Raw genomic sequence first — 71752 nt, forward strand, 5'->3', positions numbered from 1 at the left:
GGCCAAAGAAGCCCGCAAAAGAAAAAAAGGGCAATGTTACTATCCTTTTACCACACTTGTGCTTTAAAGTAGCACCATGTTCTTCATATAGAGAGTCTCTTGAGTTATAACTTCCATATACTAGTGGGAATTTTCATTATAGAACTTGGCTTGTATATTCCGATGATGGGCTTCCTCAAATGCCTGAGGTCTTCATGAGCAAGCAAGTTGGATGCACACCCACTCAGTTTTCAGTTTGAGCTTTCATATACTTATAGCTCTAGTGCATCCGTTGCATGGCAATCCCTACTCCTCACATTGACATCAATTGATGGGCATCTCCATAGCCCATTGATTAGCCGCGTCGATGTGAGACTTTCTCCTTTTTTGCCTTCTCCACATAACCCCCATCATCATATTCTATTCCACCCATAGTGCTATATCCATGGCTTGCGCTCATGTATTGCGTGAGGGTTGAAAAAGCTGAAGCGCGTTAAAAAGTATGAACCAATTGCTCGGCTTATCATCGGGGTTGTGCATGATTTGAATGCTTTGTGTGGTGAAGATGGAGCATAGCCAGACTATATGATTTTGTTGGGATGAGCTTTCTTTGGCTATGTTATTTCGATAAGGCATGATTGCTTTATTAGTAGGCTTGAAGTATTATTGTTTTTATGTCAAATGATAGACTATTGCTTTGAATCACTCGTATCTTAATATTCATGCCATGATTAGATACATGATCAAGATTATGCTAGGTAGCATTCCACATCAAAAAATTATCTTTTTTATCAATTACCTACTCGAGGACGAGCAGGAATTAAGCTTGGGGATGCTGATACGTCTCCGTCGTATCTATAATTTTTGATTGTTCCATGCCAATATTATACAACTTTCATATACTTTTTGGCAACTTTTTATACTATTTTTGGGACTAACATATTGATCCAGTGCCCAGTGTCAGTTCCTGTTTGTTGCATGTTTTATGTTTCGCAGAATATCCATATCAAACAGAATCCAAACGGGGTAAAAACGGACGGAGAATATTTTTGGAATATTTGGAGAATTCCGGAAGAAAAATCAACGCGAGACGGTGCCCGAGGTGGCCACGAGGCAGGGGGGCGCGCCCCTGACCCTCGTGGGCCACCCGTAAGGCGGTTGATGCCCTTCCTCGGCCGCAAGAAAGCTAATTTTGGTAAAAAAATCACGGCGAAGGTTTCAGTCCAGTCGGAGTTATGGATCTCCATATATATACGAAACGGTGAAAGGGCAGCAGGAAGAACGCAGAAACAGAGAGAGACAGAGAGACAGATCCAATCTCGGAGGGGATCTCGCCCCTCCCACGCCATGGAGACCATGGACCAGAGGGGAAACCCTTCTCCCATCTAGGGAGAAGGTCAAGGAAGAAGAAGGAGGGGGCTCTCTCCCCCTTGCTTCCGGTGGCGCCGGAACACCGCCGGGGGCCATCATCATCACCGCGATCTTCACCAACACCTCCGCCATCTTCACCAACATCTCCATCACCTTCCCCCCTCTATCTACAGCGGTCCACTCTCCCGTAACCCGTTGTACCCTCTACTTGAACATGTTGCTTTATGCTTCATATTATTATCCAATGATGTGTTGCCATCCTATGATGTCTGAGTAGATTTTCTTTGTCCTATCGGTGGTTGATGAATTGCTATGATTGATTTAATTTTCTTGTGGTTATGTTGCTGTCCTTTGGTGCCCATCATATGAGCGCGCGCGTGGATCACACCATAGGGTTAGTTGTATGTTGATAGGACTATGTATTGGAGGGCAAGGGTGACAGAAGCTTCAGCCTAGCATAGAAATTGATGCATACGGGATTGAAGGGGGACCAATATATCTTAATGCTATGGTTGGATTTTACCTTAATGAACGTTATTAGTTGCGGATGCTTGCTAATAGTTCCAATCATAAGTGCATAGAATTCCAAGTAAGGGATAACATGCTAGCAGTGGCCTCCCCCACATAAAACTTGCTATCGGTCTAGTAAAGTAGTCGATTGCTTAGGGACAATTTCACAACTCCTACCACCACTTTTCCACAATCGCTATATTTACTTTATTGTGTCTTTACTTAAAGAACCCCTAGTTTTTATTCTTGTGCTCTTTATATTCTTGCAAACTTATCCAACAACACCTTCAAAGTACTTCTAGTTTCATACTTGTTCTAGGTAAAGCGAATGTCAAGCGTGTGTAGAGTTGTATCGGTGGTCGATAGAACTTTAGGGAATATTTGTTCTACCTTTAGCTCCTCGTTGGGTTCGACACTCTTACTTATCGAAAGAGGCTACAATTGATCCCCTATACTTGTGGGTTATCAGACATCACTTAGCTTGAATCTCTTGAGCATGTCTTGAGTGTATTTGGCTTGGTTGATGAAGGTTCCTTCTTTTCCTTGCTTGACTTCGAACCCGAGAAAGAACGTCAACTCACCCATCAAGGACATCTTAAACTTTGAGGTAATGAGAGCGGCAAATTCTTCATTGAAAGCTTTGTTAGGGGAACCAAAGATATTGTCATCAACATAAAGTTGGCACACAAACAACTCCCCTTTAACCTTCTTAGTAAAAAGAGTGGGGTCGATTTTCCCAATTTCAAACCCACGATCTTGCAACAACTCGGTAAGGTGGTCATACCATGCACGTGGGGCTTGTTTAAGGCCATAGAGTGCCTTATCGAGTTGGTACACATGATTGGGGAAATAGGGGTCCTCTAACCCAGGGGGTGTTTGACATACACCAACTCATTAATAGGACCATTAAGAAAAGCACTCTTCACATCCATTTGTTGAAACTTAAAGTTATGATGAGATGCATAAGCAATCAACAAACGAATGGATTCAAGGCGAGCAACGGGAGCAAAGGTTTCACCGTAGTCGATACCCTCGACTTGGGAGTAGCCTTGTGCTACCAATCTTGCCTTGTTGCGAACGATAATCCCATGAGCATCTTGCTTATTCTTGAATATCCACTTGGTTCCAATGACATTATGATTCCCCGTTGGCCTTGGCACCAATCTCCACACCTTGTTGTACTCAAAGTTGTTGAGTTCTTCATGCATGGCATTGAGCCAATCCGGATCTTCGAGCGCCTCATAGACCTTTTTGGGTTCAACACAAGAGACAAACGCGTGATGTTCACAATAGTTTGCCAATTGTCTACGAGTGCTTACCCCCTTTCAAATGCTTCCAAGCACATTCATCATGAGATGACCCTTGGTAGAGAGCTTGGAAGCAATCTTGGCAGCACGACGCTCCAATTCCTCCTCGGGAGTGAGTTGAGGAGCAGAAACTTGATCATCTTGAGCGTCGTCATGAGCTTGTTCTTGATCTTGAAGAATCTCTTGATCTTAAACTTGCTCGGAGGAGAGAACTTGACCTTGGGCATCACTTGGAGGTTCAACGCCATCTTAAGGTTGATCTTGCCCTTGGTCTTGTTCAAAAGGATGAGGGCCTTCACTTTGTTCTTCGGAAGCGTGTGGGTCTTGAGTTGGTGATGGTTCCACTTGAGTGGAACATTGTCCTTCTCCTTCGGCCACAAGGGGTTCCTCAATGGGTAGGATAAAACCAACACCCATTCTTCTTATGGCTTGGGGAGGAATTTCATCACCTACATCACAAGTACCACTTTGCTCCACTTGGGAGTCGTTATTCTCATCAAACTCCACGTCACCGTGGACTTATTGAGGACACGGTAAGCATGAGAGTTTGTAGCATAACCAACAAATATGCCCTCATAAGCTCTAGCCTCGAATTTAGACAAACGAACACCTTTCTTGAGAATGAAACACTTACACCCGAACATCCGGAAATACTTGAGGTTGGGCTTGTTACCGGTGAGTATCTCATATCGAGTCTTGTTCAAGCCTTTGCAGAGATAGAGCCGATTGGATGCATGACACGCGGTGTTGATGGCTTCGGCCCAAAAGTTGTATGGAGACTTAAACTCCGCCATCATGGTCCTTGCCGCATCCATCAATGTCCGGTTCTTCCTCTCCGCTACACCATTTTGTTGAGGCGTGTAAGGTGCGAAATATTGATGCTTGATCCCCTCATCACTAAGGAACTCATCCAAGGTGTAGTTCTTGAACTCGGTGCCGTTGTCACTTCTTATTGTCAAGATTTTTGCATTATGTTGGCGTTGAGCTTCATTTGCAAAATCAATGACGGTTTGTTGGGTCTCACTCTTCCTCTTGAAGAAGTACACCCAAGTGTATCTTGAATAATCATCCACAATCACAAGGCAATACTTTCTACCCCCAATACTATCAAAGGATGGAGGCCCAAAGATATCCAAGTGAAGGAGCTCCAACGGCCTCTTCGAGTAAATGATAGTCGTGGGAGGGTGAGCCTTCTCATGTAGCTTTCCTTCGATAAAAGCACTGCAAGCACGATCTTTAGCAAAACTAACATTTTTTAGTCCACGGACATGGTCCCTCTTGAGAAGACTTTGCAAAGATCTCATATTGACATAGGCTAAACGGCGATGCCAAAGCCATCCCGCGTCAACTTTAGCCATTAGGCATGTCGCGGTCTTAGTGGGTCGCTCCGAAAAGTTAATCACATAGAGACCGTTCTCGGCATGCCCAACAAAGGCTACTTTAAGAGTCTTGCTCCACAAGAGGGTCACGGTATCAACATCAAAGAAAGTGGCAAAGCCCATGAGTGCAAGTTGACGAACGGAAAGTAAGTTGTATGCAAGGGACTCAACAAGCATGACCTTCTCGATCGTGAGATCATGAGAAATGACAACCTTGCCGAGTCCCAATACCTTAGAAGACGAGGCATCACCCCACTCGACATTGGTGGGCATAGATGTAATCTTGTGCACGTCCACCACCAAGTCCTTGCTTCCGGTCATATGATTTGTGGCTCCACTATCGAGCAACCATGATCCCCCACCAGAAGCAAACACCTACAAGAGATCAATGCTTGGTTTTAGGTATCCATTTTGTAATGGGTCCTTTGATGTTAGTAACAAGGGTCTTAGGAACCCAAATAGACCATTCAATATACTCATAAGGAGAACCAACAAATTTAGCATAAACATGTCCATCACTAGCACGACATAACACATAAGAAGGGTTAAAGTCGTCGGCTTTGTTAGACGGGGTGGCATTGCCCTTCTTGACACCGCCACCCTTCACATTGTTCTTCTTCTCCTTAGAAGCACCCTCTCCCTCCTTCACAAAAGTTTGCTTGAGAGGAGGAGGTCAGTTGACCTTGTCATTCTTCTTCTTGTTCTTCGACCTGGGTGCAAACCCAATCCCTTCCTTGGCCACAACTTCCTTTTGATCACTCAAAAGGTCGTTGAGGTTCTTTTCACCTTGTATGCACTACACAAGGTCTTTCTCAAGTTGCTCCTTCAACTTTCCATTATCCTCAACAAGATGCACATGCTCACAACAAGGGTTAATAGCATTTGCATTATCAATTAAAACCATATGAGGAAAAGTGGCTTTCTCCTTGGTTAGCTTCACTTGGAGTTGATCATGAGACTCTTTAAGATTAGCATGAGTACCCTTCAAGGCCTTGTGAGCCTTGTCAAGTATATCAAACTCCTCCTTGAGTTGAGCAAGATCAACCTCAAGTTTGGCCTTCTCGGAATTTAGCACACGAGATACAACAAGAGCATGCTCAAGATCTTTCTTCAATTTAGCGTGGTCATCGTTGTGTGACTCCTCAAGAGCCAAACGGTGACCGCGCTATTCCTCAAGCGCATTAGAGAGATCCGATATCTCATCGGCATAGTCACGACTATGCCCCTCCATCTTAGAGATGGTTTCTTCGTGAGCCTCGATCATGTCATTGGCTTCACCAAGTTGTTCCAAGAGAGCAACAAAGGGCTTCTTGGATTTACCCTTAAGCTTACTCATGAATGACTCAAATTCATTCACCTCCTCATTAGACCCCTCATTTTCATCAATGCAATCCGTCAAAGAAGGATTAGTAATGATGGTGGTTTTGATGTTGGGGGTTACCTTGTTGGTGGCTTTAGCCATGAGGCACTTGGCGGTGATGTTCTCATTGGGTGAGTCGAAGAGTGACACCCGAGGAGTTGTCGCAATGGCAACAGAGGCCATGGCAACCGACTCACCATTTTCATCATCATCATCATCCTCATTGTACTCTTCTTGTGCCACCAACCCCTTGGGAGGCGTCTTCTTGATGAAGTTGCTCTTGTTGGGGAAGGACTTGGCCTTGTCTTTTCGGATGAGCTTGCCACCATTGTCTTCCCTCTTCTCATATGGGCACTCCGCAACAAAGTGGCTCACATTGCCACAATTATAGCAAGTTCTCACACGTTGCTTGCCCTTCGTGCCACTTGAGCTACTCTTGTTGAAGTTGGGCCTTGTGTTCTTCTTGCTCCAAAATTGCCGTGAAGCGAGAGCCATGTGCTCATGATAATCATACTTTGTATCTTCAGGGTTGCTCTCCTCTTCTTCCTCTTCATCCTTTTCTTCCACACTTGCCTTGGCCTTCAAAGCAAGGTTGGGCTTCTTTGCTCTTTGAGAACGCAACACCGCATTGTCGGCGGTCTTGTCCAAGATCCTCATCGCCACAAACTCATCCAACACTTCACTTGAGGACAAGGTGTGGAAGTCCGGCCTTTGACTGATGACGGAGGACATGGCCTTGTGGTAAGGCATCATAGCCTTGAGAAACTTGCGCTTGATCCAATTGGCATCCGTATCCTTGCTCCGATGATCTCGGAGTGAGACTGCGAGAGTGGTTAATATCCGGTAAAGCACACGAGGTTCTTCATCTTCATTCATTGCAAACTCATCGGCTTCATCTTGTACAACTTCATAGTTGGAGCGTTGAATGATTGCGCTTCCCTTGTAAATGGAAACCACATGGTGCCATGCTTCCTTGGCCACGGTGAAAGGACAGAGATGCGCAATGTCTTCGGATGGAATAGCATCTTGGATGATGAAGAGAGCATTCTCGTTGAATTGGTTATCCACGGCTTCTCTAGGGGTGAAGTTGCTTCGATCATGCGGATAGAAACCTTCTTCAATGATTCTCCAAAGATTAGTATTAAGATGGTTTAAATGACGCTTAAAGCGATATACCCAAGCATCAAAATCCTCATTTTTCACAATCTTAGGGGGAGAACCGGCATGATTCAAATGAGTGGAAGGAATCAGTCCACCATAAGTAAGTGGAGGTTCCACATGGGCAAAGGTGCCATTTCCACTTCTACCACTAGATAAAGGAACTTTGTCATTAGTAGCTTCCCCATTGTCGGAGTTAGCATCCGTCACCTTGTTAGTGGGATCTACCACTTCCAACAGTGCGGTGGATAATTTAAGACCATCAAGAAAGTTCTTAAGCATGCCTTTGACCTCGGCCATCATGGAGGTTTTCAATGTGTCCAAAGCCACATTGAACTCCTCGCGTGAGATCGAGGTTCCCCCATCGGCCTTAGACGAGGACGGAATCACATCGGGGTGCTCCTCCTCACCGTCTACGGAGTCAACCATACTCTTCGGACGGCAAAGTCCTTAATAAAGAGACGAGGTTCTGATACCAATTGAAAGGATCGATATAGTTGACTAGAGGGGGGGTGAATAGGCAACTAACAATTTTTAGCTTTTTTTACCAAATTAAACTTTGCATCAAAGTAGGTTGTCTAGATATGCAACTAGGTGAGCAACCTATATGATGCAACAACAACAAGCACACAAGCAAGAAAGGGATACAACACAAAATAAGCTTGCACAAGTAAAGGTAAGAGATAACCAAGAGTGGAGCCGGTGAAGACGAGGATGTGTTACCGAAGTTTCTTCTTTTTGAGGGGAAGTACGTCTCCGTTGGAGCGGTGTGGAGGCACAATGCTCCCCAAGAAGCCACTAGGGACACCGTATTCTCCTCACGCCCTCACACACTGCGAGATGCCGTGATTTCACTATTGGTGTCCTTGGAGGTGGCGACCGGACCTTTACAAACAAGGTTGGAGCAATCTCCACAACTTAATTGGAGGCTCCCAACGACACCACGAAGCTTCACCACAATGGAATATGGCTCCGCGGTGACCTTAACCGTCTAGGGTGCTCAAACACCCAAGAGTAACAAAATCCGCAAGGGATTAGTGGGGGGAATCAAATTTCTCTTGGTGGAAGTGTAGATCGGAGCCTTCTCCATCAATCCCTAGAGAATCAACAAGTTTGATTGGCTAGGGAGAGAGATTGGGCGAAAATGGAGCTTAGAGCAACAATGGAGCTTGGGGATGGAAGAGGTGGTCAACTCGGAAAAGAAGGCTAATTTTTTTTAATAATACATTTTTAAAAAAAATTACAGAAATAATACGCAAAAAAAAAGAATTTTCAAAAATAATACACCATCGGCCTACTGCAGGCCGACAGAGCCCAGTCGGCCCACAGCAGGCCGACTGGTGGCCCATCAGTTTGCTGCTGGCCGATTGGGCTGTCGGCCACCAGATTCAAGCCCAGTCGGCCTGCAGTTGGCCGACAGGGTCCAGTCGGCCTGCAGTACACCGATAGGCCTGTAGTGGGCCGACTATGCTCAGTTGGCCTGCTGTGGGCCGACTGGTGCATGCCTATTTTTAATAATACATGCGAATATTTTTTTAAAGTATATATTTTAACACGTTATGAATACATGGTAACATTTCTTCAAATACATTTTTAATGGAAATACCATTTTTTTAAACCACAAAACATTTTTTAAAATGCTTTCTGAAATTTTCACAAACTTTTTTTAGAAACACGCGAATATTTTCTTAAAATGTCATGATCCATCTAAACATTTGTTAACCCACGTGATATGTGAGTATATTGATTGTAATATCATCTTATATTATGGGATGAAGGGAGTACCATTTTGTAGAATGTCATGGATATTTTTTGGAAACACGAGAATATTTCCAGCAAAGGTGACGTACATTCATTTAGTGGCACGAACCATTTCTTATCATATTTTCCAAAAAAATTGCATGCATTTTTTGAAAGGCGGGAACCTTTTTCCATTGTGATGAACATTTGTTTTGAAAGTTATCGACATTTCCAAACTGCGCTTTTCCCGCCATCCATTTCCCGCCACCCATTTCCCGCCACCCATTTCCCGCCACCCATTTCCCACCATCCATTTCCCGCCACCCATTTCCCGCCAACCAATTTCCCGCCACCCGTTTCCCGCCACCCGTTTCCCTCCTCCCATTTCCCGCCAACCTTTCCCGCCATACCGCAGTCGTTCTTTCCCGCCATTTTCTCGTCTCTATCTATAAAACCCCCTTCGGACGGAGCTGGATAAGCATTGCAGTGTAGTGTAGTTGAGATGTCCCATTATCCTTTCGATCGTAGTTTTCACCCTGGGATGAGCAGGACTCTTCTGAGGCTAGCTACCGATTTCAGGATGGATAATAGGATAGTTCCATGGGACGAACTCACCGGTAGTGACACCATAATGAATGAGTTGGCTCACCAATTACGTAGTTCTGGGTGGCCTGAAAGGACCTATGAGGAGGTACGTAAAGAACTTCTTAGGTTGCATGACAGGTGGAAGAAGGTAGTGGTGCCGAAGAGTGAAACGTTCAGAAGGATTGCAGCAAATAATCCATGTTTATGGACTGAGGAGAGCGAGGACGAAGATGATATCTTCATGCCGCCGCTTTCGGGTTCTGCATCGTCGAAGGGCAAGAGTTCTTCATCATCGAAGGGCAAGGTTTCTGCATCGTCGAAGGGCAAGAGTTCTTCATCATCGAAGGGCAAGGTTTCTGCATCATCGAAGGGCAAGAGTTCTTCATCGTCGAAGGGCAAGAGTTCTGCATCGATCGAGGATGACGATGATGACTTCATGTAGTTTTTATGCTGTATGTTGTGAGTTCAGTTACGTGCCATTTAATTTGGATGTAGTTCTATCTAGTTGTTTGTAATGTCTCGTTGTATGAATATTATGTTCTATCTAAATATGATCTTGTAGAGTAGGCATATGTCTCGTACATAAGTACATAGTCATTTGTCTCATACATAGAATAGACATAAGTCTCACACAGAAATAGATGGTAATGTCTCTACTGATACATAGGAGCGGCAATGACGACGTCTGGCCTGCTGGGGAGGCGGATCTCGAATGACAAATGCATCACATATAACTCGGTTTCCTGTAGCAATGCAACTGAACAACCCTTTTCCATTCCCATTCGCTCAGCATTTCTTGAATCTTGCCATCATCAGTTATGTCAATCAATTTTCTTTCCCCAGGGCCATCTGAATGCTTCCTGCTGACGTAGTACACAAAATCGTCTTCCTTCAACCCTTGCTTCAACATGAATTTAGTCTTCAACCAATCAAAAGTGAGGTCCACTTCACTAACTTGCACAACACTTGGAGACAAGCCTTGGACATGAACAATAGGGCTAAGCACCCACTGAGTACTCTCAGCCATCTGCAACACACAAATCGCATTGAGTACCTACCCTACCCCTTAATATCCCCACTAACAAATATTAGACATGTCTATATATTACGAAGCTATATATTACAGAATATTAACGGAGCAACTAATACAATTCACCCTCCTACAATTATATTACGAATATTTGCCATAGCAACTACAAATATTGACAGATTAATTAGTTGACATCTAAATATATTAACAAAAACTACCGGAGCACCTACGAAAAATAAAATGTGGGCTTAAATATACCCTTGAAGCGTGCGTGCGAAGGATGAAGGACGAACGGCGGCCACCAAACTGCCGGTGCTCCGGCTCCAACGAAGAACGACGAACAACAGCTTCACCTCCACCACAGTGCTCCAATTTCACCACCAGCACACTGCAATGCTTATGCAGCTCCGTCTGAAGGGGGTTTTATAGGTAGAGAGGAGAAAATGGCGGGAAAGAACGACTGCGATATGGCGGGAAAGGGTTGGCGGGAAATGGGAGGAGGGAAACGGGTGGCGGGAAACGGGTGGCGGGAAACGGGTGGCGCGAACATATGGCGGGAAAAAGTTGGCGCGAACATATGACGATGATGACTTCATGTAGTTTTTATGCTGTATGTTGTGAGTTCAGTTACGTACCATTCAATTTAGATGTAGTTCTATCTATTTGCTTGCAATGTCTCGTTGTATGAATATTATGTTCTATCTACATATGATCTTGTAGTTCCGATAACAGAGTACTAAAATAGAGTAGGCATATGTCTCGTACATAAGTACATAGTCATTTGTCTCATACATAGAATAGACATAAGTCTTACACAGAAATAGATGGTAATGTCTCTACTGATACAGATACATAGAAGCGTCAGTGACGACGTCTGGCCTGGCGGGGAGGCAGATCTGGAATCGGGGACCATCCCAACCTGTTGGGTGCCCTAACGTGACGAGGAGGAATCTCAGACTCTCCCTGGTCATGCTGTGTATCCTGTGTGGGGCCTGGTGGAGGAGTCGAAAACATGTTCATCCACTGGGTGTGCTGCGACATCTGAGCCTGTATGTTGTCCTCGGGATGTTGATCACTCCCCCACGTATCATGTGATGCCGACATAGACGCCTGATATCCATAGGCCCCTACGCGATGGAACGGTTCATCATGAAGAATGAGGTCGCGTCAATTAATATTGAAAACAATAAATATGAAGACACATACCTGCTGGGTGTGACGTCTGCTCTGGCTGAAACACGAAACTGGACGAGGGACCGTGCTGCTGTGGCTGTGGAGAAAACACGAAGCTCGACGAGGGACCGTGTTGCTGTGGCTGTGGAGAAAACACGAAGCTCGACGTGGGACCATAGTGCTGCGGGTGCCACGTAGAACTGCCAGGTTGGTCAGGACGAGGTGGCCTGGTTGTCGGCTGCTGTGCTAGGCGTGGACGTGGTTGATGTCGTTGCATGGAGTGACGCGGCTGCTCCTGCTCGTGCTGAACAACATCGGTTCTCCGGGTGCACGTGATAGCCTCGTACACAGTCCGTATCTTATTCTGAATTCTTTCCAAGAAGGGCTGTACCACTGGACGATGTTGAAGAAGAGGTCCAGACGATAGTGATCGTCCAAAGGTGGTCACGTCGTCGTACAGTTCGCGTGTCAAGGTAGCCTGCAAATTTCCATGACGATTAATAATGTCTGTCTCTTGCACGTCAAAGTATGTGACAACATTACGTAAAGAAAAAATATCTTACCGCGTACTGCCTAGAGCCCGAAGTATCATAGCTCGGGCACATATCTGACGGAGTAGGATCCGGTAACTCCTCTGGGTGGGAGTACTCAACAATGCGTAACCGTGTTCCGGTCATGTAGCGCCGCAAATAGAGATTGAATTCATCGAGATCGAAATTGTGATTCTTGTGCCATAGATTTGTGTTTGCTGTCTCCCATTCTATAACATACGGCTCTAGTCTAACTAGCCAGTCAGCAGTTGTCCTGTTCATGCCCTTCCTTGTCGTCCTAAAATTGTGGTGTGTGTTCAACAATTACCTAAAGCTTCGAATGGAGTACTATGAAAGAAAATGCAACATTGAAAAACTGGTTAATACCTGTGGATGTGTGCTGGCACCGGGTTCTCTATAGGGGGAGGTAGCTCCAACTGCAGAAGACCAAATTGCCTCATAACCCTCTGTTGTGCCATCTCCTCGATGAAGACATCGAAGATGATCTTCGATTTTGTCATCCAGTAATCTCGGTCCCTTGTGCATAGCACAGACATACCAGCAGGGTATCTCGCTTGTATGGCTGCTTCCGTGTAGGGCTGCCAGATGACCCCGGTGTACGCATCGAACTGCTCGTTCAATGCTGTGTACGCCTTCCTGGTCTGATCACTAGCAAAGCGTCTCTGCAGAGAATAAAAGTTAGTAGCTGCTAGCATCGATCGATCTCTTGTGCAGAAAAAGTTGCATTAAACTACAACACGGTGCATACCTTGCGACGAGTCCAACACAGACCGAAAGTAGGCATGTCGATGCCGTCAACATCAAACATGGCGTCTATAGGCTCATGAACACGTACATCTGGTCGCCCTATAGAGAACCTCTCCCACGACCACAGCTGTAGGAATAGAGGGCATCCAAGAAGGGCTGGCTTTCTCGATGTAAGCTGGCAACCGTTGCACATACCTCGGTATGTAGCCGCTAACACCGCCGAACCCCAACTCCTCTGTCTGATCTGATCCGCCGTCTGAGCGCTCGCTATCTCGAGTGCCATAGGGATGTAGAGGGCGCTAATATTGGTGACATGGTTCTCCGTGAACATCACCTTGCCGAAAAGCCATAGTAAGTAGGCCTCGAGGCTCCGAGTGATCTGTTCCGCAGTCAACGGCGCCCGGAAGTTCTGGATCTGCATTAAGCGAAGAGAAAGTTTTAGTAAGCCGCAATTATTTTCTGTAAAACTTTATGCGCGATAACTTGAAGAGAATAGGTAGGGGAAATTACCTGGAAATTTAGCAACCACTCATACTTAGGTCCGTGATGCTCCCATACCGGATCGGGAGCATCCGGAAAAACACCGTGAAAACGTTCTGTAAGAGCTCGCTCCCAACCAGCCGGTGCGTCCAACGGTCCTACGGCATGACCTGCCAACGGTAGTCCGAGCAAAAGTGACACATCCTCCAGAGTAGGAGCCATCTCTCCCCATCTGAAGTGAAACGTGTGGGTCTCTGGCCTCCAACGGTCCACTAAGCAGCTCAGCAAAGACCCATCGATGGCGACGCGTTTCTCACCCGGGATAGACTCAACCAGACGCGCGAAAGGTAAAAGGCCGGCCCATTTCAACCTTCATCAGAGAACTTTTCAGTTACTGTCTCCCATTTCAACCATTAATATGCATGTCAGTGTGCAAATTAGTAAAGCACGTACCGCTGAAGCCATCCTGAGTGTATCTTCCAGTTTTCCTTAGGAGTGCGAGTGACGAGAGGCTCTGCGCTCATACCATATCGCACCACGATGACCCTTATCAATGTCCCCATTCAGCAACCACAATCCCGACATTCCTGCACTTACAAAATTCAGAACAAAGTGCCACACTTAATAAAAATTCATAACATAGTGCCACACTTAATAAAAATTCAGAACATAGTGCCACACTTAATAAAAATTCAGAACATAGTGTCACACTTAATAAAAATTCAGAACAAAGTGCCACACTTAATAAAAATTCAGAACATAGTGCCACACTTAATAAAAATTCAGAACATAGTGTCACACTTAATAAAAATTCAGAACATAGTGCCACACTTAATACAAATTTCAGAACATAGTGCCACAGCACACTTAATATAAATTCAGAACAAACTAGTGCTAGCTTAGCTTCTTCCTCTCGCCCTTACTCCTCTACTACCTCTACCTCCTCTTCTTCCCCGGTTGCCTCGTCCACGCCCAGTGACGAAAGTGGGACAATTAGTGTCCCTATGGCCAAATTCATTGCATAGAATGCATTGCCTAGTCGGACCTCCTGCTTCAGATTCATCCATATCATTTCGGATGCGCTGACACTGCCGTCTGCCTCTACTTGTACGCATATGCTCTGGGTTTGGAATGTAACGCCTATCGGCGGGGTTGACGCTGTTGAAATTACCCATTGATCGAAAACCCATCAGCTCACCTGTCCAGGTATTGAGGACAGCCTCTTTCAGAAAATATGGAGACACAAACGATATTGCGTCCATTCCAAGCTGCCCGCAAGCAGCAAGTACATGTGAGCAAGGTAGGTGAAGCAATTTCGGTTTATTGCATGTGCACTCACACGTTGGCCAGGCTTCATTGCCAATTTTCACCTCATGCGTCCTCAACTCATTTGCACATCCGAATTTGTTGTTGGCTAAGCGAACCTCAAACCTTCTTTCTTGATTACCGATGGCGACTACAGTGTGTGACGTAGCTTTTTGCATCTTGTTGTCCATGTACTTCGTGACTCTTTCACAGTACCGTGTATTTGGGTTGTTCAAGATATGCTGCTCTGCTATTTGACGTCTGTCTCTGAAATACTTGACGGTGCCATAGAAAATACCCTCAACGATGGCTGTAAGTGGCAATGCCCGGTTTCCTCTGAGGACAAAGTTGTATGTTTCCGCGAGGTTCGTTGTCATGAAACCGTACCTTGCTCCATGTGTGTCATGTAGCAAAGACCACCTCTCCAGAGGCTCATGCTCTATCCACTGCTCGAAGGTTTTAATCGACCTCCCGAGCCTTCTCCTAGTACCAGGTGGGTCAAAGCCTGGCAGGTCACATAGCCCAACAGCCTCCTCCTCCACGGCCGCTGTTCCTGTTGCCAACTGTGCAGCTACTGCTTCAACATGTGCCCTCACCGCTGCATCTCTTGCAGCTTTCCTGTCCCTCACGTGTCTCTGCGTGCACACATTAAGTCTGTCGCGTATCAAATTGTACTTCCATAACTGGTTCTGCTTGCAGAGTTTTTTGAACAGATTCATCAGGTTCTTATTTCTAAACTGCGAGAAGAAATTAGCCCCGAGATGGCGCATGCACCAACGGCTCTGCAAGTCCTGCCATGGAACTTGTTCCTCAGGGCCTGGGTTTGTCAGTGTCCTTATCGCACTGAGTATACCTGCATGCCTGTCATGAAGGATGCACACATTCGGCTTCTCCTTGACAACTGATATTTTCAACTGCCTGAAGAACCATGTCCAACTTTCAATGTTCTCACTCTCCACAAAAGCAAATGCCAGTGGGACGACTTGATTTTGGTCGTCTTGACCTATGGCTGTCAGTATCTAACCCTTGTACTTGCCTATGAGAAAAGTACCATCAACACATATCACCGGTCGGCAATGCCTGAAAGCTTCGATGCATACACCGAAAGAGAAGAAGAGACGATGCAAAACCCTCACAGTTGGGAACTCTGGCATGAACATGTCTTGGATATCGATATAGGTGCCTGGATTCCGCTGCTGCAGGGTGTGGAGGAGGTGGACAACAGAGTCATATGCATCAAAATAAGAACCAAATCTCCTCTCAAGCGCTGCATGCTTAGCCCTCCAAGCCTTGCCATAAGAAATTCTGTACTTCAACCTGACGAACACTTTTGTCTGCACTGCCTTCACTTCCATAGCTTTGCCTTGCACTATCTCATCGTAAAACAGTCGAGCAATAAGCGTGGATGAAAGGTTGGCATGATCTTGAGGGATGCAGGGAATAAGACAAGTGTGATTAACTAAGTCACTTATCACCCAACTTGTGCCATACTTAGGGAGAAAGTCGTGCACCCTTGCGGGACAATCTGCATTCTTGCATACCATTGTGAGGAATTTCTGACTGGACACCTCAGCTTTGAAAACCCTTTGCGTGGACATTGCCCAATTAATTATTGCATCCTTCAGGGCTTGCTTGTTCGGATACATAGCACCCGTCGCAATATTGTTCTGGTGATATTGCCAGGCTGAATCATGTCCATCATTCACGGTCATTGCAGATGATAAGTCATGATTCCACCATGCAGGATTCGGGACCTCCTCTGCATTTTCTTCTTCATCTGACTCTCAGAATCATCGGCATGACCCCTTTCAACATCGGTGTCTTCTTCTTCCATCTGGTTCTGCATGTGCCCATCTACCTCGTCAGCGTCCACCTCGCCATTGTAATCACCATCGGCATTTCCTCCTTCTACCTGACTACTCTGCCCTGGTTCATAACCATAAGCATTTCCTCCTTCTACCTGACTGCTCTGTCCTTGGTCGTAACCATAAGCATTTCCTCCTTCTACATGACTGCTCTGTCCTTCGTAGCCACCCTCCCCTTCATGTGCAGTGACCTCCTTCACGACGGGAAGCACTAAAGCAACAGGATTGCATCCCCTTCGTTCACAACCTTGTAACCACCGCACCCAATCGGAGTCTCCCTCTATTGGCCTCAAATAAAAGTAAATTTTTGAACTTGACCGTGTCCACAATGCATGAACACCGACGGTGTGTGTTTCAGTATCAAGACCTAAACTTGCCGCAATCCATTCTTTCAACTGACTAACAGACCATGTTTGTGGTGCGCTGATTGCAACCTCTATGTGAGTAAATTCACTCAGATCTGCTCCCAACTCATTTGTTTGGACAGTACCAGGACCATAGTAAAATCTCAACTTCACTACATCGGACATCTCGACTCACCTATTTTTTTCAACATAGAAATACAAGTATTAGACATGTCTATATATATATATTACCAGGACCATAGTAAATAATATAATAAATAGGCCCATGTTTACTAATAATAAATAGGCCTCAAATAATAATAATAATATAACCGACAAATGTGATAATTCAGTTTATTTGAATTATATGGCCATGTTGATGTATTTTTTATTTTAATCTATGTTAAAATAATTTAGAAAAAGGCATGCGTCTTATTTCTACGATCATGTAAAATTCTTCCTTGCAAAGAAGTTTTTTTGTTAAACTACAGCCTGGCCGTTTAAAAAAAACAGTGTGGCATTGCTTGTTATGGGTTAAACTTTAAAAAATACGCATAATAAAGGTTAGCGGGTAATCCGCTTCATATTCGCATCGGGTACGGACTGAAACGTTTTTTAACATGTAGTTCTACTTTTCCTATTTTTTGCTTGCTTATTAAATTTTCATCAAACTGACATGCTATGCACATGCCGACCCCAACTCTTCAAAAAAAAACTTGTCTCTTCTTTCCAACTTTTTATTCATGTTTCCAATTTCTTATCCCGCACCTGTGTACGTGTCAAGTATTAAGCAACAACTTATTATCCCACTAACAACTAATACAATTCACACACCTACAACGATATTACGAATATTTGCCGTAGCAACTACAAATATTTACGTATACTACCGGGGCAAATAACAATAATCGCACACAAATTTATTTTCACATCGAACGAAGCGTGCGTGCGAACGAATAATATTTACGTATACTACCGGGGCAAATAACAATATTTCCGTATACTACCGGGCCAAAAAACAATAATCGCACACAAATATTTACGTATACTACCGCGGCAAATAACAATATTTACGTATACTCCCGGAGCACCTACGAAAAATAAAATGAGGGCTGAAATATACCCTTGAAGCGTGCGTGCGAACGAAGAACGAAGAACGAAGAACCACGAACGAAGAACGACGAACGACGAACGACGAACGTCGAACGACGAACGACGAACGACCTCCACCACCACCACTTCCACCACCTCCACCACCTCCACCACCACCACCACCTCACCACCCCAACTGCCCCAACGACGAACACTGCCCCAACTTCACCACCACCACCTCCACCAAAATGCTCACCACGACCACCACGAGCTACCCGTCAGTAGATCGACACCTCTTTTGGCTGCCCTAAATGAGTTGAACCCATTCACGGTGCCAAAATCGCGAAAATGTAGCTCATTTAGGTGTACAAATGTGTGCCATTTTTCTGTAGAGAGAGGAGGAGGAAGAACACAGCAGAATGAGCCACGGGAGAAGAATAATGGAGGAAGGAGAGGATATGGGCGGGCAGGGGAGAAGAAATAATGCAGGAAAGAGAGAAGGAGAGGATAAGGGCGGGCTGGCCAGCGCGCGTCAGGTCGGCCGCACCCTGTCGGCCACCAGGTGGCCGATCGGCGGGCGGCAGGCCGACAGGGGCGTGGTGCCGACAGGCCGCTGCCTCCCCCTCGCGACGTGGCACGACCAACCACAGGCCGCCGCGTGGCTGCCCGGCCTGCAGTCGGCCTCCTGATAGCCGATCGGCCTGCTGTGGGCCGACTGGGCTCAGTCGGCCTGCAGTGGGCCGACGGTGTATTATTCTTGTAAATTCTTTTTTCTGCGTATTATTTCTGTAATTTAAAAAAAATTGTATTATTTAAAAAAAATTAGCGAAACGAAGACTCCCCTTTTATAAAAGTGAAAGAACAAATCCAACCGTTATCCACCAACTCAGCCTGCGACACGCGGTACTACCGCACCATATAAGCGGTACTACCGCACTGGCACGCGGTAATACCGCTCGCACGGCAGGGGCTAAAACCAGTCCTGATGCGCTATGGCAGGGAGCGGTACTACCGCGCCCCCTTGCGGTACAACCGCAAGGTAGGAATCGTCTAGGCTGGGAAGGCACGAACATATAAAAATACATCTGTGACTACTTCCGCTGAGTTTTGATCTATGCAAAAATTCGACATGGTACTACCACAAGCCTGGAGCGGTACTACCGCGTAGGGCACGGATGTAAAAAATTACATCCGCCCCTACTTCCGCTCATGCTGTTGTGCCTGGCCAGAGCCCAAGGTACTACCGCGCTCATTGAGCGGTACTACCGCCTAGGGCGTGGATGTAAAAAATTACATCCGCCCCTACTACCGCTCGAGCAGCTGCGCCTGGCCTGAGGCCACGGTACTACCGTTCCCAAGGAGCGGTACTACCGTGAGCACCTGCGGAACTACCGCGCCTGAGGCCCGTACTACCGCAAGGGTCTGCGGTACTACCGCTCCGAAGAGCAGTACTACCGCATGCCCTAGTTCAGCAACACTAGGAGTCCTTCATTTTGCAGAGACACGGAGAGACGGAGGATGCTCCAAAGAGCCAAAGGAAAGGTGGTGCAAAAAGGAACAGCCGTGTACGTGTTGATTGCACCCAAACCTTCCCAACACGGATCCCTCTTAATAGTACGGCTTTCCTACAACTCAAATCCACCGAAAAGAAACATAGAGAAACGCCGTCTTCAATAGTCTTCGAGGGGTACTAAATCGTCTTGTGCCTAGACATGATATATCTGAAATGCTCAATGCACACGATTAATCCGCAAAAACATTGTCATCAATCACCAAAACTACTAAGGGATAGCCTTTACGACACCTTATTTTACTCTTTCATCAAGTGAATTAAAGAGTGGACCTCGAAATAAATAAAGCAAATTAAATACTAGTACAAATTGATGGGCCCAAGAGCACCCGGTTGCCAACATTTGGCCCGCCCGAAGCAGACAACACCACCGACCAAACCCTACATCTCCTCTTCTCACCATCGCCGCCACTCAGTCACAGACACCTCGCTCCTCACTCGTCGCTCGCCTCTCCGCCCGAAACCCTAGCCGGGCTCCTCCTTCTCGTGCTCTGCTCTCCTCCCGCCGCCGCCGGCCATGGACGCGGAGCAGCTCCTGCCGTACATCTACACCTGCCTCCCCGAGCCGCCAGTCTCCCACACCGCCCGCCTCGCCGCCCGCCGTACCGCCCCCTACCACGGCGTCGACCGCATCAGTGGCCTCTCCGACGCGCTCCTCCACGACATCGTCTCCCGCCTCCCCTTCAAGGAAGCCGCGTGCACCGCCGTGCTCGCCACGCGCTGGCGCCGGGTCTGGCTCTCCGCGCCGCTGGTCCTCGTCGATACCCACCTCCTGGACCACTGGTCCCCGACCCGCGCCGACGCGCCGGCCGTCTCCGCCACTGTGTCGCGCGCCCTCGCCGCTCACCCCGGGCCCTTCCGCTGCGTCCACCTCCTCTGCACCCCCATGGACGCGTGCCACGCCAAGCTCAAGCGCTGGCTCCGTCTCATGGCCGCCAAGGGCGTCCAGGAGCTCGTCCTCGTCAACCGCCCCTGCCCGCGCGAGGTGAATCTCCCCGGCACGCTCTTCCGCATCGCCACCCTCACCCGCCTCTACGTCGGCGTCTGGAAGTTCCCTGATGCGGCCTGCCTCGGCGACGCCTCCTCCCCCAACCTCCGGGAGCTCGGCATCTTCAGCGTCGTCATGGAGGACGGGAACGTCGAAGCCGTCGTCGCGAGGAGCCCCGTTCTGGAGACCCTCAACATTCAAGGGAGCATGAAGGGACAGAGCCTCCGCCTCGTCAGCCAGAGCCTCCGGTGCGTGCAGATCTGCGTTTCCGTGATGGAGAGCGTCGTCATGGTGGACACCCCGCACCTCAAGCGGCATCCTGTACAAGGTTCGGCGATCTCTAAACCCTGCCAGTGGCTTGCGCACCGGGATCAACATTGGCAATGCCCCCAACCTGAAATCGTTCGGGTACCTGGAGCCAGGAAAGTGCGCCCTTGAGGCCGGCGGCACCATCATCATGGTAGATCACCTACCTAACCTTTCCATTTGTTCAATTGGCAAAGATGTTCAATTCAATGTCTGATCTTTCTTTGTTGAATAATTGGGCGCATTCCATTCCAGCCTGGGATGAAGCCAAGCGCAAGCACTATGTTCACAAGCGTGACTACGCTGAGCCTGAATGTGCGTTTAGGAGTCCATGATGAAGCCAAGATGGTGGCCACTTTCCTGAAGTGCTTTCCTAATGTGTCGTGTCTGCATATCAGGGTACTCATCTTCATCAGCACTTACTATAGGCTGCTAGCAGTATACACAATAAAAGAAAATAGTGCCATTGCAAAACAGCGCCGTCCTTAAAATACGCTATTAACATGCTATATCGCGCTATCACTTGCTATTAGCGTGCTAGAACGAGACATCATGCATTGATTTATTTAGCGAGACATTGCTTAGAACGCTATACCAATGCTATTAGCAGCGCTACTATTTTTTCAGTTATTATCCATCATCTTTTTAGTGTTGCTGCTGCAATGCATAATCCATCAGTAGTTGAACTGTTCACTGACTTAACCAATTTGCAGTGTGAAAGATGTGATGAACCCACTGGCAAGCTCGAACTTAATAAGTTCTGGGATGAGGTTGGCCCAATCGTGAGCATTATGTTGCGCGTCGAGATTATGACTATCCGTGAATTGAGAGGGGAGGAAGGCGAGATGGCTTTTCTCAAGTACTTCCTGCAGAACGCAAGGGTGCTGAGGCATGCGGTGTTCATCTTCCCCAATCCTGATTTATCTTCAATTTCAAGGGCGAAAGGGCGCTCCATAGCGGGGAATCTGACTAATCTGACATGGGGCAGTACTAAAGTCTGCGGATTCATGGCGTATGGGAGTTCAGATCCTGAAGGAGGCAGGCCATGGTGCTTCAAAACCGGAGCAGATTTTTCTCGTGACCCTTTTTTGCTGGTGAAGTTAAGAGCAGCAACATGTTTCATCATCCAAGCTTAATGTTCCTAGGAGTGGTCAGTGTGCTTTTGCAACATCCTACAAGCGATCGCTTTGGTTTGTGTTTATGAAGACCGGGCGGTGTTCTTGGTTCTAGCATGATTAGCTTGAAGTGTTGAGGTCAGTGGCGCTACTGTTTATGGACTATAACTCCTATGCATGTCAGCATGTGTTTTGTTTAAGTAGATGAATGCTGCTTTAGCTTCTGCTGGGCTTATCTTGGTAGTGATGCTTGCCTGATAAAACTACGTAGATTGTAAAACTGGATGTTGTTTGGCTTCGATGAAATGGGGCATGGTGAAAAGCCCTGACGTTCCCATGCATGAGCCTGGTTGAAACTAATCTCTTTGGCTTAAGTAGTGGGGATGGTTTGATAGAACTTAACTAATCCATGCACGGCGGATCGAATCTTGTTGTCTACTGGTTAGGTTAGGCCCTGTACAATGCAATGCTTACTCGTGGTGCTTACTCAGCTTCGTTCATGCATCATCATGACCGCTAGTACGAGCCTCTCCGTGTAGATGATCGTTCGAATACCATTGGCTATGTTTTCACAGTTTCCTCTTGTAGCTATACGAGTTTCTTGAATGTAGTAAATCTGTAAGTAATTACTCGTTCCAAAAAGTAGTGCTATCCAATTTCGAGCGGCGGAAACCCTAGCCAAAATTGCTGCCACATCAAATTGATGATCCAATTTCCCTCTTGTTTACGAATGCGAATCGTTGTATACATCAAGTTGTCTTCATATTGGTGAACATGGCTAACGATTATCGACGAAATTGCTGCCACATCGTCGGCATCAAGCCTTCCTTGATTTGTACCCCACGGCGCAGCTCACAAAAGCCATCAGATTGAGGCAGCCCAGTCCGGCCATCATCCAGAAGAAGCGATCCAAGTGCCCCTCGTTCAGGTCGTCGGGGATCCACCCCGGCGAGCCGCCGGTCGCCGTCGCCCACTGCACGGCCGTCAGCAGGAACTAGCTCAGGTACTCCCCGGCTGCTATCGAGAGGAGCCCGAGCGCCGTGCATACTGTCTTCATCGCGGGCGGCGCCTGGCCGTAGAAGAAGCTGAACTGCCCGACGGTTGTGAGCACCTGGCCCACGCCCTCCAGCGCGTACTGCGGTGCCTGCCACAGCACGCTCGTCGCCTTTGGCGCCAGCGGCGATGCCTTTGCCGCGCGGAGGCGTGCCGTCTCGAGAAACGCCGCGGCGGCCATGCTGAGCACGGGCATGGCGAGGCCGGCGCCGATCCTCTGCAGCCCCGAGATGCCGTTCTCCCTCCCGGTGAGCCGCCTGGCCGCCGGCACGAACACCCGGTCATAGAGCGGGATCAGGACGACGATGGTGAGCACGTTGAAGGTGGACATGGACGCGGGCGGGATGCGCACCGAGCCGACGGCGGTGTCCATCGCCATGCCCTGCTCCACGAAAGTTGACGGGACCTGTGCCGCCACGGCGTAGAAGAACACGATGGTGACCAAGAGCGGCAGCATCCTCACGAGGATTTTGAGCTCCTCCACCTGCGTCACGGCGCAGAGTCTCCACGGACTGCGCAACGCCGGCGCGTCTGTCTCCTCCATCTCCTTGTTCGACGGCCCGACAATGGCTGCCTTGTCAAAGAATCTGACCAAGTAAGCAGCAGATACTCTCATGTCAAGAATCTGATAACTGAAAGTAGTGGCTGCTCTCGGGTGTACTACACCCGAGTTTGTCCAAAATTTAAAAAACCATTATCTAACTACATCCAGAAAATCTTAAATTTCGAGACAGCAAACTCTATCAATGTTTGAGGTTCTTGTAAAATTTCATCCAAAAGTAACATCCCGAGGGCTCTCACAGAAAAAAAAAATCGCTGCTCAAAGTTTTGTGCACCGTTTGAGCAGTGATTTTGTTTTTTTTTTTTTTTTGTAGGAGCTCCTCAGATGTTATTTTTTGATGAAACTTTGCAACAACCTCAAACATTTCATTGAGATCCATGTCGCAAAATTTCAGATTGTTTGGATATTGTTTGATAATGCCTTTTCAGTTTTTGAACAACTTGGTGTAGTACACCCGAGAGTAGAAAATACACTCTCGACACGAGCAAATCTCAGAGTAGTCATTGAACTCACCGAAGATCGGTGGTGTGCTCTATCCTCTCAAATCCCCTCATCACAGGATTGTCATCTGGCAGCTCATAGAGGAGAGAGCTATCGGACGGCAACTCGACGTTGAAATTGTTGACAGCGGCGACGACGACCTGGCACACTCCGGTGAGTGGGCTGCCATGGGTTGGCTGAAACCTGTACTTGCGCGATGTCGCAACCAGGCAGGAGAGTCCCACGGCCAGGATCGTCGGGCCCAGTGCCCAGCCGTAGTGGTCTTGCACCCACACGATGCCGGTGCTTGCTATCGTCGACCCGCAGTACATGGTGAACACGTACCAGTTGAAGAAGGCGGCTTTCGCCCTGCGCTCCAACGGGTCGCCGTCGTCGAACTGGTCGGCACCAAAGGACATCAGGCATGGCCGGAGACCGCGTACTCCGACCGCGATAATGTAAAGGCCGAGAAACATGATGGACTCCTGAACCGCCACCACATTCGATATGCCGTTCTTGACGAGCAGCAGCAGGTACGCCGAGAGAGCTGTCAGGATCATCCCCTGCAAGCAAAAGGAAAAGAAAAACATATCGACCAAACTTCAAACAACAAAAATCCATGAGGTTGAACTCGCTGGCATTCTTCTTTGGTATGCTAATGCAAAATGGGTCAGAGAAAACGTTCCTGTGGTTACCCGTCCTAAAATCGACGAAGCGCAATACCAATCTTTTCTAACGGAAATAGATTCTCCAATCAATATATACTAATAAAAGAATATAAATCAAAGTAGCCCGTAATCAGAATATCTCAATTGGCGTCTCAAGATGCAGAGTGGTGATTTATTCTAGTGTATGGTTGTTGGTGGGATTAACGTACCACGACGAAGGTGGAGAAGGAGATGACCATGGTGCGGTACCTTCCCCAGTAGGAGTTGGCCAAGATGGCGCCGACCAGTGGAATCACGGAGCTGGTGGCCTGCCAGGTGGAGACACTTCTTGCAGACGCAACATTGCCCTTGCCCAGGACGACGGTGAGGTACGTGATGAGGTTGCACGTGATCCCATTGATCGATAGGTTGTAGCAGAATTCAATAGCTGCACATCCCCATCGAAGAAGGTGAAAATGAATAGAAAAATATCATAATCAGGCAATTTTTTTATTAATCCAATTTAGAAATAAATCATGAATATTGCATTGACAAATATTAATCTCATACTCATTTCTAATCATGCAAGCTCGTACTACGCATACAACAAATATATCTACATAAACAGTAAGCACGGCGACTTGTCAGTTGGCTATGAGGTCTTCTCCTAGCTGCTAGTACTTCCTCCGTCCCGAATTACTTGTCGCAGAGATGGGTGTAGGAAAACGCAACAGACTTAATGTAGAGCAATGGTACAGTGGAGCATGCATCATCCGTTCAAAGACTGCAGGTTTGTTGCATCATATGCCTGCCCAAAGAGAGTTCAGGGACATGATCGATCCATCCATGATTGCCTTGTTATTTCAATCGAGCAGGCCAGGCCAGTCATCAACGGATATATTATATCCAACGAAGCCCTTTTTTAGATGCAGAAGCAGGTTTAATATGGAGAGCCTAGGTGATCCACAACCACAAGGCAGCTAGGGGAAAATATACACAAGATTTCAGCCATGGATAGACAAGTCTCAGGAATGATACGCCGTAGGAGTCCTTCCGCTTCCTTAAGAAAAATCTCAATAGAAAGCATGAAAGATTACCGAGAAGTGTGCGGCACGCGCGCCATCCACCCGTGCGGCGCTTCAGCGCCGGGTTCCCGTCGAAGTCGAGAGACCCGTCGGCGGCGTACGCTTCCGCCGCTCCCTGCGACAGAAATCCCCATCCGTCGGTCAAGCCAAAAGGGAGAAAATAATTTGAATCGTAGAGAAGACAAGCATGGCCATGGAGGCAGAGCGCGAGAGGGGGACGAGACCTCGGCGGGAGGGCGGTCGAGCAGGGCAACCGTTTGCTCTGCTGCTCGCTGCCGGCGCCGGGGGCCATGGCCGGTACGTAGTACGTACGGTGGCTGAAGATTGCTCTGCTCTGCTGCCTGGCCTGCCTAGCTCCTAGTACCAGCACTATCGTTTTCCGAGAGAAACAGAGGACCTGAAAGCTGGAGAGGGCAACCGAGAGAAACAGTACCTAGCTAAGTAGTACGGCCTCGCTCTCCTACCTCCCGGTAGCTGCACTGGTGGGTAAAGGGAAAGGACGAGCTACAGACGAAGTGAAAGCACAAGCTACGGAGACAGAGGTGTCTCCTTATAAGTACCAGGTACATCCATCCACGTCGTGTGGTGTTGCTGCTGAGCTAGTGCCCATCCTTGTCTGCTGATGGATGCATGTATTACCATCTCATCTAATCTCCAAACCGCACGATGCTTCCTTCAATGTTTGTGTTTTCCACCATACGTCGTCGCCCCCCCCCCCCCCCCCCCCACCCCACACACACACCCACACCCACACACACACACCCACACACACAGTAGGCAGTCCCCTCCCTCCCGGGCCGCTCACGCGGGCGGCTCCAGAGGAAGGCGGCGGGCATGGTCCGCGAGCCCTCACGGGCCTTCCTCGCGCGGGGGAGTGGCGTCACGCGGGTGGCACATGAGGGCCTCTCTGGTGCGGCGGTGCAGGGCGAGGCGCGCAACGGTGCGGTGGTGTGCGGTCGGGTTCCCGCGGAGGAGGTGTCGCGGTGTGTCATCCGGGAGGCACCAGCATGGGCGGCGGCGGTGCATAGGTGTGGCTCGGCCATGGGAGGCAGCGGGGCTCGCCCAGGTGAGCGGTGGCGGCCTTTTGGGCGGCGGCCGGGCCCTGCTGTGGTGGCTGGGGCGTGTGCTACAATTACAAGACGTGGCTTTGTTGTTCTCTTTACAACATGTTTGGCAATATTTGAGAAGGGGAATGGGAGTTTAGAGTAGGGAGTTGGGTCGAGATTAGACATGGGATAAGTCATTTTATTCCCAATCCTTTGTTTGGTGCGTGATAGGAATTATGTGTGAGAATTTGAGGAGAAATTGTACTCTCTTTTTTGGTTCGTGAAAATTGGGACTAGATAAGGGAAATTAGGATGAACGGTTAAGATTGACTCACTTAAACAATTCCCTTCCAACTCCCACCTCCTCCCCTGTTAATTAAACGGTGGGAGTTGGAGTCTAAGTCCCATGCCTCTTCCCTTGTGAATTCCCAATCCCTCCAACCAAACAATAGATTTCAAGTATCATACCCCTTCAACTCCAATTCCCTGGCTCTAATTACATTGAATATTTTTCATAAATGACATGAACATTTTTGTAAATGTGTGAAACATCATTTAAGTGTTACGACTTCTATGAAAGGTACGAAACATCTTTCCAAAATTATGCGAACAAATATTTACAATATATATATTTTTCACATATACATTTATTGTAATGTATGAACATATTTTAAATGTGATGAACATCTTTACCAAATTAGGAAAACAAAATTGTTATATTATATGAACATAAGTGCTATTGTAAAAATATTTTTGTAACATGTCATGATACATTTTTTTAACGCCTGAATATATTTAAATGTGATGATTTTCTGAATGTTATAAACATTTTAAGAAAACTAGATAATTGCTCATGCGTTGCGATGAATGCATAAATATCTCACGTAACGGTATGTCACTATGTCGTTGTGATACCCAGCCGCTACATGCCAACGGTGTTGTGCCGGCCACCGCCGTGATGCTACTATCTACTGAAGCAAGGCCGAGGAAGCACACTCATGGGGTCGTCGCGGACAGGAGGAAAATCAACAAAAAAATCTTACCTGTAATAGATAACACACATATTTTTCTCCATGTCATCTCAAACTTGAAATAGGAGTGCAGGATAATTTAGCATATGCGTGGAGATGCTTGGACTGGTTCTTCAGGGTGAGAACCTAGATTCTGATCTTGGGTGGTTGGATCCAATGACAGCGGCACTTGTGTCACTCCCTTTTTGAAGGCGTTGCTATTTAAGAACCTCGTCGTCTGTATGATGGCGTGAGATGGTTGGGGCGATATGGTGGTAGTTATAGTTTGCCAATGGTGGATCTGATCGTTTTGTTTTTTCCTTGTCTACATATTTTTTTTTAGAAAAGGAGGATGACCCCCGGCCTCTGCATCTGGGCGATGCATACGGCCACTTTATTAATTATTCTCACAAGACCTTACAAAGTCATACAATAGTAAGACTAAAGCCGCCGTCTAAGCAACAAACTGTCGCTACACCTATCCAGTTGATGAAGGGGCGCAGATAGCCTGGGCCTAATACCAAACAGACATCGCAGCCAAGCCTAACATCTAAGACCCGAGACCCCAACCTAGCCACTTGTCGGGTCTGGGACACACACTGGTCCGGCGTGCTCTCAGAGGCCACCGCCGCCAACTGCCACCGCTCCATCTTCAGAACTGTACTGATGCATCAACCTTGCTCGGTCCAGCTATCGTCGACGCCACCACGGCGCCCAACGGCACCTCCTCCCTGCGCGCAAACAGCTGAACACGTCGCGGTCGCCACTGATACACCTCAGCGCCATGCTGCCAAGTACCACCAGCCGACACAGCTTGAAGTCCTTGGAGGATCTGTCGTGCGTAGCACCTGCCGACCAGGCATGACCAAGCGTAGCACCTGTCGATCAGGCATGACTTGACATCTCCACCAAAGCTCCGTGCAAGACGAAGCCGCTCCACCTCCTGCCTCTGACTTCCAGCACTGCTCCACAAACGATGCTCCCAAGAGAGAAACGACACCGCAGTGCCGCCATCATCCGGTCTGGAACACCAGATCCTAGGGTTTCCCCCGAAGCAGTACGAGTGGGTCGATGGTAGTCACATGACGATGACTTCATCAAGGTAACGACATGGAACGCCGCCATCGCCCGCCGTCGGCTCGGTTTTCACCGGAAACTACGTCTCCCCGACTCGCAGCTGGTGCTAGATGACGGATCCCAAGATCCGAACACCCAGCCTCAGGTCGACCACCTCTGACGGAAGAGATGACCACCACCGCCGGCTGCACCGGTCAGAACAGATCTGAACGAAGGTGCCGCCGACGAGACCACCAGGCCCTCCACGCCGCCATCGCCGATCTGAAGGCAGCACGCACGCCACCGCAGCCAAGCCGGCCGCCGCCGACCGCAGCTGCCGCCGCCGCCCGAAGGGCCATCCGCAGCGCCCGCAGCCCTGGCCGCCGCCCGCGACTGGGCCGCCCGCCGCCAGGACGGGCCGGCCTCCCGCCGCCTGCTACAGCCATCTGCCGCGCCGCAGATCCCAGATCGGTCGCGCCACCACATGCCTTGGGGTCCGCCCCACCCCGGAGACGCGCGCGAGAGGAGATCCCCCGCCACCGCCGTCGGCCCCCGGGCTTAGCCCGGCGGCGTCCTCCGGCGGCGGCGGAGGGAGAGGAGGAGGGAGTTTGCGGCGTCCTTGTCTACATATAACTTTGGTTTTTTATGACTTTGCTATTTGTCGGTGTGTTTTTTGTGCATGTTGGTGTTGGCTGGGCATCTTAGCTATGCAGAGACTAGGTGTGTGCCCGTTGTATTTGTATCATTTTGATGCTCCATTTTAAATCAATAAAATTCACCCTTTCTTCAAAAAAAAATGTGTTGAGCAAAAAGCTCATATATTTTATCGACTTTTAGCGGGGTTGAACATCGACCCTCCACACAACACAAGTGAACCCAGTTCACATTCTTGAAGTGGTTCACTATTGCTGATATTTTTTGAGGCATTTCTCTATTGCTGATGAATCGTGTGCATTGTCTTGAGTGCATCATACACCGTAGGCTGTAAAAAGAAATGTGCGCATGGTGAAGCAACTGAAAAATCAGCAACCCTTCCTGGATTTGTACCTCCTGGCGCAGCTCCCGAACGCGATCAGATTGAGGCAACCAAGTCCGGCCATCATCCAGAAGAAGCGATCCAGATGACCCTCGTTCAGGTCGTCGGGGATCCACCCCGGCGCGCCGCCGGTCGTAGTGGCCCACTGCACGGTCGTCAGTAGGAACGAGCTCAGGTAGCCGCCGGCCGCTATTGCAAGGAGCCCGAGCGCAGTGCACACGGTCTTCATGGCGGGCGGCGCCTGGCCGTAGAAGAAGTCGAGCTGCCCGATGGTAGTGAGCAGCTCGCCCACGCCAACCAGCGTGTACTGCGGCGCCTGCCACAGCACGCTCGTCGAGTTTGGCGCCGCACGGAGGCGCGCCGTCTCTAGAAGCGCCGCGGCGGCCATGGCGAGCACGGGCATGGCGAGTCCGGCGCCGATCCTCTGCAGCTCCGAGATGCCCTTCTCCCTCCCGGTGAGCCTCCTGGCAGCCGGAACGAAAGCCCGGTCGTAGAGCGGGACCAGGAGGATGATGGTGAGTATATCGAAGGTGGACATGGATGCCGGCGGGACGCGCACGGAGCCGACGGTGGCGTCCATCGCCATGCCTTGCTCGACGAACGTCGACGTGACCTGCGCCGACACGGCATAGAAGAAGACGACGGTCGCCCAGAGCGGCAGCATCCGCACGAGAATCTTGAACTCCTCGACCTGCGTAACGACGCAGAGTCTCCACGGGCTGGTCCGCGCTGGCGCGGCTGCCGCCTCCACCTCCTTGTCGGAAGCCACAAGAATGGCGGCCTTGTCGAAGAATCTGATCAAGCAAGCAGCATATCAGATCAGTCTAGTGGTAACCAAGCACGCGACGCGAGGTAAACTCGATCAGAGGATTGTAGTAACTGACCGGAGATCAGTGGTGTGCTCGATCCTCGGAACTCCGGCGAGGTGGTCCTCCGGCATGTCGTAGAGCAGAGAGCTATCGGCCGGCGTGTCGACGCTGAACTTCCTCACGGCAGCGACGACGACCTGGCACACTCTGGTGAGCGGGCTGCCGCGAGTTCGCTGAAACCTGTACGTCCGCGACGTCGCCACCAGACAAGATAGTCCGGCGGCCAGGACGACCGCTGGGATGGTCAGGCCCAGAGCCCAGCCATAGTGATCCTGCACCCACACGATGCCCGTGCTGGATATGAGCGACGCGCAGTTCATGTTGAATACGTCCCAGTTGAAGAAGGAGCCCTTGGTGGCGCGCTCCGACGGATCGCCGTCGTCGAACTGGTCGGCGCCGAAGGACATGAGGCACGGCCGGAGGCCGCCCAACCCAACGGCGATCATGTAGAGGCCGAGAAACAAGACGAATTCCTGAGACGACACAATGTTGGACGACACGATGTTCTTGACGAGCAGCGGCAGGTACGCTGAGAGAGCTGTCATCAGCATGCCCTGCACAAAAACAGAATTCAATTCGAGTCTGGATCAGGCAAGCTGAAGACTGCAGAGTGGTGATTAGTTGGCTTGGGTACTTACTGCGACGCCGATGAAGCAGGAGACGACCATGGTGCGGTACCTTCCGCAGTAGGAGTCTGCGACGACGGCGCCGCCGAGAGGCATGAGGAAGCAGGTGGCCTGCCAGGTGGACACGTTCCTCGCCGCAGCGACGTTGCTCTGGCCCAGGACGCCGGTGAGGTACGTGACGAGGTTGAAGGAGATGCCGTGGAACGCCAGGCAGTAGCAGAACTCGGTACCTGCGTGAACACCGTCGTTCAAACTAAATTAACCATCACGCAGAGACACCATCGATCCAAGATTAAAACTGAACTAATCATCATCACGCAAAGAGTTTTATTACTGCCAAGAACAGGTGAAGAAGAAATAAATTACCGAGAATTGAGCGGCACGCGGGCCATCCACCTGTGCGATTCTTGAGCGCCGGGTTCCCGTCGAAATCAAGGGACCCGTCGGTGGTGTACGCCTCCGCCGCCTGCCACGGCAATCCCCACCAAAATTAACAGCGAAACATCATCCATGTCAGCTGAGACGAAAGGGAGAAAGAAAATGAAAGAGGCAGAGGCTAGGGGGACGAGACCTCGGCGGGAAGGCGGGCAAGCAGGGCCACGGTGTGCTCGCCGGTGGAGGCCATGGCGGGAGCTTGGGAGCGTACGCCTGTCGCTTGTCAGATGCTGCAATTGGCCCGTGCAGGCAGCCTCGTCCTCTAAGCTGGCCCCATGTTGTTGGCATTGAGAAAATTTCCGCAGTGTATAATTAAACAGCCAAGAGCATCTCCAAATGGGACAATGGGAAGCGTTTGTCTAGACTCTTATCGAGGAAAGATTAAAAATCACAAAACTAGAAAATATCTAAGCGGCCTAGCTTTTAGCACCAGACAAACAACTTAACAGCTCCTGTAAAATGTTTCCCGTAAAAGTGGGAAGTTGTCAAACAATTCAAACTTTTCTCAGTTCACGCAAACCTCTTTCCGTAAAATCTGTTTTTTTTTAATTTCTACTTTTATTAAATAAACCTAGCTAATGGCGTAGGACCCGCATGTCATTGACAAGTGTGTATGTGTGTGTATGCACGCGCGCGCGTGTGAGAGAGAGAGAGTGAACTGCATGGTGCGGTGGGGCGTGGAAGCATCAGGAGCGCGTCGAGGCGGTGCCCCGTGCATGGAGGCGACACGATGGCGACGCGGGGTGACCGTGCGAGGGGCGGCAGTGGCGATATCGCGACCGTCCTACCGCGGCGCCCGGCACTGGGTGGCGCAGTATGGGAGGCACGGTGGTGGCCCCAGGCCTTGCTGTGGTGGCGACGACAGAGGGACGACAAGACAAAGCGGGCAGCGAAGGGGCGGCGGCAAAGTGGCGGCATGACAAGGTGACATCGGGCGGTGTACCGGAGTGACGACGCACGGCGCTCATCATGAACTTGTGATCTTTTGCCCGCCAAATTATACGGGAACGGCTATCTTCCCATAAACTTATGAGTAATGCTACACGCACGGGGACTTTACGGGGGCTTTACGGACTAATTAGAGATTAATGGTTATGATTCAATTAAGTAGGACGGGCCCCACCACTTAAAATCAAGGGGGGCAATTAGATTAGCGCATGTTCTCCACCCCGTGAAAGTCTGTTGAATTTGCCCGTGAGTGTAGTATTATGGATGAGGTTATTATACAGGATTCCGTAATGTTTTTCTGGATTTACGGAACTGGTGGAGGCTTTCCCCCTCCCAAATTTTCCTAAAATGATAGTTTTTTTTAATACGGGATCTATTGTGGTTGATCACGACATACGCTAATTAAACAGCCAAGCTGCCTCATGCGGGGAAGAAAATGATGTGTGAATGTGGACGCTGCAGCCGCGAAGGCAACAATGAAAAGTATTAGAGCAACACCAACATGATTCATCAAAACAAACATCATTATTAAATATCCACTGTCACTCACGACGTCCGACCATATTCATCAAATATCCGCCATTTGGACAATGGAGAGAGAAAGAGAAGAGCATACAAAATAGGTTTGTGGCGGGACTTCTGCAGTAGCGAACAAGCATCGCTCGGGTGCCAGCTACTGCCGCGGGGCGAGTCAGGCGGCTGCTGCGGAGTGAGTCGTGCAGAGTCGCCCCATCGATTCAACCCGCGCTGACGGGAGCACCACTGCACTCCCACCACTGGGCTAGGAGCCCATCCACAAAACAAAAAATTAATAAGTAAGAACAAAATGAAATATGAAATGAAAAAGGAAGAATAATAAAACCAAAGATGAAACCGGACAAGCAAAAATACACAAGGAACGTTTTTCAAATACACGTTGAATATTAACAGCGAAACATCATCCATGTCAGGGGTTGAAAACTTGAAATAATACGCAGGCGAAAGGGAGAAAGAAGTTGAATTGTAGAGAAAATAATTACGACGAAAGAGCGGAGCCAGAGGCTAGGGGGACGATACCTGGGTGGGAAGGCGCGCAAGCAGAGACACGGTGTGCTCGCCAGTGGAGGCCATGGCGGGAGCTTGGGAGCGTACCCCTCTCGCTTGTCCGATGCCGCAGTTGGCCCGTGGAGCCTCGTCCTCTAAGCTGGCCCCATGTTGTTGGCAAATAGAAAATTTCCGCAGTCTATAATTAAACAGCCCAGAGCATCTCCAATGGGACAATGGGAAGCGTTTGTCTAGACTCTTATGGAGGAAAGATTAAATACCACAAAACTAGAAAATATCTAAGCGGACTAGCTTTTAGCACTAGACAAGCAACTTCAACAGCTCCTATGAAAAATTTACATACACTACAGGTGCCCTAACTTGTCCGACACGGGTAGTTTCAAGCCTAAACTTGAAAAATACATAATAGTGGTGTCATAACTTGTCTGGACGTTCAAATGCGATGCCTTTGAATGTATGCCGCCGTATCGAGTGCCTGCGTAGCATGCTAGCGTGTTGCTGGGCCACATGTCAGTGGCTGCAGGCGCTGGACGTGTGCTCTGAGCTGTGCGTGTTTTTTTTATAGGAATGCCCTTGGACTTTAATTAATTCTCGCAAAACATACCTAGGAAACGGCCGTGCATGGAATAAAATAATTATCAATATGTCATTATTGTTTATTTTATATCTATGTTCTATTATGGTTATTGTGTACACTGACGAGATAAACATGAACTTTTTCTAAAATTGATGTGGATTTAAAAAGTTGAATGTATAGTAAAAACACGGTGAGCATTTTTTGAAATACACGTTCAAGTTCAAGTTCATTTTTCATTTTCATATTATTTCAGAAAATGCTCAAAGTGTTTTTTAGAAAATGTCAAATGTGTATTAAAAAATTATTGTGTAATATTATGCTTAAATTTCTACAAACACGCTTAACATGTTACTACATTTATAGAGTTTATTATTGTCACACAATACTATGTAATAAACGTTGAATGGTTTTTAAACTACAATATTGTCAATTTTGAATACAATGAAGATACACAATAACTGTTTGTGCTTATGGTCCTGAATGAAGATGGATAAATTTACACAATATTTTTAATATATGTTCAATTTTTTTAAATCCACATAAATTTTAGAAAAAATCCATGTTTATCTCTTCAATGTACACAATAATGAAAATAGAATAAAGATATAAAATAAACACTAATTGCATATTGATAATTATTTTATTTCTTTCATATGGGAAAATTTATGTATCATGAAAATTAAGCAGAAACTTCACTAAAAAAGGTACATGAAGAAAAAACATGTGCAAAGCGATACGTGGAATCATCCATATAAATTGGTAGCTAGTACTTAAACGTAAACCGAAGTTTGGCCTCGTTGTCTGCTCGTTCCTTAGGCAACCAGGAGGTCCCTCATTCGTGAACCAACCTGTGGTTGGATGGTTAGAGGGACTGTGGTATCCCCAGCCCATCAGAGTTCAAATCCTGGTGCTCGCATTTATTTCTGGATTTATTTCAGGATTTCCGGCGATGCGCTTTCAGTGGGAGGAGACGTTCCCGTCGATGACGAGGTACCTATGGTGACTTCGTAAATTTCAAGATGATATGTCGGCTCAGTCTTTCGGAGGTGCTCATAGGGGTAGGGTGTGCGTGTATGCGTTTATAGGGGTTAGTGTATGCGCGTGTATATAAGCGCTTGTGTCTGTACTGATGTTCAAAAAAAGAGGTCCCTCATTCGAACTCCCTCCAAGCCAACTCGTTGGGTATATTTTTGCAGGAATTCATTTAACTTCAGGGGTGTTTCAGTAAGAAAAACAACACGCTTCCAGCACTTTCCAAGAATTAATTAATGTCCAGGGTCATTCCTAAAAAAACTAACACGCACAGCTCACAACGCGGATCCACAGCCACTGACATGTGGCCCAGCGACACGCTGGCATGCCATGTGGGCATTCGACACGACGACATACGTATAGAGACACCGTATTTGAACGTCCGAACAAGTTACGCCCCTATTTTTATGTATTTCTTAAGTTTAGGCATCAAATTGACCACGCAGGACAAGTTAAGGCACATGTAGTGTACTTAACTTTTAAAAAAAGCTGTTTCGTCTGCGCGACCAATCGAGCTGTGAATCAATCCACATGTAGGACCAAGACCGAGGGAGACCGCGGGGCAGAGAGCACTTCAGACCGATTCCCATTGAGGCAGTGTAGGATACCATCGGGTAGAGAAATTTGCTCCGACCTGGACAACCTCAATCGCGCCGAAACCGCATGGACCTGTGGCTGTATATATGCGTACTCGTTCAGTCGTTCTAGCCTTGTCGTAGAACACCGACGCGGACGATCTCGTTCCACACATCCAGGCGTGAACGAGCGCGCAGCAGGAGCATGCGAGCTCGGTTTTTCTCTCCCTGGTGGCTGGAACCCTAGCCGCAGGCCATCTCTCAGCACCGTCCTCTGGCGGCTCGTCTTCGCCGGCGACCTCGGTCGTTGGTGGTAGGGGGTTGCCGGATTCAGGCTTGTGAATCATTTTTACTCCCTTGTAGTCTACGTTTTTAGGCTGTTCATTGTCTTGGCTTCGGCGGCGACAACGACGATGCTGAATAAAGATTTTTCCGATCCTTCCCTAATGAGGCCATCGGTCCTATGTGTTAGAGACCAATACAGCTACGGCTTCAAGCCGACTTGGAGTACAAGTCCGGCTGCCTCCACATAGATAGTTTCCCTACTTGGGTCTCCTTTTGTAATTGTAAACTACTATGCTATATATATAATCAGGGGGTGCGCTGAGGCAGGCAATTGATAACTCACAAGTATAGGGGATCGCAATAGTTTTCGAGGATAGAGTATTCGACCCAAATTTATTGATTCGACACAAGGGGAGCCAAATAATATTCTCAAGTATTAGCAGTTGAGTTGTCAATTCAACCACACCTGGATAACTTAGTATCTGCAGCAAAGTATTTAGTAGCAAAGTAGTATGGAAGTAACGGTAACAGTAGCAAAGTAATATTTTTGGGTTTTGTAGTGATTGTAACAGTAGCAACGGAAAAGTAAATAAGCGAAGAACAATTTGTGAAAAGCTCGTAGGCATTGGATCGGTGATGGAAAATTATGCAGGACGCGATTCATCATGTAACAGTCATAACATAGGGTGACACAGAACTAGCTCCAATTCATCAATATAATGTAGGCATGTATTCCGAATATAGTCATACATGCTTATGGAAAAGAATTTGCATCACATCTTTTGTCCTACCCTCCCGTGGCAGCGGGGTCCTATTGGAAACTAAGGGATATTAAGCCTCCTTTTAATAGACTACCGGACCAAAGCATTAACACATAGTGAATACATGAACTCCTCAAACTACGGTCATCACCGGGAGTGGTCCCATTTATTGTCACTTCGGGGTTGCCGGATCATAACACATAGTAGGTGACTATAGACTTGCAAGATAGGATCAATAACTCACATATATTCATGTAAACATAATAGGTTCAGATCTGAAATCATGGCACTCGGGCCCTAGTGACAAGCATTAAGCATAGCAAAGTCATAACAATATCAATCTCAGAACATAGTGGATACTAGGGATCAAACCCTAACAAAACTAACTCGATTACCTGATAAATCTCATCCAACCCATCACCGTCCAGCAAGCCTACGATGGAATTACTCACGCACGGCGGTGAGCATCATGATATTGGTGATGGAGGATGGTTGATGATGACGATGGCGACGAATTCCCCTCTCGGGAGCCCCGAACGGACTCCAGATCAACCCTCCCGAGAGAGTTTAGGGCTTGGCGGCGGCTCCGTATCATAAAACGCGATGAATCTTTCTCTCTGATTTTTTTCTCCCCGAACACGAATATATGGAGTTGGAGTTGAGGTCGGTGGAGCTCCAGGGGGCCCACGAGGCAGGGGGCGCACCCAGGGGGCAGGCGCGCCCCCCACCCTCGTGGAAAGGGTGTGGGCCCCCTGACCTTGATTCTTTCACCACTATTTTTTATTATTTCCAAAAATAATCTCCGTGGAGTTTCAGGTCATTCCGAGAACTTTTGTTTCTGCACATAAATAACACCATGGCAATTCTGCTGAAAACAGCGTCAGTCCGGGTTAATTCCATTCAAATCATGCAAGTTAGAGTCCAAAACAAGGGCAAAAGTGTTTGGAAAAGTAGATACGACGGAGACGTATCAACTCCCCCAAGCTTAAACCTTTGCTTGTCCTCAAGGAATTCAGTTGATAAACTGAAAGTGATAAAGAAAAACTTTTACAAACTCAGTTTGCTCTTGTTGTTGTAAATATGTAAAGCCAGCATTCAAGTTTTCAGCAAAGATTATGAACTAACCATATTCACAATAACACTTAGATCTCATGTTTACTCATGTCAATGTCATAATCAACTAGCGAGCAATAATAATAAATCTCGGATGACAACACTTTCTCAAAACAATCATGATATGATATAACAAGATGGTATCTCGCTAGCCCTTTCTGAGACCGCAAAACATAAATGCAGAGCACCTTTAAATATCAAGGACTGACTAAACATTGTAATTCATGGTAAAAGAGATCCAGTCATAGTCATACCCAATATAAATTAATAGTAATGGATGCAAATGACAGCGGTGCTCTCCAGCTGGTGCTTTCTAATAAGAGGGTGATGACTCAACATAAAAGTAAATAGATAGGCCCTTCGCAGAGGGAAGCAGGGATTTGTAGAGGTGCCAAAGCTCGATTTTGAAACAGAGATAAATAATATTTTGAGCGGCATACTTTCATTGTCAACATAACAACCAACAGATGGCGATATCTTTCATGCTACACACATTATAGGCGGTTCCCAAACAGAATGGTAAAGTTTATACTCCCCCTCCACCAACAAGCATCAATCCATGGCTTGCTCGAAACAACGAGTGCCTCCAACTAACAACAGTCCCGGGGGAGTTTTGTTTCCAATTATTTTGATTTGATTTGCATAAAGCATGGGACTGGGCATCCCGGTGACCAGCCATTTTTCGTGAGTGAGGAGCAGAGTCCACTCCTCTTGAGAATAACCCGCCTAACATGGAAGATACGGACAGCCCTAGTTGATACATGAGCTATTCGAGCATACAAAACAGAATTTCATTTGAAGGTTTAGAGTTTGGCACATACAAATTAACTTGGAACGGCGGGTAGATACCGCATATAGGAAGGTATGGTGGACTCATATGGAATAACTTTGGGGTTTAAGGGATTGGATGCACAAGCAGTATCCCCGCTTAGTATAAGTGAATGCTAGAAAAAGACTAGGAAGCGACCAACTAGAGAGCGACAACAGTCATGAACATGCATTAAAATTAATAAACCTTGGGGGCAAGCATGAGTAGGATATAATCCATCATGAACATAAATATCGTGGAGGCTATGTTGATTTTGTTTCAACTACATGCATGAACATGTGCCAAGTCCAGTCACTTGAATCATTCAAAGGAGGATACCACCCTATTATACCACATCACAACAATTTTAATAGCATGTTGGCACGCAAGGTAAACCATTATAAACTCCTAGCTAATTAAGCATAGCATAAGCAACTATAATCTCTAATTGTCATTGCAAACATGTTTATTCATAATAGGATAAATCAGGAGCGATGAACTAATCATATTTACAAAAACAAGAGAGGTCGAGTTCATACCAGCTTCTCTCATCTCAATCAGTCCATCATATATCGTCATAATTGCCTTTCACTTGCACGACCGAACGATGTGAATAATAATAATAGTGCACGTGCATTGGACTAAGCTGGAATCTGCGAGCATTCAATAAACAGGAGAAGACAAGGTAATATGGGCTCTTTCTTAAATCAACAACAATGCATATAAGAGCCACTTTAATAATTTCATCATGGTCTTCTCCTATCGACCCCCAAAGGAAAGAAGAGAAATAAAACTATTTACACGCGAAAGCTCCCAACAAGCAAAAGAAGAACAGGAAATATTTTTGGGTTTTCTTTTTAATTACTACTACTACAGCAAGAAAGTAAACTAGCTAAAAGCTACAACTAATTTGTTTGTTTGTTTTTCTTAAGGTTTATCAAACACACAAGAAGAAAACAGGAAAAAGAAAATAACTGGCATGGATAATACAGTGAAAAAGTATGAGCACCGACATCTAGCAATGAGTGTGTAAACATAAATGTAATGTTGGTGATAAATACGTACTCGCCCAAGCTTAGGCTTTTGGCCTAAGTTGGTCTATTGCCACGGCTGGCCTGGCGGATATCCAAAGCTGTAGCTGGGGTCGTACTGAGATGCAGCAGTCATTGCATTGTGGGCTGCATCTTGGAGGCGAGCTATCTCAGCCCTCCTCTCGTACTCGTTCGCCTCCTCCCTGGTTATGAAATATCTCCCCTTTGCGTGAAAGTCAAAGAAAATAGAAGCAGGGAGAGTGACGTGATAGGTACGTCGTCTGTCAAAGATTAGTCGGTACTGGAGGAACTGATCGTTCCTCTCAACAAAACGATGACGAACCATAGCCTCATAATCTAAATAAGCAGGAGGCAACTCGATATCATCCTCACATATGGTTACACCAAGAAAAATAGCTAAACGGGTTGCATAAATTCCACCAAAGAAATCTCCATTAAATCTATTATTATGCAACCTACGTGCAACAATGGCTCCCAAATTATAATGTTTATCTTCTAACACAGCACTCCTGAGAACACTGAGGTCAGGGACACACATGTGGCATGCTTCATCCTTACCATTTATGCACCTACCTATGAAGAGAGCAAAATAATGTATAGCAGGAAAATGAATGCTCCCTATGGTAGCTTGTGCTATGTCTCTAGATTCCCCCACAGTTATACTAGCAAGAAAATCTCTAAACTCAGGTTTGCGAGGTTCACTAGTACTACCCCATTATGGAAGTTTGCAAGCAGTGGTAAAATCCTCTAAGTCCATAGTATAAGAATTTTCATAAAGATCAAACAGGACAATTTGAGAATTGCGTGAAGATGAAAATTCAAACCTCCTCACAAAGGAACTAGTGAGGTAGTGGTACTGACGGCACTTATGTGCCTCGAAGCTCACAAGATCAGCGTTATGCACATATGCGTTAAATTCTTCCTTGATTCCTGCTTGATCCATGAAGTCCTCTGAAGGCCATTCACAAGCCCGCACTGGAGCGTCCCTTGGTGGTTCATCATCAGCATCGCGCATTGCAAGCCTGGGTCCTTGCTTCCTTGAACGGCCACCTTGGTACATTTTCCTAAACATATTTCTTCCTCTGAAAGATTTCTGAAAATTTTAGTAACTTCAAAATAAAAGTGAACCAAGCTCAACAAAATTTATAGCAACTACTCCCACAAGTGCCTAGAGACTATATCATGCATTAGAACTACTTGGAACCATATAAATTTGACATGCAAGCTCAAGGACATGGTCACCTAGGCAGCACAAATTTGCAATGAATAAAGCACTAGAACAAAAACTAATTGGACCATTGGAGGAGTCACATACCAAGGAACAATCCCCCAAAGCAGTTTTGTGAGAGGTGCTTTGAGCAAGGAGATCGAAAATCGTAGCAAAATGAGCTAGAACTCGTGCTTGAGCTGGTTGGTGATTTTTTGGGAGGAAGAAGGGGTGTGTGGGTGCAGGAATAAGTGGAGGGGAGCCACCATGGGCCCATGAGGCAGGGCGCGCGCCCAGGGGGTGGGTGCGCCCTGGACCCTCGTGCCCAGGTGCTTGCTCCCCCTGCTATGTTCTCAGTGCCAAATATTCTCAAATATTCCAGAAAAAATCATATCTAAATTTCAGGGCATTTGGAGAACTTTTATTTTCGGGGTATTTTTATTGCACGGATAAATCAGAAAACAGACAGAAAAATACCATTTTTACTTTATTTCAACTAAATAACAGAAAGTAAAAGGAGGGTACAGAAGGTTGTGCCTTCTAACTTCATCCATCTCATGCTCATTAAAAGGAATCCACTAACAAGGTTGATCAAGTCTTGTTAACAAACTCATTCCGAATAACATGGAACCGGAGAAATTTCGAATAATACTATGTTACCTCAACAGGGATATGCACATCCCCAATAATAAGAATATCATATCTCTTTTTGACAGAAGGAAGAGGAAATTCAAAACCTCCAATAATAATTGATGGAATTTTTCCAATAGAATCGATACTGTGGACTTGAGGTTGTTTCCTCGGAAAGTGTATCGTATGCTCATTATCATTAACATGAAAAGTGACATTGCCTTTGTTGCAATCAATAACAGCCCCTGCAGTATTCAAAAAGGGTCTTCCAAGAATAATAGACATACTATCGTCCTCGGGAATATCAAGAATAACAAAGTCCGTTAAAATAGTAACGTTTGCAACCACAACAGGCACATCCTCACAAATACCGACAGGTATAGCAGTTGATTTATCAGCCATTTGCAAAGATATTTCAGTAGGTGTCAACTTATTCAAATCAAGTCTACGATATAAAGAGAGAGGCATAACACTAACACCGGCTCCAAGATCACATAAAGCAGTTCTAACATAATTTCTTTTAATGGAGCATGGTATAGTGGGTACTCCTGGATCTCCTAACTTCTTTGGTATTCCACCCTTGAAAGTATAATTAGCAAGCATGGTGGAAATTTTAGCATCCGGTATCTTTCTTTTATTTGTAACAATATCTTTCATGTACTTAGCATAAGGATTCATTTTGAGCATATCAGTCAAACGCATACGCAAGAAGATAGGTCTAATCATTTCAGCAAAGCGCTCAAAATCCTCATCATCCTTTTTCTTGGATGGTTTGGGAGGAAAAGGCATGGGTTTCTGAACCCATGGTACTCTTTCTTTACCATATTTCCTAGCAACAAAGTCTCTCTTATCATAACGTTGATTCTTTGATTGTGGGTTATCAAGATCAACAGCAAGTTCAATTTCTACATCATTGTCACTACTAGGTTGAGCATCAACATGAACATCATCATTAACATTATCACTAGGTTCATGTTCATTACCAGATTGTGTTTCAGCATCAGAAATAGAAATATCATTTGGATTCTCAGGTGGTTCAGCAATAGGTTCACTAGAAGCATGCAAAGTCCTATCATTTTTCTTTTTCTTCTTTTTAAAAGGACTAGGTGCATCTAAATTATTTCTCTGAGAATCCTGCTCAGTTCTCTTAGGATGGCCTTCATGATACAAAGGTTCCTTAGTCATTTTACCAGTTCTAGTAGCCACTCTAACAGCAAAATCATTATTCTTACTATTTAATTCATTGAGCAAATCATTATGAGCTTTAAGTACTTGTTCTACTTGAGTGGTGACCACAGAAGCATGTTTACTAATGAGTTTAAGTTCACCTTTAACTCTAGACATATAATCACCCAAGTGTTCAATCATATAAGCATTTTGTTTTAATTGTCTACCAAAATAAGCATTAAAATCTTCTTGCTTAACCATAAAATCATCAAACTCATATAAGCATTGGCTAGCAAACCTAGTAGGAGGGATTTTAGCTTTATCATATCTATAGAGAGAATTTACCTTTACTACCTGTGTCGGGTTATCAAGACCATGTGTTTCTTCAATAGGTGATGGATTAAAACCATGTATTTCTTCAACAGGCGGTAAATTAAGACCATGTATTTCTTCAACAGGAGGTAAATTCTTAACATCTTCAGCTTTTATACCTTTTTCCTTCATAGATTTCTTTGCCTCTTGCATATCTTCGGGACTAAGAAATAGAACACCCCTTTTCTTCGGAGTTGGCTTAGGAGTTGGCTCAGGAAGTGTCCAATTATTTTCATTGGTCAACATATTATTCAATATAATTTCAGCTTAATCTGGTGTTCTTTCCCTGAAAACACAACCAGCACAACTATCCAGGTGGTCTCTGGAAGCATCGGTTAGTCCATTATAAAGATATCAAGTATTTTATTTTTCTTGAGAGGATGATCCGGCAAAGCGTTAAGTAATTGGAGAAGCCTCCCCAAGCTTGTGGGAGACTCTCTTCTTCAATTTGCACAAAATTATATATTTCCCTTAAAGCATCTTGTTTCTTATGAGCAGGGAAATATTTAGCAGAGAAGTAATAAATCATATCCTGGGGACTACGCACACAACCAGGATCAAGAGAGTTGAACCATATCTTAGAGTCACCCTTTAATGAGAACGGAAATATCTTAAGGATATAATAGTAGCGAGTTTTCTCATCATTAGTGAACAGGGTGGCTATATCATTTAATTTAGTAAGATGTGCCACAACAGTTTCAGATTCATAGCCATAAAAAGGATCAGATTCAACCAAAGTAATTATATCAGGATCAACAGAGAATTCATAATCCTTATCAGTAATAAAGATAGGTGAAGTAGCATAAGCAGGATCATATTTCATTCTAGCATTCAGAGTTTTTTGTTTCAGCTTAGCTAATAATTTCTTAAGATCACTTCTATCATTGCAAGCAAGAAAGTCTCTAGCAGTTTCTTCATCCATAACATAGCCCTCAGGCACAACAGGCAATTCATATTTAGGGGGAGAGTCTTCATCATCACTTTCATCAATATTATTTGTTTCAATAATTTCATTCTCTCTAGCCCTAGCAAGTTGTTCATCAAGAAATTCACCAAGTGGCACAGTAGTATCAAGCATAGAAGTAGTTTCATCATAAGTATCATGCATAGCAGAAGTGGCATCATCAACAACATGCGACATATCTGAATTAATAGCAGAAGCAGGTTTAGGTGTCACAAGCTTACTCAAAATAGAAGGTGAATCAAGTGTAGAGCTAGATGGCAGTTCCTTACCTCCCCTCGTAGTTGAGGGATAAATTTTTGTTTTCTCGTCTTTCAAGTTCTTCATAGTGACCAGCAGATATAAATCGCAAGTGACTCAAAGAATAGAGCTATGCTCCCCGGCAACGGCGCCAGAAAATAGTCTTGATAACCCACAAGTATAGGGGATCGCAACAGTTTTCGAGGCTAGAGTATTCACCCAAATTTATTGATTCGACACAAGGGGAGCCAAAGAATATTCTCAAGTATTAGCAGTTGAGTTGTCAATTCAACCACACCTGGATAACTTAGTATCTGCAGCAAAGTATTTAGTAGCAAAGTAGTATGGAAGTAACGGTAACGGTAGCAAAGTAATATTTTTGGGTTTTGTAGTGATTGTAACAGTAGCAATGGAAAAGTAAATAAGTGAAGATCAATATGTGAAAAGCTCATAGGCATTGGATCGGTGATGTAGAATTATGCCGGATGCGGTTCATCATGTAACGGTCATAACATAGGGTGACACAGAACTAGCTCCAATTCATCAATGTAATGTAGGCATGTATTTCGAATATAGTCATACGTGCTTATGGAAAAGAACTTGCATCACATCTTTTGTCCTACCCTCCCGTGGCAGCGGGGTCCTATTGGAAACTAAGGGATATTAAGGCCTCCTTTTAATAGAGTACCGAACCAAAGCATTAACACATAGTGAATACATGAACTCCTCAAACTACGGTCATCACCGGGAGTGGTCCTGATTATTGTCACTTCGGGGTTGCCGGATCATAACACATAGTAGGTGACTATAGACTTGCAAGATAGGATCAAGAACTCACATATATTCATGAAAACATAATAGGTTCAGATCTGAAATCATGTCACTCTGGCCCTAGTGATAAGCATTAAGCATAGCAAAGTCATAGCAACATCAATCAGAACATAGTGGATACTAGGGATCAAACCCTAACAAAACTAACTCGATTACATGATAAATCTCATCCAACCCATCACTGTCCAGCAAGCCTACGATGGAATTACTCACGCACGGCGGTGAGCATCATGAAATTGGTGATGGAGGATGGTTGATGATGACGATGGCGACGGATTCCCCTCTCCGGAGCCCCGAACGGACTCCAGACCATCCCTCCCGAGAGAGTTTATGGCTTGGCAGTGGCTCCGTATCATAAAACGCGATGAATCTTTCTCTCTGATTTTTTCTCGCCGAACACGAATATATGGAGTTGGAGTTGAGGTCGGTGGAGCTCCAGGGGGCCCACGAGGTAGGGGGCGCGCCCCCCACCCTCGTGGAAAGGGTGTGGGCCCCCTGGCCTTGATTCTTTCACCAGTATTTTTTATTATTTCCAAAAATAATCTCCGTGGAGTTTCAGGTCATTCCGAGAACTTTTGTTTCTGCACATAAATAACACCATGGCAATTCTGCTGAAAACAGCGTCAGTCCGGGTTAATTCCATTCAAATCATGCAAGTTAGAGTCCAAAACAAGGGCAAAAGTGTTTGGAAAAGTAGATACGATGGAGACATATCAGCAATCAAGCCGCCCAGTATTATCAGATTTTACATGGTATCAAGTAGTTTGATCCTCTCCCTCTAAAACTCTCGTTTCCGCATCTTCTTTTGCCCTAGCTGCTACCACCGCTGCCTTCTTCCGCCACCCGACCCTGCCGTCGCATCGCTCCACCGTCTCAGCCCCCTCCACCTCCCCATGGCCACTGCTGACGATCTTAAGAAACTTGAGGAAGAACTCAAGAACCGCGAGTCTCTCCTTCAGGCTCGTGAGGAAGAACTCCAACGCCAATCTGAGGAATGAGGGAAGGCCGTCCTTCCTCCGGCTGCCTCCACTTATGCCGCCTCCATCAAGACGTTTGTCCCCATCACGCTCGACCTCGAGGACTCCAACTATGCTAAGTGGCGCGAGCTCTTCCTTGTTGCTCTCGGCCTCTATGGCCTCTCGGCTCACATTCTCTCCGAAAACACCCCGTCAGACACCTCCGCCACTTCAGATTGGGGCCGTGATGACTTCACCGTCCTCTCTTGGATCTATGGCTTGATCTCTCTTGAGCTCTTCGGCATCATCATGAAGCCCAGTTCCACGGCGAAACAAATTTGGGATGCCATCGCCAACCTCTTCCGCGACAACAAAAAGAGCCGTGCTCTCGCTCTTGACGCCGAGTTCCGCAATACTGCTCAAGGGGACATGACGATCTCCGACTACTGTGCAAAGCTCAAGTCTCTCTCAGATGCTCTTGATGATGTTGGTTAGTCAGTCACCGACAAAACCCTCGTGCTTACCTTGCTCTGTGGGCTCAACGAGCAGTACTCCCATCTACGCTCGTTCCTGCCGTTTCAAGTGCCGTTCCCGTCCTTTCTTCAGACTCGCTCCGCCCTCGTTCCTGAAGAAGCTGTGAAGAAAACTGATGCTAAGAACTCTGCTTCCACCGCCTTATGGGCTAGCGGCAACAACATCCTTCCCAGTGCCGGTGGTGAACGCGCTCCGCCTCCCAATGATGGCCGCCCCTTCACCACTGATCGAAGTGGCTCCCCGTCCTTCTCCGCTGAACGCGGGGGAAGCAACATCAGCAGCCGTGGCTGCGGCCGCGGCGGCGGCCGTGGTTGCCGAGACACCCTTGGATGTACAACCCTTGGACTGGCCAGCCTACTCGTCTTCATCTCCAACAGCAGACGACACACTAGCATCAATACTCGCAAGGATCTCCGCCGACCTGGTCGCCTTGCCCCTGGCGCCCTTCTGCTCTAGGGGTCCTCGGTCCTCGACCCACCGTGCCCTCGCCCCAACCCTATACGGCCTACGGTCCTGGTCATGCAGCAGCACCATCCGGCTACACCATGAGCAACCATGCAGCACCCTACAACAACTTGACTCAGCAGATCGACCCGGCTCTCATCACCGCGCTCAACAACATGCAACTTCCCTGCAACCAGGAGTGGTACATGGACTCTGGAGCATCTTCCCATATGGCATCTGACCCTGGTATACTCTCCACTTTCACCCCTTCTAATGCTCACACAGTCATCGTTGGTAATGGTGCTTCCCAACCTATTTCTCATATCGGTTCTCACACTATACCCTCTCTATCTAATCCTCTCTTTTTAAATCATGTCCTTGTTGTTCCTCACATAATCAAAAATCTTCTTTCGGTTCGTAAACTTACTACTGATAATTTTGTCTCTATTGAGTTTGACCCTTGGGGTTTTTCTGTGAAGGCGCTTCCTACTCGGATCGAGATTCTTCGATGCAATAGCACCGGACCACTCTACTCCGTCTCCCCACCTCCACCAACCGAAGCCCACATCATCACCGTCTCCCCTGACATCTGTCATCGTCATTCGAGTCATCCCGGTCATCACACCATGAAGCGTCTCCACCACCATCAGAATATTTCGTCTCCTAGAGTTACACCATCTATATGTCATGCTTATCAACTTGGACGTTGTTGGGGAACGCAGTATTTCAAAAAAAATCCTACGATCACGCAAGATCTATCTAGGAGATGCATAGCAACAAGCGGGGAGAGTGTGTCTACGTACCCTCATAGATCGAAAGCGGAAGCGTTGAGTAATGCGGTTGATGTAGTCGAACGTCTTCGCGATCCAACCGATCAAGTACCGAATGCACGGCACCTCCGCGATCTGCACACGTTCAGCTCGGTGACGTCCCTCGTACTCTTGATCTAGTTGAGGCCAAGGGAGAGTTTTGTCAGCACAACAGCATGGTAATGGTGATGATGAAGTTACCGACGCAGGGCTTCGCCTAAGCACTACAACGATATGACCGAGGTGGAAATCTGTGGAGGGGGGCACCGCACACGGCTAAAACAATTGTTGACTTGTGTGTCCTAGGGTGTCCCCCTGCCCCCGTATATAAAGGAGCAAGGGGCAGGTCGGCCAGCCCTCATAGGGCGCGCCCCAAGTAGGATTCCTACTAGGAATCCTATTCCTAGTAGGTTCCCAACAAGGGAAGAGAGGGGGAAGGAAGGAGAGGGAGAGAGGGAGAAGGAAAGGGGGGCGCCCCCACTTCCCTTGTCCTATTCGGACTCCAAGGGGGGAGGGGGCGCGCGGCCTGCCCTGGCTGCCCTCCTGTCTCTCCACTAAGGCCCATGGTGGCCCATTAATTCCCCCCGGGGGTTCCGGTAACCCCTCCGGCACTTCGGTTTTACCCGAAACCACCCAGAACACTTCCGGTGTCCGAATAACATGGTCCAATATATCAATCTTTATGTCTCGACCATTTCGAGACTCCTCGTCATGTCCGTGATATTATCCGGGACTCTGAACTACCTTTGGTACATCAAAACACATAAACTCATAATACCGATCGGCATCGAACGTTAAGTGTGCGGACCCTACAGGTTCGAGAACTATGTAGACATGACCGAGACTCATCTCCCGTCAATAACCAATAGCGGAACCTGGATGCTCATATTGGCTCCCACATATTCTACGAAGATCATTATCGGTCAAACCGCATAACAACATATGTTGTTCCCTTTGTCATCGGTATGTTACTTGCCCAAGATTCGATCGTCGGTATCACTATACCTAGTTCAATCTCATTACCGGCAAGTCTCTTTACTCGTTCCGTAATGCATCATCCCGCAACTAACTCATTAGTCACATTGCTTGCAAGGCTTATAGTGATGTGCATTACCGAGAGGGCCCAGAGATACCTCTCCGACAATCGGAGTGACAAATCCTAATCTTGATCTATGCCAACTCAACAAACACCATCGGATACACCTGTAGAGCATCTTTATAACCACCCAGTTACGTTGTGACGTTTGATAGCACACTAAGTGTTCCTCCGGTATTCGGGAGTTGCATAATCTCATAATCAGAGGAACATGTATAAGTCATGAAGAAAGGAATAACAACAAACTAAACAATCATAGTGCTATGCTAACGGATGGGTCTTTTCCATCACATCATTCTCTAATGATGTAATCCCGTTCATCAAATGACAACACATGTCTATGGCTAGGAAACATAACCATCTTTGATAAACGAGCTAGTGAAGTAGAGGCATACTAGGGACACTCTGTTTTGTCTATGTATTCACACATGTATAAAGTTTCCGGTTAATACAATTCTAGCATGAATAATAAACATTTATCATGATATAAGGAAATATAAATAACAACTTTATTATTGCCTCTAGGGCATATTTCCTTCAGTCTCCCACTTGCACTAGAGTCAATAATCTAGTTCACATCACCATGTGATTTAACACCAATAGTTCACATCACAATGTGATTAACACCCATAGTTCACATCGCCATGTGACCAACACTCAAAGGGTTTACTGGAGTCAGTAATCTAGTTCACATCGCCATGTGATTAACACCCAAATAGTACTAAGGTGTGATCATAATTTGCTTGTGAGAGAAGTTAAGTCAACGGTTCTGCCAAATTCAGATCCGTATGTATTTTGCAAATTTCTATGTCTACAATGCTCTGCACGGAGCTACTTTAGCTAATTGCTCCCACTTTCAATATGTATCCGGATTGTGACTTAGAGTCATCCAGATCGGTGTCAAAGCTTGCATCGACGTAACTATTTACGATGAACTCTTTATCACCTCCATAACCGAGAAATATTTCCTTAGTCCTCTAAGGATAATTTTGACCGCTGTCCAGTGATCTACTCCTAGATCAAAATTGTACTCCCTTGCCAAACTCAGGGCAGGGTATACAATAGGTCTGGTACACAGCATGGCATACTTTATAGAACCTATGGCTGAGGCATAGGGAATGACTTTCATTCTCTCTCTATCTTCTGCCGTGGTCGGGCTTTGAGTCTTACTCAAGTTCACACCTTGCAACACAGGCATGAACTCTTTCTTTGACTGTTCCATTTTGAACTACTTCAAAAACTTGTCAAGGTATGTACTCATTGAAAAAAACTTATCGAGCGTCTTGATCTATCTCTACAGATCTTGATGCTCAATATGTAAGTAGCTTCACTGAGGTCTTTCTTTGAAAAACTCCTTTATGCTTTCCAGAAAATTCGACATCATTTCCGATCGACAATATGTCATTCACATATACTTATCAGAAAGGCTGTAGTGCTCCCACTCACTTTCTTGTAAATACAGGCTTCACCGCAAGTGTGTATAAAACTATATGCTTTGATCAACTTATCAAGCGTATATTCCAACCCGAGATGCTTGCACTAGTCCATAGATGGATCGCTGGAGCTTGCACATTTTGTTAGCACCTTTAGGATTGACAAAACCTTCTGGTTGCATCATATACAACACTTCTTTAATAAATCCATTAAGGAATGCATTTTTGTTATCCATTTGCTAGATTTCATAAAATGCGGCAATTGCTAACATGATTCGGACAGACTTAAGCATTGCTACGAGTGAGAAAATCTCATCATAGTCAACACCTTGAACTTGTCGAAAACCTTTCACGACAAGTCGAGCTTTGTAGATAGTAGCACTACCATCAGCGTCCGTATTCCTCTTGAAGATCCATTTAATCTCAATGGCTTGCCGATCATCGGGCAATTCCACCAAAGTCCATACTTTGTTTTCATACATGGATCCTATCTCATATTTCATGGCCTTAAACCATTCTGCGGAATCTGGGCTCATCATCGCTTCCTCATAGTTCGTAGGTTCGTCATGGTCTAGTAACATGACTTCCAGAACCGGATTACCGTACCACTCTGGTGCGGAACATATTCTGGTTGACCTATGAGGTTCGGTAGTAACTTGATCTGAAGTTTCATGATCATCATCATTAACTTCCTCACTAATTGGTGTAGGCATCACTGGAACTGATTTCTGTGATGAACTACTTTCCAATTCAGGAGAAGGTACAATTACGTCATCAAGTTCTACTTTCCTCCCACTCACTTCTTTCGAGAGAAACTCCTTCTCTAGAAAGTATCCATTTTTAGCAACGAATATCTTGCCTTCGGATCTGTGATAGAAGGTGTACTCAACAGTTTCCTTTGGGTATCCTATGAAGACACATTTCTCTGATTTGGGTTCGAGCTTATCAGGTTGAAACTTTTTGACATAAGCATCGCCGCCCCAAACTTTAAGAAACGACAGCTTAGGTTTCTTGCCAAACCACAGTTCATATGAAGTCGTCTCAACGGATTTAGATGGTGCCCTATTTCACGCGAATGCAGTTGTCTCTAATGCATAACCCCAAAACGATAGTGGTAAATCAGTAAGAGACATCATAGATCGCACCATATCTAATAAAGTGCGGTTACGACGTTCGAACACACCATTACGCTGTGGTGTTCCGGGTGGCGTGAGTTGCGAAACTATTCCGCATTGTTTCAAATGAAGACCAAACTCGTAACTCAAATATTCTCCTCCACGATCAGATCGTAGAAACTTTATTTGTTACGATGATTTTCTACTTCACTCTGAAATTCTTTGAACTTTTCAAATGTTTCAGACTTATGTTTCATTAAGTAGATATACCCATATCTGCTCAAATCATCTGTGAAGGTCAGAAATAACGATACCCACCGTGAGCCTCAACACTCATCGGACCGCATACATTAGTATGTATTATTTCCAACAAGTCAGTTGGTTGCTCCATTGTTCCAGAGAACGGAGTCTTAGTCATCTTGCCCATGAGGCATGGTTCGCAAGCATCAAATGATTCATAATCAAGTGATTCCAAAAGTCCATCAGCATGGAGTTTCTTCATGCGCTTTTACACCAATATGACCTAAACGGCCGTGCCACAAATAAGTTGCACTATCATTATTAACTTTGCATATTTTGGCTTCCATATTATGAATATGTGTATCACTACGATCGAGATTCAATAAACCATTTATATTGAGTGTATGACCGTAGAAGGTTTTATTCATGTAAATAGAACAACAAATATTCTTTGACTTAAATGAATAACCGTATTGCAATAAACATGATCCAATCATATTCATGCTCAACGCAAACACCAAATAACATTTATTTTAGGTTCAACACTAATCCCGAAGGTAAAGGGAGTGTGCGATGGTGATCTTTGGAATCACTTCCAACACACATCATCACCTCGCCCTTAACTAGTCTCTGTTTATTTTGCAATCCTTCTTATCCGCCAAGTATCTAGGGGCAGTTCCACCTCCAGTGACCATTTCCTTTCAAGTAGAAGCACTCAGTTTCAGGCTTGAGTCTAGCTTTGGGTTTCTTCACGGGAGTGACAACTTGTTTGTCATTCTTCTTGAAGTTCCCTTTCTATTCTTTTGCCCTTTTTCTTGAAACTAGTGGTCTTGTAAACCATCAACACTTGATGCTCTTTCTTGATTTCTACCTTCACCAATTTCAACATCGCGAAGAGCTCGGGAATTACTTTCGTCATCCCTTACATATTGTAGTTCATCACGAAGTTCTAGTAACTTGGTGATAGTGACTAGAGAACTTTGTCAATTACTATTTTATCTGGAAGATTAACTCCCACTTGATTCAAGCAATTGTAGTACCCAGACAATCTGAGCACATGCTCACTGGTTGAGCTATTCTCCTCCATCTTGTAGGAAAAGTACTGTCAGAGGTCTTATACTTCTCGACACGGGCATGAGTATGAGATACCAATTTCAACTCTTGGAACATCTTATATGCTCCGTGGCGTTTCAAAACACTTTTGAAGTCCCGGTTCTAAGCCGTAAAGCATGGTGCACTAAACTATCAAGTAGTCATCATACCAAGCTTTTGTCAAAACGTTCATAACGTCTGCATCTACTCCTGCAATAGTTCTGTCACCTAGCGGTGCATCAAGGACATAATTATTCTGTGCAGCAATGAGGATAATCCTCAGATCACGGATCCAATCCGCATCATTGCTACTAACATCTTTCAACTTAGTTTTCTCTAGGAACATATCAAAAATAAAACAGGGGAGCTAAACGCGAGCTATTGATCTATAACATAGATATGCTAATACTACCAGGACTAACTTCATGATAAATTAAAGTTCAATTAATCATATTACTTAAGAACTCCCACTTAGATAGACATCCCTCTAGTCTTCTAAATGATCACGTGATCCAAATAGACTAAACCATGTCCGATCATCACGTGAGATGGAGTAGTTTTCAATGGTGAACATCACTATGTTGATCATATCTACTATATGATTCAGTGTTCCGAGGCCATATCTGCATATGCTAGGCTCGTCCAGTTTAACCCGAGTATTCTGCGTGTGCAAAACTGGCTTGCACCCATTGTATGTGAACGTAGAGCTTATCACACCCAATCATCACGTGGTGTCTCGGCACGACGAACTATAGCAACGGTGCATACTCAGGGAGAACACTTATACCTTGAAATTTAGTGAGAGATCATCTTATAATGCTACTGCCGTACTAAGCAAAATAAGATGCATAAAAGGATAAACATCACATGCAATCAATATAAGTGATATGATATGGCCATCATCATCTTGTACCTTTGATCTCCATCTCCAAAGCACCGTCATAATCACCATCGTCACCGGCTTGACACCTTTATCTCCATCAAAGCATCGTTGTCGTGTCGCCAACTATTGCTTCTACGACTATCGCTACCGCGTAGGGATAAAGTAAAGCAATTACATGGCGATTGCATTTCATACAATAAACCGACATCCATAAGGCTCCTGCCAGTTGCCGATAACTTTTACAAAACATGATCATCTCATACAACAATTTATATACCATCACGTCTTGACCATATCACATCACAACATGCCCTGCAAAAACAATTTAGACGTCCTCTACTTTGTTGTTGCAAGTTTTACGTGGCTGCTACGGGTTAGCAAGAACCGCTCTTACCTACGCATCAAAACCACAACGATTTTTCGTCAAGTATGTGATGTTTTAACCTTCAACAAGGACCGGGCATAGCCACACTCGATTCAACTAAAGTTGGAGAAACTGACACCCGCCAGCCACCTGTGTGCGAAGCACGTCGGTAGAACCAGTCTCGCGTAAGTGTACACGTAATGTCGGTCCGGGCCGCTTCATCGAACAATACCGCCAAATCAAAGTATGACATGCTGGTAAGCAGTATGACTATTATCGCCCACAACTCTTTGTGTTCTACTCGTGCATATAACATCTACGCATAAACCTCGCTCGGATGCCACTGTTGGGGAACGCGGTATTTCAAAAAAATTCCTACGATCACGCAAGATCTATCTAGGAGATGCATAGCAACAAGCAGGGAGAGTGTGTCTACGTACCCTCATAGACCGAAAGCGCAAGCATTGAGTAATGCGGTTGATGTAGTCGAACGTCTTCGCGATCCAACCGATCAAGTACAGAACGCACGACACCTCCGCGATCTACACACGTTCAGCTCGGTGACATCCCTCGTACTCCTGGTCCAAGTTGAAATCTGTGGAGGGGGTAACTTCGTCATCACCATCACCACGCCGTTGTGCTGACGAAACAATGTAAGTTACCCACGCAGGGCTTCGCCTAAGCACTACAACGATATGGCCGAGGTGGAAATCCGTGGAGGGGGGCACCACACACGGCTAAAACAACTGTTGACTTGTGTGTCCTAGGGTGCCCCCTGCCCCCGTATATAAAGGAGCAAGGGGGAGCCCGTCCGGCCTCATAGGGCGCGCCCCAAGTAGGATTCCTACTAGGAATCCTATTCCTAGTAGGTTTCCAACAAGGGAAGAGAGGGAGAAGGAAGGAGAGGGAGAGAGGGAGAAGGAAAGGGGGGCGCCCCCTCTTCCCTTGTCCTATACGGACTCCAAAGGGGGAGGGGCCACGCGGCCTGCCCTGGCTGCCCTCCTCTCTCTCCACTAAGGCCCATGGTGGCCCATTAATTCCCCCGGGGGGTTCCGGTAACCCCTCCGTCACTCCGGTTTTACCCGAAACCACCCGGAACACTTCCGGTGTTCGAATAACATGGTCCAATATATCAATCTTTATGTCTCGACCATTTCGAGACTCCTCGTCATGTCCGTGATCTTATCCGGGACTACGAACTACCTTCGGTACATCAAAGCACATAAACTCATAATACCGATCGTCATCGAACGTTAAGCGTGGGGACCCTACGGGTTCGAGATATGTAGACATGACCGAGACTCATCTCCGGTCAATAACCAATAGAGGAACCTGGATGCTCGTATTGGCTCCCACATATTCTACGAAGATCTTTATCGGTCAAACCGCATAACAACATACATTGTTCCCTTTGTCATCAGTATGTTACTTGCCCAAGATTCGATCGTCGGTATCACTATACCTAGTTCAATCTCATTACCGGCAAGTCTCTTTACTCGTTCCGTAATGCATCATCCCGCAACTAACTCATTAGTCACATTGCTTGCAAGGCTTATAGTGATGTGCATTACCGAGAGGGCCTAGAGATACCTCTCCGATAATCAGAGTGACAAATCCTAATCTTGATCTATGCCAACTCAACAAACACCATCGGAGACACCTGTAGAGCATCTTTACAATCACCCAGTTACGTTGTGACGTTTTATAGCACACTAATTGGTCCTCCGGTATTCGGGAGTTGCATAATCTCATAATCATAGGAACATGTATAAGTCATGAAGAAAGCAATAACGGATGGATCTTGTGCATCACATCATTCTCTAATGATGTGATCCCGTTCATCAAATGACAACACATGTCCATGGCTAGGAAACATAACCATCTTTGATAAATGAGCTAGTCAAGTAGAGGCATACTAGGGACACTCTGTTTTGTCTGTGTATTCACACATGTATCAAGTTTCCGGTTAATAGAATTCTAGCATGAATAATAAACATTTCTCATGATATAAGGAAATATAAATAACAACTTTATTATTGCCTCTGGGGCATATTTCCTTCAGACGTCATCTTAGATTGCCCTTTTATCCGTCTACTTCATATACTATTAAACCTTTTGCTTTACTACACTGTGATCTTTGGGCATCTCCTATACCTAGTACTTCTGGTTATCTATATTATCTCATGATAGTTGATGATTATACTCATTATTTTTGGACGTTCCCTCTTCATAAAAAATCAGATGTCTATGCCACGTTTCTTACTTTTCATGCCTATGCCCGCACCCAGTTTGACCTACCCATTGTTGCCATTCAAAGTGACAATGGTCGCGAATTCGACAATACAAAGTTAGACTCTTTCTGCGCTTCTCACGGTATCACGTTTCGTTTTTCTTGTCCCTATACCTCTCAACAAAATGGCAAGGCCGAACGATCAATTCACACTACCAGTAATGTAATTCGCACACTTCTCATTCAAGCCTCTCTCCCACCACCCTTTTGGGCCAAAGCTCTTCACACTGCTAGCTTCCTCATCAATATTCGTCCCACTTCGTCTACCAATTTTCTCACTCCATACACTCTACTCTTAGGTACTACACCACCATACAACAGCCTCCGTGTCTTCGGTTGCCTCTGTTACCCCAATACTACCTCTACTTCCTCTAACAAACTTTCTCCATGTTCCACAAAATGTGTCTTCCTTGGCTATCCCTCTCGACACAAAGGCTATCGTTGTCTTGATCTCACCACTCGCCATATTATTATTTCTCGCCACGTCATTTTCGACGAGTCCACCTTTCCATATGAACCAGCACCATCCCCTTCTCCACCCCGTTGCACTAAAATTTTTGATCCACCCATTGACCCACCCATCATGCCTCACTCTTCTCCACCGCCTACACCCACCACACATACACCCATTATGCATGCACCCCCTAGCCCCAACTCACCAACGTCGGACCCCTCTTCCCCCTCCACGCCTCCTACCACACCCCAGATGGCTATCCCTCCCGCCCTGCCAGCTACTCCTCCCACAACTTCCCCACCAGCTCCACCACCGCCACCTCCAGCACCTCTTCACCGCACACATGCCACTACCGGTCGCCTTCCACCGCCTATTGATCATTTAAACATTTCTGCTATGGCCTCCCCCTCTCCCTCACCACTATCTCATAGCTCTTCGCGATCCCAACTGGCGCCAAGCCATGAAAGAGGAGTTCGATGCTCTTACACTCAATAAAACGTGGGTCTTGGTTCCTCCACCATCTGGCGCAAATATTATGAGTGCCAAGTGGATCTTCCGTCACAAATACAATGCCGATGGCTCTCTCTCATGTCACAAAGCTTGATGTGTTGTTCGTGGCTTCTCTCAACAACCGGGTGTCGATTTTGATGAAACATTCAGCCCTGTCGTCAAACCAGCCACCATTTGTATCATTCTTTCTCTAGCCATCTCACAGTCTTGGCCTATCCACCAACTTGATGTTAAATATGCTTTCCTTCATGGTCATCTTAATGAGGTAGTCTACAACCAGCAACCATCTGGTTTCATTGATCCTCGTTATCCTACTCACGTTTGTCGTCTCCTCAAATCTTTATATGGGCTCAAACAAGCCCCTCGTGCCTGGTTCCAACGCTTTGCATCCTTTGCTCATTCTCTCGGGTTCACTGAATCTAAATCCGATGCTTCTCTCTTCATCTTCCATCAAGGTTCTTCCACAGCCTATCTTCTTCTCTATGTAGATGATATTATTCTCACTGCATCCTCCTTATCCTTCCTTACCACCATCACTAATTCCATGTCTCATGAGTTTGCCATGAAGGATCTTGGTCCTCTTCATCATTTTCTCGGTATCTCTGTCACTCGTTCGGTTTCTGGTCTTCATCTTTCTCAACGACAATATATTCTTGACATCTTGCCTCATGCTGGCATGCGCGATTGTCACCCAGTTACTACCCCTATTGATACTAACGACAAACTACCTTCCTCTATAGGTCCTCCGGTTCCGGATCCCTCTCTCTATCGTAGCCTCGCTGGTGCTCTCCAATATGCCACTCTCACTCACCTAGACATTGCTTATGCTGTTCAGCAAGTCTGTCTCCTTATGCATGACCCTCGTGAACCTCACATATCTCTCATTAAACGCATCCTCTGCTATCTCAATGGCACTCTTGATCATGGTCTCTCTCTACATTGCACTTCTACACATTCTCTTACAGCCTACTCAGATGCTGATTGGGTTGGATGTTCGGATACTTGTCGCTCCACCTCCGGATTTTGCATGTACCTTGGTGATAACCTCGTCTCTTGGTCATCCAAACGACAGACGATAGTTTCTCGATCTAGCGCAGAGGCCGAATACCGAGCCGTTGCTGCGGCTATTGCAGAGTCTTGTTGGGTTCGTCAGTTATTAAAGGAACTTCACAGGCCCATCTCCACTGCTACTATTGTATATTGTGACAATGTTAGTGCGGTCTACTTGTCATCTAACCCGGTACAACATCGTCGCACGAAACATGCATATCAAGTTAGACATTCATTTCATCCGGGAGAAGGTTGCTCTTGGTGCCGTTTGTGTTCTTCATGTTCCGTCAGCCATGCAATTTGCAGACTCTTCACCAAGGGTTTACCAACAGCTCTTTCCTGCGACTTTCTGTCCAGTCTTCAGATCACTTCCGTTCCCGGTTCAGACTGCGGGGGCGTGTTAGAGACCAATACAGCTACGGCTTCAAGCCGACTTGGAGTACAAGTCCGGCTGCCTCCACATAGATAGTTTCCCTATTTGGGTCTCCTTTTGTAATTGTAAACTACTATGCTATATATATAATCAGGGGGTGCGCTGAGGCAGGCAATCAAGCCGCCCAGTATTATCAGATTTTACACTATGGGTGGGGATGGATTTGGAAACCAGTCTATTCAAGCAAGGACAGCGTGGCGGCGGCATCCTCGTGGTGGACCTGTGTCCTCGGGCTCCACCGTTGCAGATTGTGGTCTGTATCGACGACATCTGGAAGACAGAACGTGTGATAGGTTCATGGTTCATGGATGGAAGGTATGGTTTCCTCCTTTGGCGTCTTAGTCGTGGTGGGGTGCTAGATCTAGAGTTCGATGGCATGTCCAGGGTGTTGCCCGGTCTGATTCGTTCAACGACAATGGCTTCATTTTTGGTGAGCCACCTTGGAGGTCCACAAAGCTGCATATCGGCGATGGAGCTGCGTCGAGCTCGGATGAGTAGGTGATCCGTTATTCTTTTCTTTGGTGGCTGCTGTGGTGGTGCCGAAGGCAGGTGACGGGCGTTGGTGTCAAGCTCAGAGATGTTCTACTATCTTTTCAGTTTTGTCACGGTCCTTTCGTGACTTGTACTTTGTTCTTTATGATATGAATGAGACACGTATTACCATGAAAAAAATCTCGTTCCACATGTCGCCACTATGCAGTGTCGTGGCTTGGTCATCGTCGAGGCCACCGGTGCAGGGTTGCACTTCTTGGATGTGTTCAACCCATCCACTGGCCAGATGGCGACCCTCGTAGAGTGCCGGCATATAGGCTGCCCCGTACCTGACCTTAGGTATGCGAGACTAGGGATCGGCTACGACACGATCAACAAGAAACACAAAGTTGTACGTGTTTATTACCGCGGATCCGACGCGGATAACCGCCTGGCATCTAGCGCTGGATGCGAGGTCTATGTGGTAGACTCCAGGGGGCTCTGGAGGCCGGCGAACAGAGGTGCCTGGGAGAGACCGCCCGGTTGGGTAAAGCAAGACGACAAGAGCGTATTTGCACAAGTCCTGTGCATTGGTTGGCCAGGAGCATGCTCAACCCCCCTTGCACCCGGCAAACTTGGGCTTTCATCGCCACTTTCTCCTCAATGACGAAACTTTTGGGACTGTGCAGCTCTCACTCAACAAGCATAGAAATAGCGTACTTGGGCACTACTTGACGGAGATGGTGAAGGAAATATGCCCTAGAGGCAATAATAAAGTTATTATTTATTTCCTTATTTCATGATAAATGTTTATTATTCATGCTAGAATTGTATTAACCGGAAACTTAGTACATGTGTGGATACATAGACAAACAGAGTGTCACTAGTATGCCTCTACTTGACTAGGTCGTTGAATCAAAGATGGTTAAGTTTCCTAGCCATAGACATGAGTTGTCATTTGATTAACGGGATCACATCATTAGAGAATGATGTGATTGACTTGACCCATTCCGTTAGCTTAGCACTTGATCGTTTAGTATGTTGCTATTTCTTTCTTCATGACTTATACATGTTCCTATGACTATGAGATTATGCACCTCGCGAATACCGGAGGAACACTTTGTGTGCTACCAAACGTCACAACGTAACTGGGTGATTATAAAGGTGCTCTACAGGTGTATCCGATGGTACTTGTTGAGTTGGCATAGATGAAGATTAGGATTTGTCACTCTGATTGTCGGAGAGGTATCTCTGGGCCCTCTCGGTAATGCACGTCACTATAAGCCTTGCAAGCAATGTGACTAATGAGTTAGTTGCGGGATGATGCATTACGGAACGAGTAAAGAGACTTGCCGGTAACGAGATTGAACTAGGTATTGAGATACCGACGATCGAATCTCGGGAAAATAACATACCGATGACAAAGGGAACAACGGATGTTGTTATGCGGTTTGACCGATAAAGATCTTCATCGAATATGTGGGAGCCAATATGAGCATCCACGTTCCGCTATTGGTTATTGACCGGAAACGTGTTCCGGTCATGTCTACATAGTTCTCGAACCCGTAGGGTCTGCACGCTTAACGTTCAGTGACGATCGGTATTATGAGTTTATGTGTTTTTATGTACCGAAGGTAGTTCGGAGTCCCGGATGAGATCGGGGACATGACGAGGAGTCTCGAAATGGTCGAGACGTAAAGATCGATATATTGGACGACTATATTCGGACATCGGAAAGGTTCCGAGTGATCCGGGTATTTTTCGGAGTACCGGGGGAGTTACGGGAATACGGGAGTACATATGGGCCTTAGTGGGCTTTAGAGAAAAAAGAGGAGAAGCCACGAGGGCTGGCCGCGCACCCCCCATGGGCCTAGTCCGAATTGGACTAGGGGAGGGGCTGCGCCCCCACTTTCCTTCTCCTCCCCCTCTCCTTCCTTTCCCCTCCTAGTAGGACTAGGAAAGGAGGAACCCTACTCCTACTAGGAGGAGGATTCCTCCTCCCTTTGGCGTGCCTAGAGAGCCCGGCCGGCCTCCCCTCCCTCCTTTATATACGGGGGCAGGGGGGCACCCAAGACACACAAGTTGATTGTTCCAAGCCGTGTGCGGTGCCCCCTCCACCATAATCCACCTCGATAATATTGTAGCGGTGCTTAGGCGAAGCCCTGCGTCGGTAGCAACATCATCACTGTCATCACGCCGTCGTGCTGACGGAACTCTCCCGCGAAGCTCTGCTGGATCGGAGTTCGTGGGACGTCATCGAGCTGAACGTGTGCTGAACTCGGAGGTGCCGTGCGTTCGATACTTGGATCGGTTGGATTGTGAAGACGTACGACTACATCAACCGCGTTCTCATAACGCTTCCGCTTAGGGTCTACGAGGGTACGTGGACAACACTCTCCCCTCTCGTTGCTATGCATCACCATGATCTTGCGTGCGCGTAGGATTTTTTTTTGAAATTACTACGTTCCCCAACAGTGGCATCCGAGCCAGGTTTATGCGTAGATGTTATATGCATGAGTAGAACACAAGTGAGTTGTGGGCGATACAAGTCATACTGCTTACCAACATATCATACTTTGATTCGGCGGTATTGTTAGATAAAGCGGCCCGGACCGACATTACGCGTACACTTACGCGAGACTGGTTCTACCGACGTGCTTTGCACACAGGTGGCTGGCGGGTGTCTGTTTCTCCAACTTTAGTTGAATCGAGTGTGGCTACGCCCGGTCCTTGTTGAAGGTTAAAACAGCACATACTTGATGAAAAATCGTTGTGGTTTTGATGCGTAGGTAAGAACGGTTCTTGCTCAGGCCGTAGCAGCCACGTAAAACTTGCAACAACAAAGTAGAGGACGTCTAACTTGTTTTTGCAGGGCATGTTGTGATGTGATATGTTCAAGACATGATGCTATGAGATGATCATGTTTTGTAACGGAGTTATCGGCAACTGGCAGGAGCCATATGGTTGTCTCTTTATTGTATGCAGTGCAATCGCCATGTAATTGTTTTTACTTTATCACTAAGCGGTAGCGATAGTCGTAGAAACAATAGTTGGCGAGACGACAACGATGCTACGATGGAGATCAAGGTGTCGCGCCGGTGACGATGGTGATCATGATGGTGCTTTGAAGATGGAGATCAAAGGCACAAGATGATGATGGCCATATCATATCACTTATATTGATTGCATGTGATGTTTATCCTTTATGCATCTTATTTTGCTTAGTTCGACGGTAGCATTATAAGATGATCTCTCACTAAATTTCAAGGTACAAGTGTTCTCCCTGAGTATGCACCGTTGCGACAGTTCTTCATGCTGAGACACCACGTGATGATCGGGTGTGATAAGCTCTACGTTCACATACAACGGGTGCAAGCCAGTTTTGCACACGCAGAATACTCGGGTTAAACTTGACGAGCCTAGCATATGCAGATATGGCCTCGGAACACTGGAGACCGAAAAGTCGAGCGTGAATCATATAGTAGATATGATCAACATAGTGATGTTCACCATTGAAAACTACTCCATCTCACATGATGATCGGACATGGTTTAGTTGATTTGGATCACGTGATCATTTAGATGACTAGAGGGATGTCTATCTAAGTGGGAGTTCTTAAGTAATATGATTAATTGAACTTTAATTTATCATGAAGTTAGTCCTGGTAGTATTAGCATATCTATGTTGTAGATCAATAGCTCGCGTTTAGCTCCCCTGTTTTATTTTTGATATGTTCCTAGAGAAAACTAAGTTGAAAGATGTTAGTAGAAATGATGCGGACTGGATCCGTGATCTGAGGATTATCCTCATTGCTGCACAGAATAATTATGTCCTTGATGCACCGCTAGGTGACAGAACTATTGCAGGAGTAGATGCAGACGCTATGAACGTTTTGACAAAAGCTCGGTATGATGACTACTTGATAGTTTAGTGCACCATGCTTTACGGCTTAGAACCGGGACTTCAAAAGTGTTTTGAAACGCCACGGAGCATATAAGATGTTCCAAGAGTTGAAATTGGTATTTCATACTCATGCCCGTGTAGAGAAGTATAAGACCTCTGACAGTACTTTGCCTACAAGATGGAGGAGAATAGCTCAACCAGTGAGCATGTGCTCAGATTGTCTGGGTACTACAATTGCTTGAATCAAGTGGGAGTTAATCTTCCAGATAAAATAGTAATTGACAAAGTTCTCTAGTCACTATCATCAAGTTACTAGAACTTCGTGATGAACTATAATATGCAAGGGATGACGAAAACAATTCCCAAGCTCTTCGCGATGCGAAAATCGGCGAAGGTAGAAATCAAGAAAAACATCAAGTGTTGATGGTTGACAAGACCACTAGTTTCAAGAAAAAGGGCAAAGGCATAGGAGGGGAACTTCAAGAAGAACGGCAAGCAAGTTGCTGCTCAAGTGAAGAATCCCAAGTCTGGACCTAAGCCTGAGACCGAGTGCTTCTACTCCAATGGAAATGGTCACTGGAAGTGGAACCGCCCTAGATACTATGGTGGATAAGAAGGATGGCAAAGTGAACAAAGCTATATTTGATATACATGTTATTGATGTGTAATTTACTAGTGTTTATAGCAACCCCTCGGTATTTGATATAGGTTCAGTTACTAAGAGTAGTAACTCGAAACAAGAGTTGCAGAATGAACAGAGACTAGTTAAGGGTGAAGTGACGATACGTGTTGGAAGTGGTTCCAAGATTGATATGATCATCATCACACACTCCCTATACTTTCAGGATTAGTGTTAAACCTATATAAATGTTATTTGGTGTTTGCGTTGAGCATGAATATGATTTGATCATGTTTATTGCAATACGGTTATTCATTTAAGTTAGAGAATAATTGTTGTTCTGTTTACATGAATAAAACCTTCTATGGTCATACACCCAATGAAAATGGTTCATTGGATCTCGATCGTAGTGATACACATATTCATAATATTGAAACCAAAAGATGCAAAGTTAATAATGATAGTGCAACTTATTTGTGGCACTGCCGTTTAGGTCATATTGGTGTAAAGCGCATGAACAAACTCCATGCTGATGGGCTTTTGGAATCACTTGATTATGAATCACTTGATGCTTGCGAACCATGCCTCATGGGCAAGATGACTAAGACTCCGTTCTCCGGAACAATAGAGCAAGCAACAGATTTGTTGGAAATGATACATACTGATGTATGCAGTCCGATGAGTGTTGATGCTCGCGGTGGGTATCGGTATTTTCTGACCTTCACAGATGATTTGAGCAGATATGGGTATATCTACTTGATGAAACATAAGTCTGAAACATTTGAAAAGTTCATATAATTTCAGAGTGAAGTGGAAAATCATCGTAACAAGAAAATAAAGTTTCTACGATCTGATCGTGGAGGAGAATATTTGAGTTACGAATTTGGTCTTCATTTGAAACAATGCGGAATAGTTTCGCAACTCACGCCACCTGGAACACCACAGCGTAATGGTGTGTCCGAACATCGTAACCGTACTTTATTAGATATGGTGCAATCTATGATGTCTCTTACCGATTTACCACTGTCATTTTGGGGTTATGCATTAGAGACAGATGCATTCACGTTAAAAAGGGCACCATCTAAATCCATTGAGACGACACCGTATGAACTATGGTTAAGCAAGCAACCTAAGCTGTAGATTCTTAAAGTTTGGGGTTGCGATGCTTATGTGAAAAAGTTTCATCTTGATAAGCTCAACCCAAGTCGGAGAAGTGCGTCTTCATAGGATACCCAAAAGTAACTATTGGTAACCTTCTATCACAGATCCGAAGGCAAGATATTCGTTGCTAAGAATGGATCCTTTCTAGAGAAGGAGTTTTCTCTCGAAAGAAGTGAGTGGGAGGAAAGTAGAACTTGATGAGGTAAGCGTACCTGCTCCCTTATTGGAAAGTAGTTCATCACAGAAATCTGTTCTTGTGACTCCTACACCAATTAGTGAGGAAGCCAATGATGATGATCATGTAACTTTAGATCAAGTTACTCCTGAACCTCGTAGGTCAACCAGAGTGAGATCCGCACTAGAGTGGTACGGTAATCCTATTCTGGAGGTCATGTTACTTGACCATGACGAACCTACGAACTATGAGGAAGCGATGATGAGCCCAGATTCCGCGAAATGGCTTGAGGCCATGAAATCTGAGATGGGATCCATGTATGAGAACAAAGTGTGGACTTTGGTTGACTTGCCCGATGATCGGCAAGCCATAGAAAATAAATGGATCTTCAAGAGGAAGACGGACGCTGATAGTAGTGTTACTATCTACAAAGCTAGACTTGTCGAAAAAGGTTTTTGACAAAGTTCAAGGTGTTGACTACGATGAGATTTTCTCACTCGTAGTGATGCTTAAGTCTGTCCGAATCATGTTAGCAAATTGCCACATTTTATGAAATCTGGCAAATGGATGTCAAAACTACATTCTTTAATGGATTTCCTAAAGAAGAGTTGTATATGATGCAACCAGAAGGTTTTGTCGATCCTAAAGGTGCTAACAAAATGTGCAAGCTCCAGCGATCCATCTATGGACTGGTGCAAGCATCTCGGAGTTGGAATATACGCTTTGATGAGTTGATCAAAGCATATAGTTTTATACAGACTTGCGGTGAAGCCTGTATTTACAAGAAAGTGAGTGGGAGCACTACAACATTTCTGATAAGTATATGTGAATGACATATGGTTGATCGGAAATGATGTAGAATTTTCTAGAAAGCATAAAGGAGTGTTTGAAAGGAGCTTTTCAACGAAAGACCTCGGTGAAGCTGCTTACACATTGAGCATCAAGATCTATAGAGATAGATCAAGAACACTTGATAAGTTTTTCCAATGAGTACATACCTTGACAAGTTTTTGAAGTAGTTCAAAATGGAACAGTCAAAGAAAGAGTTCTTGCCTGGGTTGCAAGGTGTGAAGTTGAGTAAGACTCAAAACCCGACCACGGCAGAAGATAGAGAGAGAATGAAAGTCATTCCCTATGCCTCAACCATAGGTTCTATAAAGTATGCCATGTTGTGTACCAGGTCTATTGTATACCCTGCACTGAGTTTGGCAAGGGAGTACAATAGTGATCTAGGAGTAGATCACCAGACAGTGGTTAAAATTATCCTTAGTGGAATAAGGATATGTTTCTCGGTTATGGAGGTGACAAAAGGTTCATCATAAAGGGTTACGTCGATGCAAGTTTTGGCACTGATCCGGATGACTCTAAGTCAATCTGGATACATATTGAAAGTGGGAGCAATTAGCTAGAGTAGCTCTGTGCAGAGCATTGTTGTCATAGAAATTTGCAAAATACATACGGATCTGAATTTGGCAGACCCATTGACTAAACTTCTCTCACAAGCAAAACATGATCACACCTTTGTACTCTTTGGGTGTTAATCACATGGCGATGTGAACTAGATTGCTGACTCTAGTAAATCCTTTGAGTGTTGGTCACATGACGATGTGAACTATGGGTGTTAATCAGATAGTGATGTGAACTATTAGTGTTAAATCACATGGTGATGTGAACTAGATTATTGACTCTAGTGCAAGCGGGAGACTGAAGGAAATATGCCCTAGAGGCAATAATAAAGTTATTATTTATATCCTTATTTCATGATAAATGTTTATTATTCATGCTAGAATTGTATTAACCGGAAACTTAGTACATGTGTGGATACATAGACAAACAGAGTGTCACTAGTATGCCTCTACTTGACTAGCTCATTGAATCAAAGATGGTTAAGTTTCCTAGCCATAGACATGAGTTGTCATTTGATTAACGGGATCACATCATTAGAGAATGATGTGATTGACTTAACCCATTCCGTTAGCTTAGCACTTGATCGTTTAGTATGTTGCTATTGCTTTCTTCATGACTTATACATGTTCCTATGACTATGAGATTATGCAACTCCCGAATACCGGAGGAACACTTTGTGTGCTACCAAACATCACAACGTAACTGGGTGATTATACAGGTGCTCTACAGGTGTCTCCGATGGTACTTGTTGAGTTGGCATAGATCAAGATTAGGATTTATCACTCCGATTGTCGGAGAGGTATCTCTGGGCCCTCTCGGTAATGCACGTCACTATAAGCCTTGCAAGCAATGTGACTAATGAGTTAGTTGCGGGATGATGCATTACGGACCGAGTAAAGAGACTTGCCGGTAACGAGATTGAACTAGGTATTGAGATACCGACGATCGAATCTCGGGCAAGTAACATACCGATGACAAAGGGAACAACGTATGTTGTTATGCGGTTTGACCGATAAAGATCTTCATAGAATATGTGGGAGCCAATATGAGCATCGAGGTTTCGCTATTGGTTATTGACCGGAAACGTGTCTCGGTCATGTCTACATAGTTCTCGAACCCGTAGGGTCCGCATGCTTAATGTTCGGTGCTGATCGGGATTATGAGTTTATGTGTTTTGATGTACCGAAGGTAGTTCGGAGTCCCGGATGAGATCCGGGACATGACGAGGAGTCTCGAAATGGTGGAGACGTAAAGATCGATATATTGGACGAATATATTCGGACATCAGAAAGGTTCCGAGTATCCGGGTATTTTTTGGAGTACCGGGGGAGTTACGGGAATACGGGAGTACATATGGGCCTTAGTGGGCTTTAGGGGAAAAAGAGGAGAAGCCACGAGGGCTGGCCGCGCGCCCCCCATGGGCCTAGTCCGAATTGGACTAGGGGAGGGGTTGTGCCCCCTCTTTCCTTCTCCTTCCCCTCTCCTTCCTTTCCCCTCCTAGTAGGACTAGGAAAGGAGGAATCCTACTCCTACTAGGAGGAGGATTCCTCCTCCCTTTGGCGCGCTAGAGAGGTCGGCCGGCCTCCCCTCCCTCCTTTATATATGGGGGCAGGGGGCACCCCATGACACACAAGTTGATTGTTCCAAGCCGTGTGCGGTGCCCCCTCCACCATAATCCACCTCGATAATATCGTAGCGGTGCTTAGGCGAAGCCCTCCGTCGGTAGCAACATCATCACCATCATCACGCCGTCGTGCTGACGAAACTCTCCCAGGAAGCTCTGCTGGATCGGAGCTCGTGGGACGTCATCGAGCTGAACGTGTGCTGAACTCGGAGGTGCCGTGCGTTCGGTACTTGGATCGGTCGGATCGTGAAGACGTACGACTACATCAACCGCGTTCTCATAACGCTTCCGCTTACGGTCTACGAGGGTACGTGGACAACACTCTCCCCTCTCGTTGCTATGTATCACCATGATCTTGCGTGCGCATAGGAAATTTTTGAAATTACTACGTTCCCCAACAGATGGGCGGGCGTCTATGCCTCATTAGCTGGATACTCAAGAAGGTCGAATGGTTATGGCCACATCTCTACTACATCTGGCTACTACGGAAACATGAAACTAGCACCTGGGATCTGCACTGCATAATCGACCTGGACACGTCGTCACCGGAGGTATTTAGGTTCATGCGCACCTATCAATTAGTCAGCCCACTCGCCATGATCGACAACGGTCATCGCGTAGTCCTCGTACAAGTACAACCACGCCACAGTCAATTCGCCAGCGCAGCAGATTTCGAATTGCGCGTGTACAACCCTGAAACCGGCGATATGGAGAATCTCCTGGACCAAAGTGGCTTGCTCTCTAGTGAAGGCATAGTCTTAGGGCATCCCACATTCTACGAGGAAAGCATCGCCTATCCCGGGCAGCCGCACGAGGACATAATCTTCGCCATGTCACTGGTTCTACGATCGCCATGTCACTGGTGCTACGAGAGATGTCGATCCGCACTCTTACAAGGCTCGGGTTTGTTTGCCGGAGCTGGCGCGTAATGATCGAGTGCAGCAACTTCCAAATGAAACGATGTAAGGTGCTCATGCATCGTACGTGCAAATTTTGAAACTACTGAAACATTACTCATCAAATGTATACGGCTGGACTTAAGACCAAGTAACGTATGTGCAAAACAACATTATATATGTTGTATACTTGTAAATACTAGATTAGACCATGATGATACCCATTGCGAGTGAAGTTTGAAATAAACCCTAAGATTGTAGAGCTCGACGAAAATGAACCCTCACGTCTAAATCCCTGAAATCTATACCCTGACCTTTCAGATCCTGGTCATTTTGAACCTTTTGGCATTTTTAGGAGAGGATTTGGTGACATGGCACTGGGAGGCTGGGATGTGTCCTAGACAGACCCAAAATGTTCTTGGACCACAACGGCAACCCCGGCGTGCAGCGCACCATGATGGCTAGCAGTGACGTGCTTAGAAATCACAGGGAGACGCGGGTGCGCTCCGCCATGGGTGGCTTCGAGTTCCTGGTTGAGGGAGTCCAGGATTAGGGGGTGGGGTCCTCGGGAGTCCGGGCTGTGTGATATGGGGTCGGACTGATGGGCCGTGAAGATACAAGGTAGAAGGCCTTCCCCCGTGTCCGGATAGGACTCTCCTATGTGTGGATGGCAAGATTGGTGTCCCGATATGTAATTTCCTTCTTCTGCACGCCGACTCTGTACAACCCTAGGCCCCTCCGGTGTCTATATAAACCGGAGGGTTTAGTCCGTAGAGGTGATCATAATTCACATAGGCTAGACATCTAGGGTTTATCCATTACGATCTCGAGGTAGATCAACTCTTGTAACCCCTATACACATCAAAGTCAATCAAGCAGGAAGTCGGGTTTTACCTCCATTAAGAGGGCCTGAACCTGGGTAAACATCATGTCCCCTTTATCTCATGTTACCTTTGATCCTCAGACGCATAGTTCGGGACCCCCATACCCAAGATCGGCCGGTCTTGACACTGACATTAGTGCTTTCATTGAGAGTTCCACTGTGTCATCGGCAGAAGGTTCGATTGCTCGTTCGATCATCAACAACGATGCTGTTTCTAGGGAAACTTTCTTCCCCGGTCAACTTTTTCTGTTTGGCGGGTTCGCCCTGCGTGCGAATTCAATTGGTCACCTTGAACAGATTGACAGCCACGCCCCTGGTCATCAGATCAGATTGGGGAGCCTAAATTACGTCGTTGATATCCGAGGAGACTTGATCTTCGAAGGGTTCACAGCCTCAGATCCATCATCAGGCACCGCTCAAAAACGAACTATCATCCCTGCCCTGGCCGTAGATCCAGAGCAGACCACCTCATCCGAAGATGGGAGTTTGAAACCCACCGGACTCTCTCCTACTACAGAGCTCTTTGCGGGAGACCCAGAGGCAACTATGTCTTCGTCAAGCCTGGAATCAAGTAGGACTCTCCCCGTCATCGGAGAGCCGAACTCGCCTCTGGATGCTAACTCTGAACTCTCAAGGTATGCGTCCAGTGAGCACGGCCTGGTAGAATCTACCATGCCCAGTCCCGCAGGTCCCCAGTTCCTCATCCGGCCTTCGCTCCTAAACGAGGCCCTGGACTTAATGCGATCTCTCGCCATTACGGAAGTGTCACCTCCGAACTACGCCCAGCCCGGATTAGGGGCTGAGAGTAGGGAATTTTACGTCCCACCCACCACCCACTTAATAGCCACTGTCGAGGACTTGACCGACATGCTAGATTACGCCGCCGAAGACATCGACGGTATGGACGACGATGTCGGAGATGAGCCAGGCCGGAATCCACCCATCAGCGGGTGTTGGATGGCCACCTCCACATACGATGTGTATATGGTGGATACACCTAAAAAGGATGACGACGATGGTAGCAAGGTTCCGATTGAGGATAAGCCCGTGGAGGCACCACCAAAACATCGACGTCAGCGGCGCGGCTCAAGATCGCGTCACGAAAAGGAAAGCAATACCGGCACCGGAGACAACCACACTCCAGACGATGCCGAAGATCCCGAAGACCCCGCCGAGCCTGCATCCGAGTAGGATGAATGGGAGGAAGGACAAGTTAACCCCGACGAGCCGGTCGGGAATGAGGATTCGGAGGATAGTAACTATATATCGATCTCCGAGGAGGATCTCAGCCTCGGCAATGAAGACTTCATCGTGCCAGAGGAACCCCTCAAGCAAGAGCGCTTTAAGTGACAGCTCATCGCAACTGTGAGGAGCCTAAAAAAGAAACAGGAATAGCTTCAGGCTGAACAGGATACGCTCAATGACAGATGGACCCAGGTCCTAGCCG

The 71752-nt window shown here is 46.4% G+C and overlaps 4 protein-coding genes and 1 pseudogene across 5 annotated transcripts; 2 read left to right on the forward strand and 3 right to left on the reverse strand.

Moving 5' to 3' along the window:
* Nucleotides 1-11139: 11139 nt before the first annotated feature.
* LOC120969036 (serine/threonine-protein phosphatase 7 long form homolog) lies at nucleotides 11140-13187 on the reverse strand. 2 transcript variants are annotated; one of them, XR_012188458.1, is made up of 4 exons: nucleotides 12892-13187; nucleotides 12510-12805; nucleotides 11626-12420; nucleotides 11140-11546 (listed from the first exon to the last, which is right to left on the reverse strand). XR_012188458.1 is itself a non-coding variant. In XM_040396097.3 (4 exons), the coding sequence occupies exons 1-3, from the start codon at nucleotides 13171-13173 to the stop codon at nucleotides 12061-12063; spliced, it is 588 nt and encodes a 195-aa protein (XP_040252031.3). In that variant the 5' UTR covers nucleotides 13174-13187; the 3' UTR covers nucleotides 11140-11546; nucleotides 11626-12060. The 2 variants fall into 2 exon arrangements, 1 of the variants encoding a protein (XP_040252031.3); XM_040396097.3 differs by having other exon boundaries at nucleotides 11626-12070.
* A 6798-nt stretch (nucleotides 13188-19985) lies between these two features.
* Nucleotides 19986-22176, forward strand: LOC109765161 (F-box/FBD/LRR-repeat protein At1g16930-like; annotated as a pseudogene).
* Nucleotides 22177-22655: 479 nt separating this feature from the next.
* On the reverse strand, nucleotides 22656-26203 carry LOC109765160 (protein NRT1/ PTR FAMILY 8.3-like). Its single transcript, XM_073505011.1, has 4 exons — nucleotides 25795-26203; nucleotides 24928-25145; nucleotides 24084-24613; nucleotides 22656-23595 (listed from the first exon to the last, which is right to left on the reverse strand). The coding sequence occupies exons 1-4, from the start codon at nucleotides 26072-26074 to the stop codon at nucleotides 22950-22952; spliced, it is 1674 nt and encodes a 557-aa protein (XP_073361112.1). The 5' UTR covers nucleotides 26075-26203; the 3' UTR covers nucleotides 22656-22949.
* A 3489-nt stretch (nucleotides 26204-29692) lies between these two features.
* Nucleotides 29693-33584, reverse strand: LOC109765154 (protein NRT1/ PTR FAMILY 8.3). Its single transcript, XM_020323928.4, has 5 exons — nucleotides 31997-33584; nucleotides 31792-31891; nucleotides 31438-31655; nucleotides 30815-31353; nucleotides 29693-30724 (listed from the first exon to the last, which is right to left on the reverse strand). The coding sequence occupies exons 1-5, from the start codon at nucleotides 32048-32050 to the stop codon at nucleotides 29917-29919; spliced, it is 1719 nt and encodes a 572-aa protein (XP_020179517.1). The 5' UTR covers nucleotides 32051-33584; the 3' UTR covers nucleotides 29693-29916.
* Nucleotides 33585-46356: 12772 nt separating this feature from the next.
* Nucleotides 46357-46914, forward strand: LOC141027346 (uncharacterized). Its single transcript, XM_073504347.1, has 2 exons — nucleotides 46357-46422; nucleotides 46468-46914. Exons 1-2 carry the CDS (start codon nucleotides 46357-46359, stop codon nucleotides 46912-46914), a joined length of 513 nt encoding a protein of 170 aa, XP_073360448.1.
* The last annotated feature ends 24838 nt before the right edge of the window (nucleotides 46915-71752 follow it).

This window comes from Aegilops tauschii, chromosome 7 (genome assembly GCF_002575655.3).
Source record: "Aegilops tauschii subsp. strangulata cultivar AL8/78 chromosome 7, Aet v6.0, whole genome shotgun sequence".
Classification (NCBI taxonomy): Eukaryota; Viridiplantae; Streptophyta; class Magnoliopsida; order Poales; family Poaceae; genus Aegilops; species Aegilops tauschii.

Excerpts from the sequence above, each read along its gene's own strand:
- LOC109765160 (XM_073505011.1), bottom strand. The coding sequence starts at position 26,074 with ATGGCCCCCGGCGCCGGCAGCGAGCAGCAGAGCAAACGGTTGCCCTGC. Across the intron at positions 25,146-25,794 it reads CGCGTGCCGCACACTTCTCG|CTATTGAATTCTGCTACAAC; the intron begins GTAATCTTTCAT and ends GGGGATGTGCAG. Across the intron at positions 23,596-24,083 it reads GAGCACACCACCGATCTTCG|ATTCTTTGACAAGGCAGCCA; the intron begins GTGAGTTCAATG and ends TTACTTGGTCAG.
- LOC141027346 (XM_073504347.1), top strand. The coding sequence starts at position 46,357 with ATGGCCACTGCTGACGATCTTAAGAAACTTGAGGAAGAACTCAAGAAC. Across the intron at positions 46,423-46,467 it reads ACCGCGAGTCTCTCCTTCAG|GCCGTCCTTCCTCCGGCTGC; the intron begins GCTCGTGAGGAA and ends GAATGAGGGAAG.
- LOC109765154 (XM_020323928.4), bottom strand. The coding sequence starts at position 32,050 with ATGGCCTCCACCGGCGAGCACACCGTGGCCCTGCTTGCCCGCCTTCCC. Across the intron at positions 31,354-31,437 it reads CCTGCTTCATCGGCGTCGCA|GGCATGCTGATGACAGCTCT; the intron begins GTAAGTACCCAA and ends GTTTTTGTGCAG. Across the intron at positions 30,725-30,814 it reads GAGCACACCACTGATCTCCG|ATTCTTCGACAAGGCCGCCA; the intron begins GTCAGTTACTAC and ends TTGCTTGATCAG.
- LOC120969036 (XM_040396097.3), bottom strand. The coding sequence starts at position 13,173 with ATGGCACTCGAGATAGCGAGCGCTCAGACGGCGGATCAGATCAGACAG. Across the intron at positions 12,806-12,891 it reads TGTGTTGGACTCGTCGCAAG|AGACGCTTTGCTAGTGATCA; the intron begins GTATGCACCGTG and ends TATTCTCTGCAG.